Source organism: Muntiacus reevesi, chromosome 3 (assembly GCF_963930625.1).
Source record: "Muntiacus reevesi chromosome 3, mMunRee1.1, whole genome shotgun sequence".
NCBI lineage: Eukaryota > Metazoa > Chordata > Mammalia > Artiodactyla > Cervidae > Muntiacus > Muntiacus reevesi.
Window position 1 is genome coordinate 99,563,513 of NC_089251.1, and position 63,369 is coordinate 99,626,881.

A 63,369-nucleotide genomic window follows, 5' to 3' on the forward strand; every position below is an offset into this window, starting at 1 on the left:
ATCATATAACTCAAATTATACAGCGTTTTGTCTTTTCGTGACTGGCTTATTTCACTTAGCTTACTGTCCTTAAGGTTCATCTATGTTGTAGCTTGTGTCAGAATGTCCTTCCTTTTTAAAGGCTGAATGATATTCATTCCACTGTATGTATTAATGTGTAGCATATTTTGTTTATTCATTCATCCTTAAATGAACACTTGGGTTGCTTCCACATCTAGCTTCTGTGAAGAATGCTGCTATGAACATGAGTGTAGACTTATCTCCCCAAGACCCTGCTTTCAATTCTTCTGATGTATACCTAGAAGTGGAATTGCCGGGTCATGTGGTCATTTTCATTCTGTGTGAGGAATCCACTATACTGTTTTTCTTGTAAAATGGTTTGAACCACTTTACTTTCTATATTAGTTTTATAGTTTTTTGGTGGGATATTTAGGGTTTTCTACGTGTAAGATCAGACTGTCTACAAACAGAGACAATTTTACTTCCTCCTTTGCAGTTTGAATGCTTTTTGTTTCTACTTCTTGCCTAATGAACTTGCTAGAACTTCCAGTACTATGTTGAAGAGAAGCGGAGCAAGTGGGCATCTTACCGTGTTCCTGATCTTAGAGGATGCACCTTTAGGGTTTCACATTGGGTGTGATGTTCATCATGGATTTGTCATACGTGCTTTTACCATGTTGAAGTAGTTTCCCTCCATTCCTAATTTGTCAAGTGTTCTTACCGTGGAGGTTGTTGAATTTTGTCAAATGCTTTTCCTGCATCAGTTGAGATGATCATATGGTTTTCTCCCCCTTTGCTCTGTTGATGTGGCTATCCGCCAGAGTAGCAATCCTGTAACTTCTTGTCTTCAAGATCTAACATTCTCAAACTCTTTAAATTTTGCCAAACTAGTAGATCTGAGAAGGTATTTATAGGTGGGTTTTTTTTTTTTTTATTTTAAAATATTAGTCCTGGGTCAGTTTTATCCTTTGCTAATGTCTTTCCCCAGACTATGACTTGTCTTTTGACTAACAGAAGTTTGCATTTACTTATTTCTGGCTGTCCTGGGACTTCGTTGCTGCTCGTCGGCTTTCTCTGTTTGTGGCGCGTGGGGGCTCCTCTTCGGTGTGTGGTGCTTGGGCGTCACATTGCAGTGGCTTCTCTCATGGCGGAACCCAGACCCTAGGCACATGCGGTCCCGCAGTTGTGCATGGGCTCTAGAGCTCAGGTTCCATAGTTGCTCTGCGACCTGCGGACTCTTCCTGGAGGAGGGATCCAACCTGTGTCCCCTGCGTTGGCAGGTGGAGTCTCATCCACTGCACCACCCAGAAAGCCCAATTTGTTTGTTTTTAATGAAGTAGATAGACTTTCTCAGCCTTCTCCCTTATGGTTCATGTTTTCTGTGTCTCAAGAATTCATCCCTATCCCAAGATTATGGTTTTTCCTTTTTTCGTTTAGGATTTTAATCCATCTAGAAGTGACATTTATGCATGGTGAAGGTAGAGAGATGATTTCATCTTTCCATATGAACGGTCATTGTCCCAGCAACACCCAGTGTATTGTCTGGCCTTTCCCCACTGTTCTCACACCTGCTTTTAGGTGGCTGACACCTGGGACACATGCACAGGTAGTAATGCCCTGGTAGTGATGGTTGCCTCCTGGGAGGTCAGCTGGGTGGTTGAGGGAGAGATGTGAAAAGAAACTTATTTTTCCCCATTCACCCTTTTGAACCTTTTGAGTTTCATTTGAACTAATCAATAAAATAAAAATAATGGTTTGTTTAAACAACTTAAAAGGAAATACTTTTCTAACCGTGTGTGTGTTAGTTGCTCAGTTGTATCCGTCTCTTTGAGACCGACTTCTCTGTCCATAGGATTCTCCAGGCAAGAATGCTGGAGTGGGTAGCCATTCCCTTCTCCAGGGGATCTTCCTGACCCAGGGATTGAACTTGGGTCGCTTTTGTCTCCTGCATTGACAGGTGGGTTCTTTACCACTGGGGAAACCCCGGAGAAAGCTCACCATATCACACATGTCACCCTGAGTTTCTCACGGATTTCAAGTGCTACTATACTTGTGCTAATTAATACAGCCTTAGAGTAACTTGGGGCTTCCCTGGTGGTTCAGACGGTAAAGATTCTGCCTGCAATGCGGGAGACCCAGGTTCCATCCCTGGGTCAGGAAGATCCCCTTGGAGAAGGAAATGGTAACTCATTCCAGTATCGTTGCCTGGAAAATCCGATGGACAGAGGAGCCTGGCGGGCTACGGTCCATGGGGCCGCAGAGTCAAACACTGAGCGTCCTAAGTGAGTGAATGTGGAATAATCTCCCGCTTTCTCCCACTGACTGCTTTATTCCTGTGTCGACGCATCATTTCCACTGTGTTGTGGTCTCTGTGGCCACCAAGTTCTCCCTGCACTGGAAAGCAGGAGGCAGTCTGGTGACTGGCCACTAAAAACTTCACGACTCTTGGTTCAAAAGCCCACAGGCTGGGGCCAGAAGGGAAGATGTAATCTTCGCTCCTGGCTCTGGATTCTGTCTGCCAGTGCATCCACTAGGGAAAAGTAACAATTTGGGTTTGTTTTTATCCACTGTGGCCTGCTAGAAAGAGCTGATAATGTAGAGAAGAGAGCTCGGCCCTTGAACAAAGTGTAGAACCCTCAGCTTTGGGTGGGGCAGGGAGGCAGGGCAGGACCAGTGCATAAATGGGTGGAGGGCATGTAGAGCCCTAGAAAGCAGAAGTGAGACTGAAGCCAGAAGGCGCTGCTCTCCTGGTGGAACCCCGGGTCTGTGGACATCCCTTGGGCAGCTTGACTTCCCGCTTATCATCCTGACACCACAGCCCATGGAGACTCCAAAAGGTTCCGCCCCCAGTCCGTTTTCTCCCTCTCCCCCAGCGCCCTGGTCTAGGCCCGAGGCCTCCATCGCCATTGCCACGAGGCAGCCTCCGTGCGGGTCTGCAGGTGGCTTTCTCCAGCCATGCTCAGGGCACATCAAGCCTGCGCCTACAGCCTTCTGGTGCGCTGTCCTCCCCAGCGCTGCCCAGCTGCCCTGCCCACCCCACCCTCATCTCAGGGTCTCACCACCCTTCCTCTCCTCTCCTTGAGCAGAGGAAGTGTGTTCCCACATCTTGGACTGTGTGCTTCCCCACCTGATCACTTCCTCCTGGGGGACTCAGGCACCTGATCTCTCAGAGACCTTCCCTGACCAACCCACCTCCCCACTTCACTTATTTCTTCCCCCCATCATTTCTCATGGCACTTTCTTCAATTGAAAATCAGCCACTTCTTCCCTGGCCGTCCAGTTGTTAAGACTTCACCTTCCGATGCAGGGGCTGTGGGTTCCACCTCTGGTCAGAGTTAAGATCCCACATGCCAAGGGGCCAAAAAAAAAAAAAGCATGAAACAGGAGCAATATTGTAATAAATTCAATAAAGACTTTTAAAAAATGGTACTCATGAAAAAAAATCTTTCAAAAATAAAATTACTGATTTAATGAATACAATTACTATTTACAGGGCTTCCCCAGTGGCTCAGTAGTAAATACTCCACCTGCCAAAGCAGAAACTGCAGGAGATGTGGGCTCAATCCCTGGGTCAGAAAGATACCCTGGAGAAGAGAATGGCACCCTACTTCAGCCTTCTTGCTGGGATAATCTCATGGACAGAGGAGCCTGGTGGGCTACAGTCCATGGGGTCGAAAAGAGTTGTACATGACTGAAGCAACTTAGCACGCATGCATTACTAATTACTTGTCTAAAGAACATTTGCCCTCTGGGACGCCTGCCTTGTTCTCCAAGCCTGGAACACCACTGGCACGGAGAGTGTCCTCAGTAATAGCTGCTGAGTGAGCAAAGGGATCTCAGCAGGTGACATGTGAGATCCTTTGAGGAGCCAGCCTAATTCACAAAGCATCCTGGTCGTTCATGTTTCTACACACGAGAACTGGGCTTCCCCAGTGACTCAGGCTGTAAAGAATCTGCCTGCAAAGCACGAAACCTGGTTTCAATCCTTGGGCTGGGAAGATCCCCTGAAGAAGGGAATGACAACCCACTCCAGTATTCTTGCCTGGAGAATTCCATGGATGGAGGAGCCTGATAGGCTACAGTCCATGGGGTTGCAAAGAGCTGGACATGACTGAGCGATTAACGCACACACACACACACACACACACACACACACACACGCACACACACGCACACACGCGCGCGTGTGCACATACTAGTCTGCAGTTAACGCAATCAATGCTGGAGCTGCCTTAGAGCAAGTGCTTGCAGCTGCGCCCTGGGATGGAAACCTTGGGCCTCTGAGCAGGACTGGGAAGTGCCACTGTCTGAAACACCTGAAGTCTGGTTTATGAGGTGTGCTGCTCTACTTTCTAAGATCTCCCATCAGCATCCTCATTTTCTCTGTTGATGTACACTTCCTCATCCTTGGAGATCAGCCAGAATCCCATCCACAGGCTCTCATTTTGCCCTTGAAGTGACATCTGCTGCGATGCTCACAGGTGGTGAGGAACGTCCTCGTCTGTGTCTGCACCCGCCTTCCACTTCTTCTCTAGTTGGCGCATCTCGACTCCAGGAACACAGCTGTGTGGCCCACCACCTCTCCTTCCTGCACTCAAAGGCCGGCTTCTTCCCAGGGCTCTCCTGGCACCTTATGTCTCCCACAGTAATTATTTATTACCCGTGGAACAGGTCTAGGAGCTTTTCAAGGAAGGAACAATCTTAATCATCTTTCTGTTCTTAAGGCCTACAGTGTACATGTTTGATGAACAAGTAGTGAGTGAATGAGCAAATGACCAAGTGTGTGGATAAGTGAGGGAGTGAATGAATGATCTAACTTCCTGGCTGACATGGTGTCTATCTGGTGGTTCTGAGCCAGGACAAGCAGGGGAATAGATGCAGGTGGGCAGCAACTTCCTTTGTCCTTTGGGGCTGACGCTGGAGGCAGCCTACCCACATTCACCCCCACACACCTTCTTTGCTCAAGACCCAGATTTAGGTCAGGTCCCAGGTCCCTGAAATCTCCATGATACCTTCGCAGGCTTAGTGCTTTCCAGACTTTCCTGAGCCAGAAAGGGTTTGGCCTACTGGTGTTTTGCAAGATTTAAAGATTCTTTCTTAGTATTTATTCATTTGGCTGTGCTGAGTCTTAACTGCGGCACATGGGCGCTTCAGTCTTTGTTGGGGCATGCAGGACTTTTACTTGTGGCATGCAAACTCTCAGTTGCAGGCATGTGGGATCCAGTTCCCTGACTAGGAGTCAAACCTGTGCCCCTTGCCCTGAGGGCGCAGTCTTGGCCACTGGACCACCAGGGAAGTCCTTAAAGGTTCTTTTGAGAGTGGACACAACACACAGATGCACACACGCGCGCGTGCACACACACACACACACTCGGGTAGATGGAAAGCAGAATTTTTTGTTACTTACCACTCCAGATGGGAGAAGGCCTCCAGGCAGGTACAGTCTGGGGGACCCAGCACCTTGGGGTAGAAAATCAGGCAGCTGGGGCTGTGGGGAGCAGTCTGGGTGTGGCAAGCGGGCTGGGGCTAACGAGATTTCACAGGCTCCCCACGGACTGGCTAATCTGAATGACTTGGCATTATAAACCCCAGGGCCTAGGACCTCCCCTGGTTGTCCCGTACCCGCGGCACCTGGTCACAGGCCAGAGGCAGGGCAGTCTGCAGTAGAGAGCCTGACAAGGGAAGTGGCTGGAGTGTGGACCTGATCAACTGCTCAAGAAAGGGAAATGACAAGCCTCTAACCACAGCCTCAAAAGTGGGTCAAGAGAGTGTTCAAAACAAAGCTTTATTGCAACTGAGCCCTTTAATGGGAGTTACACAGTGAGTTATGCAGCCACAAAGCCCTGAGCTGCACGGACAGTGAGACGAGGATCGTTTCTCTACTTCGGTGGTGGCGGGGGTTGGGGGGGTCCAACCAACACCTTCTTCCCCGGGAATCGCCCAAAACACACAGAGAAATCAGGGTCCTGCCCCAGAGGATGCTTTAAAACAAATGACTCTGGAGATAGAATGAGGTTCTGGATAAATGCAGGTTCTTCTGGAGACACAGAGGAACAACCAACCAGAGAGGGCTGCTCGGGCAGCCGCACCTCCCCGTGGCTCTAAAGAGGCCACGCGGCTGCACGTGCGGGCCTGGTGCTCGGCCATGGGCACCCTTCACGTGGACGCTCTCGCGCTAGGGTGTCCAGGTGAGGGGAGAGGGGCAGTCAGAGAGCAGCAGCAGGCCCGACCCCGGAGCCCCAGCTCTGCCTCAAGCCCTCTCCTCTCACCATGGTCTAGAACCAGCAAAAAACGGAGAGCGGTCTCCCGACAGAGCTGTCCAAGGGCCAGCGGTCACAGCCACGCCATCCTGCTCACAGCACCGATTGTTCTCTGAGACTTAAAGGTCCCTTTGATGGTGCCCAGCACAAAGGTCCTCAGATAGATGAAAGGCAGACTCTTTGTTACTAGCAGCTCCAAACCAGAGCAGGCTGCCAGAAGGGCCACACAGGCGCTCACACCCGGGGACCAGGGGCCAGGCAACCATTGCTGCAGAGGCCACTTGTGTGTGGCAAGACGGCTAGGGTCAGCTAGGCTTCTCAGGATCCCTGTGGATGGGCTAGCTTGAGTCATTTCTCATTTCTTCTGGAGTCAAATCCTAGGCTTCCCATCACAGTCACGAGGACCCCACCCTACAGAGCACCCCACCACCACCACCACCATGGCCTCTGATGTGTGGGAACTGGGGATGTACCAGCTGTGTGCACACGAGGGTGTACACACACCTCCCGCTGACCGGCTGCGGGGTACACAGCTGGATGAGAGACGCTGGAATGTGATTTGGGTTTCCATCACTCCACAGCTGGCACAGGACGGGCCATTGTCAGTGTGTGCTGGGCTGTGCCACTGGTCACTGGGTGTCCTTAGTCCTCCATCTGGGGTGGAGGACTGGCGCCCACGAGCCCACAGCGGGACTGACTCGGGGGCGGGCTGGGCCCTCAGCCCTGCGGCTCCGCTATTTCCAGCGGCATTGCACAAAGTGGTTATGGGGAGGTTTATCCCGGCCCCTGGCCCCTGGAGTGGATGTGGTCATAGAGGTGGGGGTCTCAGGAAGGGGCCCTCAGCACGTGCTGGGAGGGCTGCTGGTGTGGGTCACGTATCGTGAGTTCAGGTCCACTTCTGGCACCTGGAGGCTGTGTCGAGTCATTCCGCCTCCCCACCACCCCAGAAGCCTCAGTCTCCTCATCTGTGAAGTAGACACACTCGTGGTTCCCCCGCACGGACTGCTTAAGGGTTAAACCAGCCTTTTCTACCTGGAGCCCATCCAGGTGTGTGCTAAGTCACTTCAGTCGTGTCCAACTCTTTTGTGACCCCATGGACTGTAGCCAGCCATGTTCTTCTGTCCATGGGATTTTCCAGATAAGAATACTGGAGTGGGTTGCCATGCTTCCTCCAGGGGATCTTCCCAGCCCAGGGACTGAACCCGTGTCTCTACATCTCCTGCATTGTTAGGAGGAGGGGCCAAGTGCAACCTAGCAGAAGTCGAGAGGCTGGGTTCTGCACTTGACTGAGGGCTTGGAGGGTGTTAGGGTGCAGATAGCAGCTGTGCGAGAGGGAGAATGTTCTAGAAAGTTCAAGAACAGAGACCAGAGTGGATGGGAGTGGGCGTGGCACTGTGAGGTCATGGGTACCAGTGCCCTCGCATGTACCTGAAGGGGAAACCGGGAAAGGGCCCCAGAGGTCAGCAGCAGGGTCATGACTTTAGTCACATCAGGGACGCGTCGGCCAGACAGACAGGGAGGCTCCTGTGGGAAGCCCCAGGCACGCATGTCCTCCAGCTTGGTGCGGTGGTGGAGACCAGTTATGAGACCCTAACTGCCGGCTCACATCTCAGGGTAAAGGGCTGAGATTTGGAAATGAGAAGGAGTTTGGGAGGGACCCGGGCCTGATCTCCAGGGGAAGGGAGCGGGGACAATCTGCTTCAAGTTCAGGCCTTGGAGCCTGCTTGAAGAATCTAACCTGTGACTCCACAGTTTGAGGGACACAGGGACTGGTCTCAGATTCTCTGAAAAGTCCAGAGAGGGAGGGACTGGCTGCTGGCCTGCTCCCCTGCTGGAGCCGAAGTGCGGGCAGTGTGGGGTGTGGGGTGTGGGGGGCGGGGATTTGGGGGATGGCGGCTAAGGGGTAAGGGGTCGGGGGTGTCAGTGAGCAAGGGCCCTGGAGCGGTCTTGCCTTGAGTGGGAAGGGGCCACACTGAGGGACTGCAAGGACTGGAGGGCAGGCTGGCTGCCCAGGGCTCCTGAGTAAGCACAGTAAGCAGCCAGGACGGACAGAAGCACAACCTTCCTCACATAGGGTCTGCAGATCCCAGATGCGCTGCAAAGCCCTTGAATCGGGGGTTGGGGGAGTGGGGAGTGGTGATGGGGAGCATGGGGAATCTCCCCAGAAATCGTGAAAACACCTGTCTGAGAAAGAGGCGGCTTCCATCTCTGCTAGTGCCAGAACACACCACAGGACCTGGTTGGTAAATCTGATAAAATCTTTCCCACGCCACGCCCTCCTTTTCCTGATTCACCTGGAAGTCTCGGGAAGCTGCGCTGGCAGGAAGCGGCGTGAGAGGAGGGACGCTGCAGGTGGCCGTGCTGGAGCTGCTGGGATGGAGGCAAGGAGGCGGTGCCAGGAGGGACCGTTCCAGTCTTTACCACCTCAGTGATCCATCCCCATTCACATCCAGGATGAGAACTAGCCCTGAAGAGTGAATTGAAGGGACAGAGGAAAATTAAAACGCAGGGACTTCCCTGCTGGTCCACTGGCTGAGGCTCTGTGCTCCCAACACAGAGGCCCTGGGTTCGACTCTGGTCAGGAAGCCAGAGCCCACGTGCTGCAACTAAGATCTGACGCAGCCAAAGAAATAAACAGGTGTTTTTTTAAACAATTAAAATGCAGCTGCTTTTCAATTGCTTTGCACAAATGCTCACGAACGTCAGTCTGTGGGCTGGGCTTGGTAGGAAATATAGAAGCTACTTTTTTTCCTTCTTCCTCACCCGGCTCTTCAAACACCATGCAGAGTCCTTGTTCTCCTGACCCTGGTTGAAATCTCAGCTTCTCTCCTCGCAGCCAAAAAAAAGATAACATGAGCAAGCCACAGTTGCTTACCTCTCACATCCTAGTAGCCACAGTAGAAAAAGCAAAATGGGACAAATAGAGTTAATTAATTTTAATAATGTATTTTATTATAATGTATAATGTATGGGCCACCTGCTGTGAAGAGCCGACTCATTGGAAAAGACCTGATGCTGGGAAAGATTGAGGGCAGGAGGAGAATGGGATGACAGAGGACTAGATGGTTGGATGGCATAACTGACTCAATGGACATGAGTTTGAGCAAATTCCAGGAGATGGTGAAGGACAAGAAAGCCTGGCATGCTGCAGTCCATGGGGTCGCAAAGAGTCGGACATAGCTCAGTGATTGAACAACAATGATAACAATGTATTTTATTCTACCCAGTATATGTAAAATATTATCATTTAAGCAGTTAATGTAAAATAGGAGATATTTTACACTTTTCCCCCATACTAAGCCTTTGAAATGCAGTGTTTCTAAGAATGTTATTTTTTTTTGATGGTTTTCTTGGCTGTACATAAGCTTTTTAGTTTAATGTAGTCCCATTTGTTTATTTTTGCTTTCATTGCCAGTGCCTTTGGAGTCCTTTCCAAAAAATTACTGCCAAGAGCAAGGTCAAGGAGCTTACTGCCTATGATTTCTGCCAGAGGTTTTATGGTTTCTGATTTTACATTCAGATCGTTCATCCATTTTGACTTAGCCTTGTGTGTGTGGTGTGAGGTAGGGATCCAGTTTGATCCTCTTGCACTTGGCTCTCCAGTTTTCCCAGCACCAGTTATTGAAGAGACTGTCCTTGGCCTGGTTTGCATTCTTGCCTCCTTTGTTATAAATTAATTGACCATAAATTTATGCATTTATTTCAGGACTTTGTTCTATTCTGCTGATCTATGTGTCTGTTGCTAAAGAAAACAGAACAAGTGAACAAACAAAACAAAAAACTCATAGCCACAGAAAACAGATTGGTGGTTATCAGACAGACAGGGCCTATGGGGTGGACGAAAGGATGAAGAGGGCCAGCTGTTTGGCGACAGATGGGAGCTAAACTTTTGTGGTGGTCGCTTTGCAGTATGCGTGAATATCGAATGGTTATGTCGTGCACCTGAAGCTAATATACTGTTCGTATCATTTTATGTCAATTAACAAAATGAAGTGCAGTATGTATTTTACAATTCCAGATTACCTCTATTCAGACTGGCCTCATTTCAAGAGCACAATAGCCTCATCTGAGTCTCAGATATCGAGGAAAGGTTTTGTTTCCAGGTAGTTAAAAAATCCGGTCCAGTCTGGAACTAAAGCTGTGATCTTTTATTCATTTTGAAAGTCCCTTCCCCACACTGGACAGATTTGGGCTTGGAAATGAGCAGGAGAAGAAGGGGCAGGAGGTGTGTGTGTCAGGGATGGGGGGAGTAGGTGGTCTTCCACTGATAGGTGGTCTTTCTGCCCCTTTGCTCCATCCCTCTCCCTCTGCCCAGGACTAGGGGCCAGGGACAATTAGAGGTCAAGGACAGAATGCTGGGCGTGTGTCTCCCTGACGCTGTACCTGCTGGAGTAACATCCTAGGCTGCCTTCTTCCATGCTGTGCTTCTATGCTGGGGAACAGTCATCTGTGGTTCCCTGATGTTTGCACTCAGCTCTGGGCTGCTGGCTGCCCTCCACTCCTGGACTCCCCTTGGGGAGGTCACCTTGCCTCTCCAGGCCTCCCGAGCCCTTCGGAGATGCCCATTCCTGTGACTGGCCCACCTGCGGGGGCAGCGCACACCCGCCACTGCTCTCCCATTGTGCTCCAGGGGCAGCGCCAGCCCTGTTCTTGCTCTGAGATGCGCCAGGGGCAAATCTGGTGCTGCTCCCTGATGCCCGCTCCCCCACCCCCAGGGGACCCAGCCAAGTTCTCTGGCGACTCCCTTGATGCCCGTTTGCTTGGTCTGCAATCACTGTCCTCCCTTACCCTCTACCTTCAAAGTGGATGACGGAGAATAATCGTGGCAGAACCTTCCTTTGCTGAAACCTACATGATTGGACTTCCCGTCTCTCTAAGGCGACGCCAAGACCCCCTTATCAGCCTGTGACATTTACAAATACAGTCAGGAAGGGTGCGCCGGCACCAAAATATTAACATTGGCAGTCCTCAGGTATAAACATTCCAAGGGAATTTTATTTTTGCCCCTTGGAATTTCTTATTATATAAATGTCTAAAATTTATTTTTTTATCATAATTTTAAAAATTATAATCATTAAATTATATAATCATAATAATTAAATTATAACTTAAATTTTTTATTATATTTTTTTGAGAAAACCAGTGACTCAGGGAGTCAAGTAAGATAAGAATATGAATATTTAAAGAAAGCATACATCAAGAGTGAAGTGCACATCAAGTGTTTGTGTTCAGGCCTATGCTCACATGTGTAAACAGGATGCTGCGTATTTGGAGAGGAAACCTTCTCTGTTCTCTTCCCTGGCTCTGTTCTGCGTCATCTCCCAGGCTCCTTGCTGGCTGCTCATGTTTCATTACTTTTTCCAGTGGCAGAATCTGGCCAAACATTGGAAGGTGGTGCCAGGAAAGAGTGGTTGTTCTCTTTCCTCTGCTTCTAGTGGTCGTGTGGCTGCTGCTGCAGCCCAGGACTCCACGGGCCTCGGGGGTCCCCCTGCAGCAGCGTCTGCAGCAATGCCTCCTGGCATGGCCACCTTCCCTCTCTGCTCCCCTGGCACTTGCCTCCTGCAATTATAGTCTCTGAGTTACCTCTCATTCCCCTTTTTTGCTCTTCAGCCCTTCAAACCATTTGTAATGTCAACTACAAATTGGCACTTGCCATCCACTTTTGCAAGGATTAAATCATGTGCTGCTGCAGTTATGATTTTCAACACCCCATGAAAGGAATTCAGGGTGGAGAGCAGAAATGAGGCACTCTGTGCTCAGGGGGAAAAACTGGCAGAACAGGTCTTCAGATAATTAGATATTTTCAGGAGCTGATTTTATGAGCCCAGTTCTTCTTCTATCTCCCCATATCTGTTGTTGTTCACTCGCTAAGTCGTGTCTGACTCTTTGTGACCCCATGAACTGCAGCATGCCAGGCTTCCCTGTCCTTCACCATCTCCCTGCCCCATATCTAGAAAATCGCTAAATCCTTCATGATGATGACTGTTTCTCCTGACTAGCAGAAGCTTCATGAGACTAGTAGAAATCTTTTGCAAAATATGTGCTTGATTGCATATACTCCCCCTTCACCAAAATCAGATATATACTGACATTTCCCCCCGGTCTCTTGGGAGCAGATTCTGAGAGCTCTCTGAGGTGCTGTCTCCCGGGCTGTAGTCCTTATTTTGCCCCAAATAAAAATTAACTTGCAGCTCTCATATTGTGATTTAAGTCGACAGAAGAACTTTCCTGAGTTAAATCCCATCTCTTTGAAACACCTAGCATGGCTTTATTTCTCCGCACTGGACTATGGCTGTTCCACAGTCAGCCGGGTGCTTTCCCATCATCAGCCCCTGTAGCTAGGTGGATGCAGCATCACGGCCCACTCTGTACCTCCTGGACGAGTTCTCCACTGCCCAGGGGGGCCAGGTGTGTGGGTGCAACATGGCACACTGGCCCGAGGCCAGCCTGGCCCTGGGCCTGCAGCGGCAAGCGAGCCCTCAGGCCAGGCCTCCTGGTCTGTGCCTAACGTCCTCCCTGGGACGCCGCCTGCACCCCCAGCGACAGGGCTCACCTCCGGAGATCTGTCCCATTGACCTGAGAAGCCTTTTGCATTTGGCCTCGGGTCACGCTGACACCCCAGCTGTGACTCCAGAAGGTCTGCACTGAAGGATACCTTTGGGACATCTAAACCTTTACCTTCTGGATAAGGAAATGAAATTGACACAGAAGTGGAGAGAAATGACCTGTCCAGGGTTACACAGGGACTTGATGGAACAGCCACTCCAGATTCCAGGCCTCCCACTTCTTGATCCAAACCACTTAAAAAAACAAAAACAAAACTCAATTTTAGATCGTTGTAGATTCCTACACAGTTTTACGAATAACACAAGAGAGACCCTGGTACCCTCTGCACAGTCCCTCAGGAATAACAGGCTGCAAAACCAACATACAGCATCACAACCAGGATGTGACATCGACACAGACCCCTGATCACATTTAGATTCCCCTACTGGTATTTACTTATTTGTATGTGTGTGTATTTAGTTCTGTGCAGTTTTACCATGTGTATGTTAGTGTCTCCACCACCACAGTCAAGATACAGAACATTTCCTCCACCACAAGTCCCTCGTGAGTCCTTTTTCTTTATAGCACAGAGAACTGTATTTAATATCTTATAATCACTGCCGATGGTGACTGCAACCAAGAAATCAGAAGACATTTGCTTCTTGGCAGGAAAAGTATAACAAACCTAGACAGTGTGTTGAAAAGCCGAGAGAGACATTACTCTGTCGACAAAGGTCCGTATAGTCAAGGCAATTGTCTTCCCAGTGGTCACGTATGGTTGTGAGAGCTGGACTGTAAAGAAGGCAGAGTGCTAAAGAACTGGTGCCTTTGAACTGTGGTGCTGAAGAAGACTCCTAAAGAGTCCCTTGGGCAGCAAGGAGATCAAACCAGTCGATCTTAAGGGAACTCAACCCTAAATACTTGTTGGAAGGACTGATGCTGAAGCTGAAACTCCAGTATTTTTTGGCATCTGATGCAAACATTAGAAAAATCCCTGATGCTGGGAAAGATTGAGGGCAGAGGAAAAGAGAGAGTCAAATGATGAGATGGCTGGATGCATTACCAATGCAATGGACATGAACTTGGGCAAACTTCAGGAGATGGTAAGGGCTGTAGTTCATGGGTTCGAGAGAGTCGGACACGACTGGGTGACTGAACAACATCAAGAACAACAAATAACCTATAAAGGGCTTCCCAGGAGGTGCTAGTGCTAAAGAATCCACCTGCCAATGCAGAAGATGCAAAAGAGATGTGGGTCCAATCCCTGGGTTGGGACAATCCCCTGGAGGAGTGCACAGCAACCCCTCCAGTATTCTCGTCTTGGAAATCCCTCGGACAGGGACCCTGTTGGACTACCATCAAAGGTATGATCATAGGGTCACAAGGAGTCAAACATGACTGAAGCAGCTGACTATGCATGCTTTAAGCTTAGTGGGAAATAATTTGAAAAGAATATATAGATAGGGGCTTCCCTGGTGGCTCAGACAGTAAAAAATCCACCTGCAGTGTAGGAGACTCAGGTTCAATTCCTGGGTCAGGAAGATACCATGGAGAAGGGAATGGATACCCACTCCAATATTCTTGCCTGGAGAGTTCCAAGGTCAGAGGAGCCTGGTGGGCTGCAGTCCACAGGGTCATGAAAGACTCAGACATGCCTTAGTGACTAAACAACAACAACAACAACAACATATACATGTGTATAAATACAAAGCCGAATCACCCTGCGGTACACCTGAAACCAACACATTTATGTCAACTATACTTTAAAAGATTTTTAAACAAAAAATATGATTCTCTAATAAATATTTCTAAGTGGATCAATAGAAACTTTGCCTTACTACCTTCTGAATTTAGCACACTCCTTTACTATGAAACGGACGGTTTACCGGACTCATGAGTCCTTTGTAACCACACTGACTACCCAACTGCCCCACCCTCTCCTCAGCCCCCAGTCCACTGATCTGTTCTTTATTTCTATAATGTTGTCAATTTAAGATTATTTTTTTATAGAATCACATGTAATATTTGGGGATTTTTTTTAAACTCAGCATAGTTCTCTGAAAATTTATCCAGGTTGTTGTGTGTATCAATTATTTCTTCTTTCTAATTACTGAGCAGTGTTCCACGGTACGGATGTACTACTGTTTGTATAACCAGTCACCCGTTGAAGGTATCTGGGTGGTTTCCAGTTTGGGGCTGGTACAAATAAAGCTGCTGTGTGCCCTCATGGGCAAAGATTTGTGTGAATGTGAGTCTTCGTTTCTCTGGCACCAGTGCACAGGCGTGTAATCACTGAATCACAAAGTGGTTGCATGCTCAGCTTCACGGAGTGCTATGTCATTTTACATATACTCCCATCAACAATGTGTAAGTGATCCAGTTTTTCTGTATCCTTGCCAGCGTTTGGTGTTAGTCGTTGTTTAAAATTTTAGCCATCTTAAAAATAAATAAATAAAATAAGATAAAATAAAATTTTAGCCATCTTGATAGGTGTACAGCTTTAATGAGCATTTTTCTACTGGTGAATGAAGAAAAACAACTTTGCATGTGTTTATTGGCCACTTGTGTATAATTCTTTTTTTCTTTCAGATCTTCTGTCCACTTTTTAATGCAATTCTGTCTTTACTATCGAGTTGTCAAAGTTCTTTATATAGTCTAGATACGAATCCCTTATGAGATATATAATTTGCAAATACCTTCTCCCATTCTGTGAGTTGTCATTTCACTCTTTCAATAGTTGTCCTCAGCAACTTCCCTGGAGGTCCAGTGGATAAGAATCTGCCTGCCAGCGCAGGGGACACAGGTTCGATACCTGGTCCGAGAAGATCCCACATGCCTGAGGACAGCTAAGCCCGTGTGCCACAGCTATAGAGCTCTTGCTCTAGAGCCCAGGTGCTGCAACTACGGAGCCCATGTCCTACAAGTACTGAGCCCATGTGCTACAAGTACTGAGCCCAGGTGCTACAGCTACTGAAGCCCTAACCCCTGGAGCCTGTGCTCGGCAACAAGAGAAGTTACTGCAATGAGAAGCCCAAGAGCTGCAACTAGAGAGTAGCCCCTGGGCAACAGCAAAGACTTAGGACAGTCAAAAATAAATAAATTAAAAAAATAGAACCCTTTGAAGCCTAAATGCGTTTAATATTTAGCAAAGCCAGTTTATTTTTTTTTGCTTGTAGCTTTGGTAACATATTTAAAATTCCATTGCCTCATTCAAGGTCATGAAAATTTACTCCTATGTTTTCTTAAAGACTTTAGCAGTTTTAGATTTTACATTTAAGTCTTTAATTCATTTTGTGCTAATTTTTGTATCTGGTGCAAAGTAGGGATTCGAGTTCATTCTTTTGCATGTAGATAAACCTCAACATTCAGAAAACTAAGATCATGGCATCTGGTCCCATCACTTCATGGCAAATAGATGGGGAAACAGTGAAAACAGTGGTTGACTTTATTTTTCTGGGCTCCAAAATCACTGCAGATGGTGACTGCAGCCATGAAATTAAAAGACGCTTATTCCTTAGGAGGAAAGTTATGACCAACCTAGACAGCATATTAAAAAGCAGAGACATTACTTTGTCAACAAAGTTCCGTCTAGTCAAGGCTATGGTTTTTCCAGTGGTCATGTATGGATGTGAGAGTTGGACTATAAAGAAAACTGAGTGCAGAAGAATTGATGCTTTTGAACTGTGGTGTTGGAGAAGACTCTTGAGAGTCCCTTGGACTGCAAAGAGATCCAACCAGTCCAACCTGAAGGAGGTCAGTCCTGGGTGTTCACTGGAAGGACTGATGCTGAAGCTGAAACTCCAATACTTTGGCCACCTGATGTAAAGAGCTGACTCATTTGAAAAGACCCTGATGCTGGGAAAGATTGAGGGCAGGAAGAGAAGAGGACGACAGAGGATGAGATGGTTGGATGGGATCACCGACTCAATGGACATGGGTTTGGGTGGACTCTGGGAGTTGGTGATGGACAGGGAGGCCTGGCGTGCTGTGATTCATGGGGTCGCAAAGAGTCGGACACGACTGAGTGACTGAACTGAACTGACTGATCCAGTTGTCAGCACTGTTTGTTGAAGACGATTCTTTCTCCATTGCATTATCTTGGCACTCGTGTCAAAAAATAATGGGCCATAAATGTAAGGGTTTAATTCTGGATTTTCCATCCTGTTATTTTGATCTGCTTGTCTAACCTTTTGCCAGTACCACATCGTACTGATTATTATACTTTGCATTTAGTTTTAAAATTGGGAAACGCATATCTTCCAGCTTTGGTTTTTCTTCTTCAAAGTTGTTTTGCTTATTCTGGGTCCTTTACATTTTTGTATGAATTCTGGGGTCAGTTTGTCAGTTTCTACAAATCCCAGTTTCTGCCACTGGGCTTTTTGGTAACGATTACACTGAGTCTGTTGGTTAATTGCAGGAATACTATATCTTAACAATACTAAGTCTTCTGATCTATAAACATGGAAGGTCTTTTTTTTTTCAGATCTCTTAAAATTTCTTTCAACGATGTTATGTAGTTTCCAGCGTGTACAAATCTTGCAATTTTTAAATTAAATTTAATGTTAAGTTTTTTTTTCCTTTTTGATACTATTTTACATGGAATTGTTTTCTTATTTTATTTTGGATTGTACATTGCTAGGGTACAGCCAGCAATCACTTTTAATGAGCTTTTGATTAGCATGTGTTTTCAATTGCAAACTTAGTTAAGGAAACATTTTCTGGCATTGAAAACTGCGTTTATAAGTTTAACAGATATGTTTTCCTTAAGTATTTCAGTGGTTTGATAACAAAGTCATTTTGAATGAATTTGGAATATGACGAAACTTACATTCTCTTAAATGTTCCAGCACTGTTTATAAACTTAGAGTTCAGCCTAAACCGCAAATTTAAAGCAACTACACACCAAAGTGTCAGTCTCCACTTGCAAAAAAAATTACTGACATGAGATTCCTTCCTGATACCCAGACCTTAATACTGAACCATTTCTGAATTCATGCCTAGGCCTTCTGACCTGAGTATCTGGGTGCCTGCTGGAAGAACAGTTCCTGCCCCAGTTACCTGCAGACCTTGGGGGCAAATGCACTCACTCAACTGAGGAATCAATTAACGGCCTAGATCAGGAGCTGATTGTAGCCAGTTCAAACAAACAAGCTTACCCCGCAAAGCATGTGCATAAATGCAAGAGCAAGTTTTTTTTGGAAAATGTATTTTGATGTTTCATACCAATTCTACACTTAATATCTCCTCCAAACTTTTAAATTTATCTTTATCATAATTGTTTATAAAGATAACGTAATGAATTTTTTCCACTAAGCCCTATATAGTTATTCAGCTTATCCCAATGTGCAAAAGGTGGTATTATTTTCTGTGTTCCATGATGTAGAAAAGATTGGAAAGTGGGACTTCCCTGGTGGTCCAGCATTTAAGACCTCGCCTTCCAATGCGGGGAATGTGGTTTTGATCTCTAGTCGGGGAGCTAAGGTCCGACATACCTCTGGGCCAAAAAACCAAAGCATAAGACAGGAACAATATTGTAACAAATTCAACAGAGACTTTACAATTGGTCCACATCAAAAAGTCTTTAAAAAAAGATTGAGAAGTAAAATGTAAGGCAGTTCTGCTGTGTGCCTGTCTGTCAACTCCATGTTACCTTGCTTCTCACCTGGCTGTCAATAAACCTTTGCTAAGGAAGGAATGACCCCTGTCTGTCATTTACACTTTCAGCCAGTCAGATCAGTCCCCAGGCGTGTCCGACTCTTTTCCACCCCTGGACTGCAGCATGCCAGGCTTCCCTGTCCATCACCAACTCCCGAAGCTTGCTCAAACTCATGTCCATCAAGTCAGTGATGCCATCCAGCCATTTTATCCTCTGTTGTCCCCTTCTCCTCCTGCTTTCACCCTCCTACTTCCACCCTCCTGCTTCCAATCTTTCCCAGCTTCAGGGTCTTCTCTAATGAGTCAGTTCTTTGCATCAGGTGGCCAAAGTATTGGAACTTCAGCATCAGCATCAGTCCTTCCAATGAACACCCAGGACTGATCTCCTTTAAGATGGACTGGTTGGATCTCCTTACAGTCCAAGGGACTCTCAAGTCTTCTCTAGCACCACAGTTCAAAAGCATCAATTGTTCAGCGCTCAGCTTTCTTTAATGTGAATTTATTTATAAGGTGGTATTTCACTTCTCGGTGTGACAGGAAAGGCAAAGGTTCTGTTTACACTGCACCAGTAAGAGATGCCTGTGAGGCTGGCTGGTTTCAATCACCCAAGTGTTTAGCTCAGACCCAGAGCTGCAGAATACTCTGAACTGATTCGCGCCAAAAACAGAAAGTGTGTCGATTTTGGACAGATGACTCCATCTGCCTTGGGACTCATGACTGCATTTCAGGCTGGAAGGGATCCAGCAGCTCTGTGTGGAAGTTCGGCACTTTACAGACAAGGTTGCCCCTCCCTTGCTTCTTTTCCCTTTCTTTCTTTTCTTTAATTGAAGTATAGTTGATTTACAATATTATATTACCTTCAGGCGTATAGCACAGTGATTCAGCATTTTATAGATTTTACTTCATTAAAAGTTATTGTAAGAAATGTATATTATATAACATAATATACACAGAAGAACTGTACAAAAAAGATCTTAATGACCTGGAAAACCATGATGGTGTGATCACTCATCTAGAGCCAGACATCCTGGAATGCGAAGTCAAGTGGGCCTTAGGAAGCATCATTACAAACAAAGTGAGTGGAGGTGATGGAATTCCAGTTGAGATATTTCAAATCCTAAAAGATGATGCTGTGAAAGTGCTGCACTCAATATGTCAGCAAATTTGGAAAACTCAGCAGTGGCCACAGGACTGGAAAAGATCACTTTTCATTCCAATCCCAAAGAAGGGCAATGCCAAAGAATGCTCAAACTACCGCGCAAGTGCATTCATCTCACATGCTTGCAAAGTAATGTGCAAAATTCTCCAAGCCAGGCTTCAACAGGACATGAACTGTGAACTTCCACAGTCGGCTCCTGGTCTTGTTTTTGCTGACTATATAGAGCTTCTCCATCTTCGACTGCAAAGAATATAATCAATCTGATTTCAGTATCGACCATCTGGTGATGTCCATGTGTAGAGTTTTCTCTTGTGTTGTTGGAAGAGGGTGTTTGCTATGACCAGTGCGTTCTCTTGGCAAAACTGTTAACCTTTGCCCTGCTTCATTTTGTACTCCAAGACCAAATTTGCCTGTTACTCCAGGTATCTCTTGACTTATTCTAGCCCCCTCTAATAAAAAGGACATCTTTTTTGGGTGTTAGTTCTAGAAGGTCTTGTAGGTTTTCATAGAACTGTTCAACTTCAGCTTCTTCGGCATTAGTGGCTGGGGCATAGACTTGGATTACTGTGCTATTGAATGGTTTGCCTTGGAAACGAACAGAGATCATTCTGTTGTTTTTGAGATTGCATCCAAGTACTGCATTTCGGACTCTTTTGTTGACTACGAGGGCTACTCCATTTCTTCTAAAGGATTTTTGACCACAGTAGTGGAAGGGGATGGCAGAGGATGAGACAGTTGGATGGCATGACTGACTCGATGGACGTGAGTTTGAGCAACATTAGGGAGTTGGTAATGGACAGGGAAGGCTGGCTTTCTGCAGTCCATGGGGTCACAAAGGGTTGGACATGACTGAGCGACTGAACTGAACTGAATCCCATACTAGTTTGTCCCTCCTCACTCCCCTCTCCCGCTGGTAACCACTAGTTTGTAATCTATTTCTGTGAGTCTGTTTCTGTTTTGCTAGATACATCCTTTTTTTTTTTTTTTCTTTTTAAAAATGTGGACCATTTTTAAAGTCTTTATTGCATGTGTTACCATATTGCTTTTGTTTTATGTTTGGGATTTTTGGCCCTGAGGCATGTGGGGATTTTAGCTCACCTGCACTTCCTGCATTGGAAAGTGAAGTCCTACCACTAGACCTCCAGGGGAGTTCCTGCGTTTGTTTTATTTTTTAGATTCTACATCAACATGTGGGGACTAAACAACGTGCTACTAAAAAACCCAGTGGGTTAATGAAGAAACCAAAGAGGAAATCAAGAAACACCCTGAAATAATTGAAAATGGACACACAACATTTAAAAAATCTAAAACCTATGGAACTCAGCAAAAGCAATTCACAGAGGGAAGTTTATAGTGATACAGGCTGAACTCAAGAAACAAGGAACATCTCAAATAGACAACATAACCTACAACACCCTGCTCTCTCTTGCCTTTCTGGAATGTATGGGAGGGCCGCTAGCGTTTCTCACACAAGCCGTCTGAGATCAGGTGGCAGGGGTGTGGACGGTGGGGGGAGTCCTGCCTCTCTCGATCTTCCCCTCAACTGTACCCCCCTGGTGGGGGGTGGCTATGCTGGTCAGACCCAGGCCTGACCCCGTGGCCCCACTGGTCATGGGCTGTGGGCTGGCTGTGTCCCCCCTCCCACTCATCCAGGAGGGAAGCAGGCAGGGCACACCTTTAAAGAGTGACAGAGCCACAGGGTGTGGCACAAACAAGGTCCAAGACGGCGGAAGACGTGACTGCAGTGAACCCTGAGCTTCAGCATGCGCTCACTGTGACACGTTACCATCTTAATCACACACCCTCAGGTGCCAACACAGTTCTGAAGCCAGCCATCAGAGGCCACAAAGTGGGCAGTGGCCCGCTGCCTGGAAATCCCCACCCCTTCCTGAAGTAGTTGGAATAACCCTCCCACTCATTAGCCTATGAAATTACCCAGCCCATAAAACTGATCACCCCACCTTCGGAGATGGCCCACACTTTGTCTGTGGACTGTGTTTCTCTATAAATAAATCCACTTCTTACCTATCACTTTGTCTCTCACTGAATTCTTTCTGCGATGAGACATCAAGAAACTGAGCTTCATTAAGTCCCGAGACCACATGTGATCTCAGTTAAAAGACAGTGGGTTCAAGTCCCAATCAGAGTCACATGGTTTTCCTACCACCCATGGGGCTCCCCAGGGGACCCTAGTGATAGAGAGCACGCCTGCCAACGCAGGAGCCATGAGAGGCGTGAGCTGGATCCCTCGGTCAGGAAGGTTCCCTGGGGGAGGGCATGGTAGCCCACTCTAACATTCTTGCCTGGAGAACCCCATGGACAGAGGAGCTGGTGGGCTGTAAAGCGTCGGACATGACTGAGTGACTTAGCACGCACGCACCCCACCCAGGAGCCCTCGGCGTCCTGAGCAAGGTCCAACCTCCATTCCAGCGAGATGGGCGACTGACTTGGCGGGGCCACTGCCCGTGTCGGGGAACAAGACCGTGTGGAGCAGGGCTGAGCCGGGGGCCGCGCTGTCCTTTTCGACGTTCTCCCAGGTTGCCCGCTGCCCCTTGCCTGGCCCACCTGGGCCCTCCCTCTCAAAGACAGGCCGCTGCAGGTGGACGGGCTTTCCCTCAACCTCTGCAGGCGTCCCCTGCAGGTTCCAGCCGGTCCCCACAGCACAGCCCTGGGTGACAGCTGTTCTTTGCTCGAGGGCCAAACAGAGGAAGAAAGGCAGTTGATGTCCACAAGTGCAAGTTCAGGCTCAGGGATCTCTCTGTGGGCAGCACCCCATGCTGAGGGTGTGTGCGCGCTCGTGTGTGTGTGTGTGTGTGTGTGTGTGGGTGTGTGTGCAGCTGTGTATTTGTGTGCAAGTTTGTGGGCTTCCCAGATGGCACAGTGGTAAAGAATCTGCCTGCCAATGTAGGAGACACAAGAGGTGTGGGGTTGATCCCTGGGTCAAGAAGGTTCCCTGCAGGAGGAAATGGCAACTCACTGCAGTATTCCTACCTGGAACATTCCATGGACAGAGGAGCCCGGCGGGCTATAGTCCATGGGGTCTCAAAGAACCAGACACAGCTGAGTGACTGAGCACGCATGCACACACATGTATACGTGCAGGTGTGTGTGTGTGTACGTGTGGGTACGTGTGAGCTATGCAGGCTGTGATTTCCAAAACTAAAGTGGACTTTTTCCTTCTTGGCACATTCTTTTAGATGAAAAAATTTTACAGAAGCATAAAAATGAAATCATATTCAGCTACAGTTCCAGTGGATCACCTCTGAAAAAAAGAACAAAATTACCTTCCATGAAATTAGTGGTCTTCTAAGAAACTCCAAGATCCCCAGCAAGCAGAGATACCAGCTAAAGACAAACTCGGCCGATGGTCAAATGGCTGGAATGGTCACAGAGCTCACTGTGGTCCAGGGCATGCTGGTCAGGGGAAGTTTCCACCCTGGTGCCCTCCTCAGAGCAAGCCCTCAGCTCCTTGCTCAGCATCTTTTCCTGGTTTCTCAGAGTCTGTGAGTTCCTCAATAGCAGAGACCATTTCTTATTCATCTCGGCATCCAGTGCCCAGACTGGATGCAGCAGGTGCCCCAAAATTGTCTAAGAGCATCCAAGACAGTGTCCTGGGTTAGTGGGAACACAGATGGCCCTGACTCAGTGCTTTGACCTTCTTGATATTCAAACTCTTCTCACTCTGCTCCTTCACATCTCCAGTGACCTCCAACCAGAGCCTGATGCAAAGAGCTGACTCATTAGAAAAGGCCCTGATGCTGGGGAAGATGGAGGGCAGGAGGAGAAGGGGATGACAGAGAATGAGATGGTTGGATGGCATCACTGACTCAATGGACATGAATTTGCACAAACTCCAGGAGATGGTGAAGGACAGGGATGCCTGGCGTGCCACGGTCCATGGGTCACAAAGAGTCAGATACTACTGTGTGACGGAACAGCACCAAGGCCTCCCAGCCTCCTTGGAGACTCGGGCTCCAAGTGGACTTGGGAGAGGGCCATATTCGGAGCAACCCCCAACCCCCTTCTGAGCTGAAGCCGCCTAGGAGCTCCAGTGTGGGGGTGCATCTGGGGGCCTTGGTGGTGTGGCCCTGGCGTAACTCTCACCCCTGCCTGGAAGCCCCGGGCAGAAGACAGGACTTCCCACCCACCTACAGTGAGGGCGGTGCTTATTACCTGTCGGGTCTCCTCACGACCCGACACCCCCATGGCCAAGGGGAAGGCATCCATGTGAGGGCTTGGGTCCACCAGCTTCTGTGAGAGTGTTGGCCATTATTCTTAATTACTGACATAAACAACCAATTTATTACCAGTATGAAGAGTGTGATCCTCCTTGTAGTTGTACCATGATGGGGAATCCAAGGTAGTAGTAGTGTTTTGCTTTTGGAAAATTCAAAGATACAGATTATTATTATTTTTTTTTGGTCACACCTTGCAGCTTGTGGGATCTTAGTTCCCTGCCCAAGACAGACCGCAGGCCCTTGGCAGTGAAGGTGTGACGTCCTAACCACTGGACTTCCAGGGAATTGCCAAGAATGTTGTTTAGTTGCTCAGTCATGCCTGACTCTGCGACCCCATGGACTGCAGCCCACCAGGCCCCTCTGTCCATGGGATTTCCCAGGCAAGAACACTGGAGTGGGTAGTCATGCCCTCCTCCAGGGGATCTTCCTGACCCAGGGATCGAACCTGAGTCCCCTGCGTTGCAGGCAGCTTCTTTACCACCAAGCCACCAGGGAAGCTCCATTCTCAAGGACATAGATTCTTAAAGAAGATTCGTCTCCAAAGATGCTCTGGTCGCCTCCCTAGAGGGTGGTCAGTGTGGGCACAGGGATCTGCACTCTGTGCTTAGCCCCCAGCTCTGCCCCCAGCTCCTCATCTCAGCAGGAGAATCAAGGTCACAGCTAACATCTGCAAGCCCGGGTGCTATCGCAGCCACCCCCGGCCCGGCTGCTGTTGGCTCCTGAACCATGGCCGCTGGTGGACTCAGAGCCCTTCCTTACACTGTTGCCTATCCCGACTGCCCTCCCCGCCCAAGGCTGCATCTCCCCTTTAGACCCGCAGCCTGTGACTCCAGGCAGGGGAAGGGCAGGTGACTGATGGTTCTGATAACTTTCTGGAGCCCCATTTCCTGGGAGGCCTTTGTAAATCCCTCCCTGCTTCTTCCAGTCTGGGTCAGTGCCCCATGGCCCTAAGACACGAGCCTCTCCCCCCAACACACCCCTCTCCCAGTCCTTGAACGCAGAGCCCTGCCCAGGCACAGAGCAGACGCTCAGCAGACACCCAGGCGACAGAACCAAACCTGTGACAGGCGCTGATGGCAAACACGGAGGCTGCCCCGCAGAAGGCAGGCGCCCTGGCCCGAGGCTCTGCCGCTTCCACCAGTGTCTGCTGCGTCTGCACCAGAGGAGCCTGGCTCGGACGGGACCCCGGGGTTTGACTTGGGCTTCGTGATCTGCCCTCCCACTGCACAAAAGTGGCCTGGGGTCTCCCTCCTCGATTTTCTCCTCTGCCTTCCCTGTCTCTCTGGGAGGAAGCAGTGACCCCAGAGGGTCTTCCAGGGCATCTTTGCCACAGAGAAGCAGGCCAAGGCCCAGGGAGCAGGCAGACACCCAGGGTTGTTGGGTGTTATGCACTCTGGGGGCCCCTCTTCAGATCCAGCTGTAGAATTTCAACAAAGGTGGGGCTACATAGCAGGTGTGTGTGTGTTAGTCACTGAGTCGTGTCCGACTCCTTTGCAACCCCATGGACTGTAGCCCACCAGGCTCCTCTGTCCATGGAATTTTCCAGGCAAGAATACTGGAGCGGGTTACTATTTCCTTCTTCAGGGGATCTTCCCGACCCAAGGATCAAACTCACTGGGGCCCAAAACCCCTACGTAAAGGTTTGGGGTGCTGGAGGGAGCTGGGGAGCTGGGTGGGCAGGGTCAGGGGTGCCCCTGAAAGCTTCTGGAAACCTGGGCATATACCTGATAGGCAGAAGCTGATGAAAAGAAAGGTTGGGTGTTAACACTGTGCCTCAGCCTGGGACCCCCCACGCTCTGCACTCCCCCCCACCCCAGGGGTCCCTGGGAGCAGCCTTGGGTCAGGTCGGCCCAGCGCGTGCCCCTCCCCAGCACAGGCGCATCACTCCAGGGCCCGGGGCTCTGCGTGTCCCGGCGAACACGGCCAGGCACAGAGGGTACAAGTGGGTAGTGATGGCTGAAAGGATATCAGACAGAAGTCCCTCCCCTCGCCCCACTCCCCTTCAGGTGGAGCAGGCCTTTCCCCCGGCTCGGGCCCAGCCATCACCCGGCCACAGCGCTGGTGGATGGACCCAGAGGTCCTCCGTGTGACACCCGCCCCTCACCTTCAGCCTCAACCCAACAGGCAAACCGTGCCAAGTCAGGGCCCCGGGCCTCTTTCTCCACGAGTGAGACAGCGGGTAAAGCTCCAAGGGCAGAGAACATCCCTTCTCCCCCTGCGGCAGGGGCAGCCTTCTCTGGCACAACCCCCAAGGACGCCATCGGGAATTTCTGGCGCCTCCGCCCTGACCACCTCGCACCACCCGAAGGCCCTCTGTTTCCCATCGGAGTGGAGCCCGCGCGCCACCACCCAGTGGAGAGCCTGGGCAACTGCACCGACCTCTCAGTTTCCCGCCTCGAGCTGGCTCCTTAATTATTTTCTCTCAAAGGGCTTCCCTGGTGGCTCAGTTGGTAAACAATCTGCCTGCAGCGCAGGAGACCCAGGTTCGATTGTGGGTCGGGAAGATCCCCTGGAAAAGGGAACGGCAGCCCACTCCAGTGCTCTTGCCTGGGTGATCCTGTGGACAGAGGAGCCTGGTGGGCTACAGTCCATGAGGCTGCAAGAGCGGGACACGACTGAGTGACTAAACCACCACCACGGCAAAAGGCGTCTTAACACTGAAAAGTGAAATAATTTCACAACCTTAATGGTGGTGGAGTCATTTCCTATGGTTGCTGAAGAAAAGGACCTTAACTCAAGGGGGCCCTGGTGTGTTCCTGCCAAGTTGGATGACACAAGTCTTTAATGATCCCGCTTACAGGGATCACAGGTTCCATCCTGCTGCTGCTACTGCGTCTACAGGCGCCCCAGAGCTGACCTACACCTTATAGTAACTTGCCATAAGCACGCCTGAACACAAGTGCATCTTGGTGTAACTCCTCTTAACTATCGGCACCGTGACATAACACCTCTTGCCGTATCTAAGCCTTGCATATGTCACCCCACTTCCGCATAGTTACACCTTAACCCACCTGTGCGTGTGTGCTCACTCGTGTCTGACTCTTTGCCACCCCATGGACTCTAGCCCGCCAGGGTCCTCTGTCCATGGGATTTCCCAGGCAAGAATACTGGAGTGGGTTGCCATGCCCTCCTCCAGGGGATCTTCCCCACCCAGGGATTGAACCTGAGTCTCCTGCATTGGCAGACGGGTTCTTTACCCCTGAGCCCCCACCAGGGAAGCCATTCTTACTGAAGTGGAAATTATGCCACAAACCCAAGCGCTGGAGCCAGATGTGGCGTCTCCGGGCAGCTGCCCGTGAAGCAAGGCTGGGTGGGCTGGGCCTGGGACCCCTCCACGGGTTGGGGTTGTGGGGTCTTGGTATAACAGCTGTTGGGACTTGGCCATGGTGGCCAGCCCCAGTGGTGAGGCCACAAAAGAGATGAGCTCCAGGTGTTTCACTGTAGAAACCACTTTTATTTGGATGTGACTGCTCAGGAAATACTGAATATCCCAGACAGATGGCAAGCTGGAAAGTCACAGATGAACAGTGGCTTTTCAAGCTACGGGGTGATTAGAAGGTGAGCTGTCAAGGCATGAAGCCAATTTTCTCTCTGGTGATCTCCTCGCCTTCCTGACCCTCTCTCCCCCAGAAGCAGAAAAAAGTCAATCCCAAACTGTAAGCCCTCGAACTGGCTCAGACAAATCACTCCCACATAATAACTTATTGCATTTCAGACTGGCAGCAGGTCCATGCAGTTGGGGAGCTGAGCCCTGGCTCTCCTCAGAGTCTGAGCCAGACAAACGCCTGGACCCCAGCACTGGGCCGGAAACACCAGACGGCACAGCCTGCCTTTGAAAACGATTTAGTTGGGTATCCAGCACTGTGATTTTACATTTCTCTGTGCCTTTTCTCGGAGAATGCCCGTGCCCCAGGCCCCTGAAAGCCCTTAACTGCAGAAAGCTGGCTGGACGGTCCAGGCCCCACCCAGCTGGACCACTGTGGGGAGGAGGCTCGCGAAAGAGCAGGGACCCTGGGATGGGGTCCTTTCCAGCCTCCTTGATATCCTCCGTATGACCGGAGCCCAGAGGAGAATCCTGGCACATAATGCCCTTCTTGCTTCCTTGATGGTCTTTTCTGAGGGACAGGGAGGGGAGTCTAGAGGCCTGACCCAGGCGTCCTGCAGCCCTGAAGTTCTCTGAGCAGCCTGACTTACGGAGAATCAGAAAAATGGGTTACAGCCTTCCGTATCCGACCCCTCCTCCCCTCCCAGGTCTTGGTATATAACAATTTTGTAGTCAGGCCCTTATTTTCCCCACAAATCTACCCTCAGATTTCCCTTGGCTCCTAAAACTGTAGAGGAAAGAGGAAGTGGACATGAATTGGAGTCAGGCAGTGTGGGAGGGGGTAGCTGGTTTGTACCACCGCGGCAACAAAGAGGCAGGATCCCGGGGCAGGAGCAAGGTCTGTGGTTCTTCAGAACTGAAGGCTTTGACAGCACCATTTTGATTTTAAGAAAATAATGAAGGTTCTCATCAGTTAGCTGTGGGGAAGCTCATTGCCGAGGCAGATCCCCAAACAGGCACAATGATGGTAGACCTGGAATTTTCCGCATAAGATGTTAGTTTTCTAGAAGAGCGAGGGTCACTGTCAGAAAATCCCAAGAGACAATTACTTTCCTTGGGCGGAACAAAACAAAATGAAACAACAACAAAGTCCTCCCCCCCACCAGCCTTTTCATATTCATCACCATGAATTAAAATGTCCAAACAGATCTGCCAGCATGTGATTTCATCGCTCAGTTTGAAAAGATGGTCTGTGGATCCCATGATGTCATCGTTGGTGAGCTGTTTATCATCCAGATGGCAAAGGTTGAAAACCACTTTTGGAAGCTGACACTCCTGGTTTTGAAAAAGCATCTTCCACGTCCCCTGGTCCCTGCTTCTTCAGTGGTAATAGATGCTGAAGGCATGCAGGATGTAGAGCAGGGTGGTGACGAAGGCAAAGAACTGGAAAGAGCCAGGGAGTTACTGCCTTAGAGATGCTGGCAATCACTACCCCCTCCCAGCCCCACAGAGGCCCACGGCAGCCTGGATGGCCCTTGTTTTGACCCTGCTTCATCCGCTGCCTGCCTAAGCCCCATCTGGCCTGAGAGCAGCAACCACGGGGCAGCCCCTCCAGCCTCTGTGAAGCACTCCACCCCCTTGTCCCACCGTGTCACCTGCAGACCTGGGCTCCTCTACCTGCCATAAAGTGGGTCCGTCCCCATGCCTGCCCTGGGTGCCCTCGCCTCGTTCTGGGCACTCTCCCCCTCCTCCACCTTCAGCCACAGTCTGTTCAAATGACAGTTTCGCTCACAGGTCCAGAACTCGACTCTACGCACCCACCTCTTAGGTCTCCAGAAGCTCAGAGGCCCCGCAAGCTCCCTGTGGACAAACTGAACTCCTGAGATGCCCTCGCAAGCCCAGCTGATCCCAGGATCCTCATCTCGTCCAGCTACCCAAGCCCAAAGCCTGTGCTTCCCCCGACCCCTCCCTCCCCCGCGGCCACGTCCATTCCCGAAGATACCCGGCTGCCCTGTCTGATGATCTCTCGGTCCAGCGGAGGACTCCATCCCCCCTTTGCCCTACCCTGTCCAGTCACACTCTGTTTCATTCATTCGTCCAACACATGGGTTGTAAGCTCCTGCTATGGGCTTCCTCGGTGGCTTAGTGGTAGAGAATCTGCCTGCAATGCGGGAGACGCAAGAGAATCAGAAGACGCAAGTTTAGTTCTGGGTTGGGAAGATCCCCTGGAGGAGGGCATAGGAGCCCACTCCAGTATTCTCGCCAGGAGAATCCCATGGACAGAGGAGCCTGGCAGGGTAGGGTCCATGGGGTCGCAAAGAGTCGAACAGGCCTGAAGCGACTTAGCATGAGCATGCATGCTTCAAGCACAACCATGGATCTAATGGTGAACAAAAATTTAAAAATTCCTGTCCTTATGGAACTTGCATTTTAGTGGCACATGCAGAAAGGACCCAAGATGAACCAGGAGAGAAGTAGGAGTGGGGCTGAGTGGCAGCCTCACCAGGAGGTGACATGAGAAAAGAACAGAAGGAGGTGAGGGAGCTGGGAGCCGAGGCCGAAGTGAGGGGATCCAGGGACAGCAAGGAGGCCGGTGTGACAGGGGCCCCTGAGCAGGACGAGCAGCGCTCCGAGTGGTGGGAGGCAGAGTGGTGCTGGGCTGGGGGGCAAGGAGGCAGACAGGCAGGAAAGGCATCCTGCAAGCTCACCGCGTTGGCCTGGTGTCTTTCTGACAAGGGGGCCAGCACCCCGTATCACACCCCCTCCTACTGCTGCCCGATCCCTGGGGAGCCCGACTGACACAGGACTTTTCTGGCCACAGAGACTGGAGCTGATGGGCTGGGACCCAGCCTGGGCGTTAGATCTTCCTGAGAAGGAATAAGGAGGGTTAGGAGCACTTGCGTGCACACACACACTGGAGGAACCCACCACCTGCCATGTGGTCGCCTGCCACCTGAGGGCGCCATCCCTCCAAGAGAGGGACGCGGCCACACTCAGGGCCTGGAAAGACTGCCTGGCGGCAGGCAGAGAGCTCGACCCACGACTCTCTCTGGACCACCTTGCCTTGGATGTCCGTCACTGAAATAGAAGGACGGCAGAACTTGAGCCGTGATGAGGAGCTGAGCTCCAGCCCAGCAGCGAAGGGGGCCACTGAAGGATTTTCTTTCTTCATTTTTTTAATTAATTTTTTATGTGGACCATTTTGAAAAATCTTTAGTTAATTTGTTACAATATTGCTTCTATTGTTTATGTTCTGGTTTTTGGGCCATGAGGCATGGTCTTAGCTCCCCGACCAGGGACTGAACCCACAGCCCCTGCCTTGGAAGGTGAAGTCTTCACTGGATTGCCAGGGAAGTCCTAAGGATTTTCAGTAAGAGATGTGCATTTTGGAAAATTTATGTTTTGGAAAAACATATTCTGAGGGCAGTGTAGTAGGTGTGAGTGAAGCGTTAGTCACTCGGTCATGTCCAACTCTTTGCAATCCCATGGACTGCCAGGCTCCTCTGTCCTAGAATTCTCCAGGGTAGAATACTGGAGTGGGTAGACATGCCCTTCTCCAGGGGATCTTCCCGACCCAGGGATTGAACCCCGGTCTCCCTGCATTGAAGGCAGATTCTTTACCGTCAGAGCTACGAGGAGGACAGGCGACTCTTAACATGGGCTTGGCACCCTGTGAGCTTGGGCATACCTGACTGCCAGACCATCTGCATGCGGGCACGCTCTCACACACGCACACGCACACCCCTCCCATCCCGCAAGGCTGCTTCGATCTGAGGACGCAGGGCCGTCTGTTCCGCAGGGACGGAGCTGAGCCCCTGGCTTTCCCTCCGGGTGGTGCCTGCCGCGCTCTCGTCCAGCACTCACTGAGGCCGCGGTGTTTATATAGTAGTTTTTCAGGTCCTGGGTCTCTGACATGATGGTGGCGTGCACTTGTAACACGGCGGCACTCATGTACAGGATGCCCGTGGTCCCGTGATATAGGCTGTCCTGGAAAGATGGAGCAGAGGCCATGCCACCGTCACACGGGCACGCAAGCGGGTACCACCTACCCCTCTGACTCAGCCTCTGGGCAGAGGGGGCGGAAGAGACAAGCCTGCTCCCGAAACTCCTGCTTTTTTCTTTCTCAGTGTTTCTAGGGAAATTTCTGTGTTGTGAGCAATGGTGGACTAATAAATAGCAATACCAGTATGAACCAAGATTTATTGAGTGCTTCTTCCTGGTCAAACTATAGGCTAAATCTTTTCCTCGTGTATCTCATTTAACCTTGTGAACTATGAGGTCAGTTCTATTTATTGTTACTGCCATTTTGAGGAAATAGAAGTCCAAGGTTAAAGTCAGTGACCACAGGCTGAGCCAGGATTTGAAACCAAGCCACATTAACACCAAGCTTTTGCTCCCAGCTGTTAGCGCTACAAAGGCTGCTGTTCGCTAGGTGCTTTCCTGACTATATACACTTGGGTCGTTTCATTTTCACAGCCAGTTTCATAAGGCAGCTACTATTAACATGCCCACTTTACAGATGAGAAAACTGAGGCTAGGCTGACACATGGCAGAGTCGGGCTAATCTGGTGTTCTTTAACATCGTAAGAATACCAAAGCATTCTGGAAGGAATGTCATAATAGGCAAATTGGCATTTTGTAACCCCTAAAGAATATTCATCAGAAGATGAAAGAGGACATTAGAGAAAAGAGGGATGGGGGTAAGCTTGTCACGGTGAAAGGAGGACTACCAGTCACCATGTGTGATGTGACTTGAAGACTTTTATGAAGCATCCTTGCCAGAAAGGTTTAACCCATTTCAGTTTAGCCTTTAGGTGCTAATTTCTGGCCTATAGAAAATTCAGGGGTTAGAGGAGCAAGTCAAGTCACACCAGGAAGACGCAAACAAACCAAAATGCGGGACCTTCTACAGCAGTGGGCCCCAGCCTTTTCGGCACCAGGGACCGGTTTTGTGGAAGACAATTTCTATTCATGGACCGTGGGTGGGAGGTTGGTTTCAGGATAATTCAAGTGCATTACACTTACTGTTCACTTTAATTCTATTATTATTATATCAGCTCCACCTCAGATCGTCAGACATTAGATCCTGGAGGTGGGGGAACCCCTGGTCTGTGGGACAGCTGACCACCCAGTTTTTTCAGCAAGTCACCGGCAAGGAAAACCATGATAGTGAGAAGGTAGGAAGGAAGGAAGGAAGGCCAGGGGTCTCCAAACAGAGAAAATAGGCTGCAAGTGTCAGACAGTTTTTATCTCTCTCTTAAGCGGCAGGAGGAAACAAACAAGTGTTAGATTTTTCCCCCCTTCTCTATACAAATTTAAAAAGAGGTTTCTCCTAAAATTCTCTGCTACCATGAAGACACCTGGCTCCACCTGAACTTAACTTTTCTCAAACCTTGAGCTAACCAATGCGTTTTTCTCATGGAAATATTTGTCTTAAGCTGTGTTAATGAACTATGTATTTACCCTAGACTCTGTCTTCAAGCTGGTTCCGCCTAAGATTCATAACCTACATGACAAACCAGTATGTTTTACTCATGCAAATGTTCTCTTAAGCTATGGTAATGAGACTGTTTTTGCTTGGAAACCTGCCTTTCTTCAAGATTCATGTCAGTCATTTTATGGCCTGTGCCAATGTTATCTCAAAATGCATGTTGTGGGTGAGGGGCCTGGCGCCAGTCTCTGAGTTTTGAGACCTTTCCTTTCTCTAATTAACAGCTTGCTGATAGATATGTAACACACCACTTAAAGGCTGGCAGAGGGCAGTCTTTCTGCCCCCTTCTGATGTCTATGTCAGAAGCTTGCTCTATCTCTTTTATACTTTAGTAAAGCTTTATTACACTAAAGTTCTGAGCGATCAGCCTCGTCACTGGCCTCGGGTTGAATTCTTCTCCTCTGGAGGCCAAGAATCCCGGTGTCCTATTGCAAAGTAGATTAAAGGTACTCAAGAAGCATCACTACCAAGTGCAAGTGGGCCTGGTGAGGACCCCGATTCAAACAGGTCGGCTGCAAAAACATATTTCAGCTATAATGGGAAAGAAAGTGAAGTCGCTCAGTCGTATCTGACTCTTTGCAACCCCATGGACTATAGCCTACCGGGCTCCTCCATCCATGGGATTTTCCCCAGGCAAGAGTACTGGAGTGGGTTGCCATTTCCTTCTCCAGGGAACCTTCCCGACCCAGGGATCAACCCGAGGTCTCCAGCATTGTAGGCAGATGTTTTTATCGTTTGAGCCACCGGGGAAGTGACTGTGTTATAATGGGGGACAGTTATAATTTTCCAGGACTGTGACCTGTGTCTTTGATGATAACAAGGAATTATCGTTAACTTTATGTAAGTTTGATAATGTAGGAAAGCTTGTGTATTTTTTGGAGGCATTCTGAAGCAAAGTGTGTAGAATGGAATGACGTGGTGTTTGGGATTTACTTTAAGATTCTTTAGGATAAAAAAAAGCTAGGTGAAGCAAATGTGAAAAAGTCTTGAAAATGCTGGAATCTGGGTTATGGTTACATGAGGATCCATAATATCAATACAATCCTCCCTACTTCTGTTTTGAATTGTTCAATAGAGAAATATTTCCAATGGTTATCAGGATGGTGTGATGACATGAAAAATATTTAATGGATGCATAATAATAAATGAAAGACTCTACATCTAAAATGATTGGTTCAGTGAGATTTATACATTTTGCATAAAATTTGCCAGGAATAGGGAAGAATGAATTGTGATAGGTGATTGTGGTAAGACTTTGAGATCGGGGTTATTCTTTTCCTACTATATTTCTTTCAATACTGCTCAAATGATTTTACCATAAATTAAAATTAGAGGGAAGATAAGTCAGGATGTGCTTGCTATGGGAGGAGCTGGGCTGTGCGTATATCCCTATAAAGGGAGGCAGTGGAGGGGAGTGCAAAGCAGGATGGATTCCGGCAGAGGAAAGTTTTTATTCCCATCTAATAGTTGTTGTTGTTTAGTAGATAAGTCGTGTCAACTCTGTGATCCCATGGACTGTACTCCACCAGGCTCCTCTGTCCATGGGATTTCCCAGCCAGGCATCCTGGAGTGGGTTGCCATTTCTTCCTCCAGGGGATCTTCTCAACCCAGGGATCAAACCCATGTTTCCTGCATGTCCTGCATTGGCAGATGGATTTTTTACTACTGTGCCGCCTAGGAAGCCCTATCTAATAGTTGTTGTTCAGCTGCTAAGTCATGTCTGACTCCTTGGACTGCAGCATGCCAGGCTCCTCTGTACCTCACTATCACTTGGAGTTTGCTCAAACTCATGTCCATTTGAAGGAGGAAACAGACATAACAGGCTTCATCTTGAAAGCAGGACTCCATCTTGGGCCGGACTGTGGACTTTGAGCTCTATGCCCAGTGTCTATGGAAATGACATACCAATGGAAAACCAGGCCCCCGGATGAAGGAGCCTCAGGACTTGTACCTAGACTCTCTGTTACTTAAAAGAGTGTGCTAATTATCTCTGTAACAGAACAAGGGCATAAATCCCATTATGCTTATGGGGTGTCACCACAGGCCTATTGATAAATGTCCACTGTTTAACTATCTAGGCTTATGACACGTGAATCATGGGTCAACTTTGATAGTACCTCTCTTTTACCTTGTCCAGACTAGTTTCAGGAAATTTGGTGAGGTGGGTTTGACCATGTACACTTAGGGTGTATAAGGTATTCACAAAAATTGGTCAGGGTCCTTGGCTAAGAGGAGACTCCGCCTCGGGCCCGCTGGTGTAATAAACTGCCCTCCACTATCTGCATCGTCCTTCTGAATGAGTTTGTTTCCCGGAACGCGTGGCTACGACTCATTGAGTCGATGATGCCATCCTGCTGTCTCATCCTCTGTTGCCCCCTCTCCTCCTGACCCCAGTCTTTCCCAGCATCATGATCTGAGAGTAGACACATTCGGATAAAATGTTGAGATTCCCCAGGGGCCCAGCCCAGGAAGCATCTCTGGTTCCTCCTCCCACCCAGGAGGCTTCCTCTTCCCGCCCGTGTTTGTCCTCACCGCGCCCAGGACAATGGTCTGGGAGGAGCCTCAGGCCTTGGGTCTCTCTCCCTGATTCTTACCAGAATTTTCCAGGACTCATATCTTTTGTAAAATCCAAACACGTAAGACAACAGGAGCATCAGGGAGATGAGGAAAGAGGTGAGCGAGACGTACATCACCCATCCTTGTAGCAGTGGGCTTGCTACCTGTGTGGCTGCCACCAGGATCCAGACCCAGACCCCAAAGATCTGTAAGAGAAAACACAGAAGGGGCTTCACTGGCTGGTGTTGAGTGTGATGTGTTGTGCACATTTCCCATCTCTGTCCTCCTCTGGCTTTGGTTAAGCACTCTTCAGGGGCTCCCCTGGTGGCTTAGATGGTAAAGAATCTGCCTGCAGTTTGGGAGGCCGGGGATGGACCCCTGGATCAGGATGATCCCTTGGAGAGTGGAATGGCTACCACTCCAGTACTCTTGACTGGGAAATGTCATGGACAGAGGAGCCTGGCATGCTACAGTCCATGGGTTGCAAAAGAATGGGACTCAACTGAGCGACTAACATTTTCACTTTAAGACTTAAATAAGTCACCCCATCCCTTATGGGGCTCCCACTGCTATTGTCCTGGAGGTAAAAGCACTTTTGAATTTATGGAGAGTTCTCAGGCTCTTCTGAAGAGAAAGGAAATAGGAGGAGAAGCCAGAAGAGACCAGCAAGTGTACCACGAGACAGAGCTTCTTAACCTCTTGCAGGTTGGGAACATCCCCGGAAGCCTGGCTGCCTCTGACAGCACATTGCCCCAGGCCTCAACAAACAATCTCCAGGTGAACTGTGGAAGTCCCAGGCTGGACGCGGGACTGCCCATGAGTGAGGCAGGGCCGCCGCGTTCCAAGTAGGAAGAGTAGAGGAGCAAGAGCTGCTGTCCTCCTGAGCCGGGCTCTTGTGTGTTGATTACAGTGACCAGTGGCTGACGCTGAGGGAGGTGCCAGGCATGGCTTGGGGGCACCTGCCCCACCAAGGCATGAGAAACGCCTGAAGATGCTGGCCCACTGCCAGTACCCAAACAGTGCTGGTTGTTAGCGGCAATGGCATTCAGGACTTAGTGACTGTGCAACCTATAAAATTTTACACTCACATGAGACCTCTGAGGGCAGAGAATGGTCTGCGCCATTCTCTGGTGCCCAGCCCAGCGCCTGGAGAAAAGCAGGTAGGGAGGGTGTCAAAGAGCATTCTTTGGAATGACTCAATGATAAACTCATGGGCTTCCCTGTTGGTAAAGAGTCCACTTGACCCAGGAGACCCAGGTTCAATCCATGGGTGGGAAGACCCCCCTGGAGAAGGAAATGGAAACCCACTCCAGTATTCTTGCTTGGAGAATTCCATGGACACAAAAGCCTAGTGGACTATAGTCCATGGGGTTGCAAAGAGTCAGACACAACTTGGCAACTAAACCACCATGATGACAAACCCGCTACCACTACCTCTCGTTCACTAGGGGCTTTAAGGTTATAAAGTGCATTCACAGAGGTGCATTCGCCACTGGTGGTCCAGTGGATATTTAGGGGACATGGGTTCCACCCTGGTCCCCGAAGGTCCCACCCACATGTGTGTGTGCACGACTACTCAGCCCCATCTTTACAGCCCGCACTCCACAAGTGTAGCCCCCACTTGTTGAAACTAGAAGAAGCCCGCACACAGCAGTGAAGACCCAGCACAAAAAAAATATATAAATAAAATGCATCAGTTCAGATGGCCTCATTTCGTTGGTACAGGAATTCAAACTCCCGTGGGCTCTCTATAGAGAGCTGCCACTTGATACCTGCCGCCTCTTGCTGCCAGCTTCCCTGCCTCAGTCCCACCAGGCCCCTCAGCGCTGGCAGAGCTTCTCCCACCCCAGCTCCTGCCATCAGAGGCCACCCTGGGCACACACTTCCACACGTGCATCTTCCGTGTGTCCGCACTTCACTCTCACAGTGTGTGAGACGCCGCCCTCGTAGGGAGCATCTGGAGAAGGAAATGGAAGGAGGGACTGAGGCCCGAGGCCACGTGGGTCACAGAGCAGGGCCCCGGTGGGTCTCTCCTCCTCACTATCATGCCCCAAGTGCAGGGCCCCTGAGCATTTGGGAGAATCTACTCAAATCGCCCCGCTTCTTCTTGGCGTAAAGCTTGCACAATCAGCTTTACGCAAAGGAATGTTATTTACTTTTTATTTCCACACCCTCTATCTTCTGAACATTAGAAGGGAACCAAGGCCACGGCCAAACTCCAGGTGAATTTAAAACCAGTGGAGTTTGCTATCCTGTTTCTGTCTCAAGCAGCCTCGGTTGGATTCAATACAGGGAAAATAATTTTGAATATTTGTCTTGACTTTTTTTTCTAACCTTATATTTAGTTTTCCAAATTTGCTTGGCAACCTAAATCATTCTCTCCTTTTAACCCTCATTTTTGGAAATCTCAAGAGCTGGAGATATTTTTAGATGTTGGGGGCTGGCCTTCAACTTGGAAGAAGATTGTATTAAAGGCAGATAATTCAAGCAAGTGTATTTCAAGTACGATTTTGGCAGTCTGTTTCTTAAGAACAAACACAGATTACTCACCTGTGCATTTTCTAAAGGTTGACCTGAAACTGGAAGGGATCACTTAAGGTACGGTAGAGCTTAACAGTTAAGTTTATTTATTACTCATTTCCTTCTCTGAAACATGAAGAATAGGCCCCTCACATTTAGAGAGCTGGTTAAAGAGCTAGAGGATGAGAACTGGGATAACAGCACCCAGATGCAGTCAGGAGCAATGGCCAATTCCAGGTTGGGGCTGGGGAAGTTGACATATCATCAGAGCAGACAGCAAAATGTTTTCAAAGGCTCTTGGGGTTAGGTCAGAAGGATTCAGAAGGTTGCTGCTGAATAAAGATGGGGCAATTTGATCTTCAGATAAATATAATAACTACTATAGACTGCGCCTAGTCACTCAGCCTTGTCAGACTCTTTGCGACCTCATGGACTATAGTGCACCAGGCTCCTCTGTCCATGGGATTCCCCAGGCAAGAATATTCGAGTGGGTTGCCATTTCCTTCTCCAGGGGATTTTCCTAAACCAGGAATTGGACCCAGGTCTCTTGCATTGGCAGGCGGGTTCTTTACCACTGCACCACCAGTGGGTTGGACTGTATCAACCAAGCTGAAATCCATGAGTTGAAAATGATGCTTTTAAAAGTCCTACTATGGTCATTTTTGGAGGATGCTTATTATTTTGGAAGGCAGCCATGTTCACCACTACACCGCCAATAATTATTATTTTGAAAAATGCTTAATAAAGGAAAAGAATTATGCCAAAAGCATGGCATAAGGGTGAGGAGCTTCTAAAATACATAAATTCCTGAGCCTTAACCCTCAGAGCCACACCCTAAGTCCTGCTACTCCTGGGACCATCCGGGGACTTTGAGGGAGCCCCAAGGTCTGGGTGTTGCCCCAGAGATTTCGATGGAGTTGGTGAGAGAGGCTGCATTGTTAAAAATTTCCCAGACGAAGCAGTGAAGACTGAGAAGCCCCAGGGCCCATCCTGTGGCTCCCAGGCTTTTCCACTCCAGTTCTTGCACAAGCAGTGCTGACGCTTCCGGGTTCAGACCCTTGCTCTGCTAAAGGGGCAGGCTGTCTAACTCATCTCTGCACCCATGTCCTGGCTCACCGATCAGAGGAGGTGGGGAGGACTCCTCGCTTCTGGTTCCTGTGAGCATTAGACGAGTCTCTCATGCACAGGGTGAGTGTTGAGCAACCATTGCTGGCCGTGTTATTAGCTATAAGGTCATGGGAGGGACTCTTCCCCGAGAAAGACCCAGCAGAGGGAAAGTCCAAGGCCAGTGTTCCTGAGGGATAGCAGGTTCACTTCTGGAAGAGCTGGGACACCAATCGGTGAGGAGATGAGATAGCATTGAGGGGGCACAGATCCTTCTAAGGAGGTGATGAAAGCTTTGGTCACCTACAAAAATGTGCCTGCATACATGCGTGACTTCATCTACAAATGTGGGGACTCACAGTCCCTCCAAGGCCACCTGCAGCCCCCAGGTCGAAATCCGTTACCATTTCCAGGATAGATAACAGTGCCATCAGCCAGTCTACTATTTTGATGATGTTGATCAAGATATTAAATGCATATACTCTTTGACCCAGTAATTTCACTTTGGGAATTTGTCCTATAGACAACGCACATGCACAAAATGGTGAATGTACAAGGTTGTTTACTGAAGCTTGCTGGTTACAGATAGATAAAGAAGCATCCCAAATGTTTCATCCAGTGTTGGGGGGTGAGTTGTGAAAGCAATTATGTCATACAGCGGAAAACTCAGCAGCCTTCAAAGAGAATGAAAAACTCTGTATATCAGAATAGAACAAACCCTAGAATTGTACAAGGCAGAGAGCAGCGTGCCCAGAGTGCTGTGATTTACATAGAAGAAGAAGAGAATGTATAAGCGTATGTATGTGTATATGTGCATTGGTTTGAATATTTCTGGAATGAGACCCAGTGAACCAGTCATGCCCTGGCCTCCTGGGAGGAGAATTTCTTGGCTCAGAGACAAGATCTTTTAAATGAATCCAAATCACCAATATACACATTGAAAAAGAAAGAAGGACCCTGGACTGGATGATGAGGGCTCGTTTCAAAAGTCAAAAGATTTAGCAGCAAAATGAATGGACCTAGCAACTGGCATACTGAATGAGGTAAGTCAGAAAGAGAAACATGAACATCATATGATACCATTTATATGTGGTCTCTTAAAAAATGGTACAAACAAATTTATTTACAAAATAGAACAGCATCTCAGATGTAGAAAAGAAACTTATGGTTACCAAGGGAGAAGGGGGAGAGGGAGAAATAAATTGGTAGATTGGGGTTGACATATGCGTCCATATATGTCCACATATGGACAGCTAGCCTGGCGGGCTACAGCCCACAGGGTCGCGAAGAGTCGGACACGGCTGAGTGGCCGGGCACATGTAGCACAGGGAGCTCTACTCAGCGCTCTGGAGGGACCGATGTGGGAAACAGCCTGAACAGAGTGGGTACCTGCATGTGTATAACCCGGACACTCCGCTGCGCGCCCGAAACCAGGGCAGCGCTGGAAAGCAACTACACTCCAACAAGGACTCCTGAAAAGATTTTGAACGGGAGTGACAAGAAGAGAACTGCCGTTCCTTTGGGGAGAGTGGATCTGTCTTAACAGGACAAAGCAGGAGAGCCAGGGGGCCTCCGAGGGGCTAGGTGCAGGGGCTGGGCGCACTGCCCCAGGGCAGTGAGCTTCACTCGGATTGCCTGTGAAGACAGAGCTGCCCTAGCAATGACCCTGTGTGAGGGGGAGGAGGAGCTGAAGGACACCAGGTTCAGGGCTGCACCTGGGCTCCGGGCCACAGCTGGGAGGCGTGGTCCCGGTGGGGCCGGCATGGGGTTGAGAACAGGAGGAGATGCTGGCCATACGATACTCTGGGTGATACCAGTGGCAGGTTTTTCTGCATAGCTGGGGGTTATTTCAGCCTGGCTGGTCCACTCACCACTGACACTGCATTCCTTTCCTTACCACTGGGCTTAATCTTCACAATGCGTTGGTGGCCCCTCCTCCCCTTCACTGGTACTCAGGTGAACTCAAGCTGCAGGAAAAAGGCGAGACTCGTGGGACTTCCCTGGCGGTCCAGTTGTTAGGAATCCACCCTGCAATGCAGGGGACGAGGGTTCAATCCCTGACCAGGGAACTAAGATCCCACACGCCGCAGAGCAACGAAGCCCACACACTGCAAATACTGAACCCGCGCCCTCTGGAGAACTGCAGCTGCTGAACCTGTGTGCTGCCACATAAGACCCAACGAGGGCAAATAGAAAAATAAACACCCAAAAAGCAAAAAAGAAAAGGCCAGACTCGAGGCAGGGAGGCCCAGGAGGTGAGTGGGCCAAGTGAACTGGGGGCTCCTGCTCCCTCTGATGGCCCGGAAACAATGAGCTGAATGAAGGACAAGGCCTGGCTTGTCCACAATTGGAACCAGGACCATTTCGGGGCCCCCTCCAATGCTGAGATGTTTCAAGATGAAGAAAACTATTGTCCCTCACATTCAAGTAGCCACAGCCCACATTATATGAGTCCAAGTCCCTTAACTGTTGTTTACCTTCCCAAAATTGTGATAAAATACACTGAACAAAGTGTGCCTTTTTAATTGCTTTTAAATGTACAGTTCAGAGGCTTCCTGGGGGTTCAACCCCCAGGGCTCACACTGTAAAGTATCTGCCTACAATGTGGGAGAGCTGGGTTCATTCCATGGGTCGGGAAGATCCCCTGCAGAAGGGACTGGCAACCCACTCCAGTATTTTTGCCTGGAAAACTCCATGGACAGAAGAGTCTGGCGTGCTACAGTCCACAGCGTAGCAACAAGCCAAACACAACCCAGTGCCTGAGCACAGCAGTGTTCTGTCATATGAATACACCACGTATCTATTTTATTTGCAAAGTATTTATTTATTTACTCATTTTTGTCTGTGCCAGGTCTTAGCTTCGGCATTCAGGCTCTGGAGTGCAGGCTTCGGTATGTGGGGTCTTAGTTCCCCGATTGTGGATGGAGCCTGCGTCCCCTGTTTTGGACCACCAGGGAAGTCCCCTCATGTGTATTTTATTTATTCGTCCTCTGATGGACACACGGGCTGCTTCCACCTTTCAGCTACTGGGGGTAGGGCTGCCGTGAACATGAATGTACCACTGTATGTTTGATGCACATCCTTTAAAGGGAGGAGTAAGATGAGCCCCATGTGGAAGCTGTTGTTAGGAGCCGGTCTGGCAATTCTGTTGCAAAATGTCCAGAGAGTCACAGCCCCTTCAAACAGAGCGCCCCCTGTTGGTGTCACCGAGGCCAGCAAAGGCATCCCTTGGGACTTTGGTACCGCGCACTCAGAATGCCTCAACCCCAGGGTGATTTAATGGTTTAAATGGTACAACAGGAATCAGATCTGTGTTTTATTTTCCGACCGTGCGGCATGTGAAGTCTTAATTCCTAGACCAGGGATCAAACTCATGTCTGTTTTAATGGAAGCGTGAGCCTTAACCACTGGACCACCAGGGAAGTTCCTAGATCTGTTAATCATTTTTTCAGTCCTAAGATTTTAAATCTTTGTAAAAATAAGATTAATGTTATCAGCAGAGGAAGTCTTTATTATGTTATGTTCCTTTCGGGGCCTAATGCTGGTTGCAAATTGTGGGGAACATACATTTTGTATTCATTTTTTTGGGTATTTTTCTATTTTGCTACATGGCTTAATAATATAGTCAGTTCTTGTTGGTCTAGATAGTTCTGTCAAGTTGCCCTGAACACTGGCCTGTTTCGGTGTGAATCGCGAATCATTGCTCCTTGGGAAATACAGACTATGTTCCTATAAGCTTGTGGTCAAAATATCGTCATCAGCTGATCAACATATAGCTTTGTTTTATGTCTCTTTCTGTTTAAAGAGACATTATTCAAAATAGTTAATATGTAATGTTAATCCATTAATATCGAGCTGTCACCAACAGCTCTGTAACTATATGCTTACCTAACACTTACTTTCTATGTAAGGCAAGTCACTGCCTTGCCAAACTTAGGAACAGTAGACCTAACTTCAGCAGTGTACTTGGGCTATTTTGAAAACTAAAATCACCAACAAAAAGCCAAGCACAAAAATTACCAAGATGGGGCACTAAACAGACTTGGGAAAGGACCCTGTTAATAGTAAGAGCAAGGGCTCATAGTTAATACTTAGTTAATACTAAGGCAAGGGCTTCCCCACTGGTTCAGTGGGTAAAGAATCCACCTGTGATGCAGGAGACATAGGAGCTAGGGATTCAATCCCTGGGCTTGGAAGATCTGCTGGAGGAGGAAATGACAACCCACTCCAGTATTCTTGCCTGCAAAATCCCATGGACAGAGGAGCCTGGCAAGCTATAATCCAAGAGGTCAAAAAGAGTTGGACATGACAGAACAACTAAGCATGAATTTAGGAAGGCAGGCACTGACCTCAGGTTGAAATGTGCGTGTCTCAGATTTGTGACTCGAATTTTTTTCTGCTCTGCCTCGAGTGACACATGTCTTCGAATCTGTGTGACAACACCTCAAGTATGGATGGTGGGGTTACAAACAAAGTTTGGTGCGCAAGGGAGCTTGGAAACGCAGAATCTGTGAGTAATGAGGCCCGCCTGTACGTTCAATGCCGCCATTACTATCCATCACGTTGATAAAACTTCATTTACTCGATGAGGCCCCAGGGCAAAGAGGGTGGATGTTTCTAGCTTTTCCCTGTTATAGACGATGCCACAGTAGGTAACACTGCAAAGAGAGCTGTCTTTTTAAAATTATTTCCATGGGGCATCCCTGGTGGCTCAGTAGTAAAGAAGCCGCGTGCCAATGCAAAAGACACGGGTATGATCCCTGATCCGGGAAGATCCCACACGCTGTGGAGCGATTAAGCCTGTGCACCACTGCTGGGCCTGTGCTCCAGAGCCCGGGGGCCGCAACTGCTGAGCTCACGTGCTGCAACCACCGCAGCCCACCCGCCCTGGAGCCCGCGAGCCTCAGCAAAAGAAGCCCCTGCAAAGAGAAGCCTGAGCACTGTAACTAGAGGGTGGCCCTGCTTGCCACAACTAGAGAAAACCCCGAGGAGTGACAAGATAAATAAATAAATTCTTCCTGTGGAATAAATTGCCCAACTGGGTGTACTGGTGGGCAGTGGGGTGGGGGTGGGGGGGCAGGAGATGTAGCAGGTGACTTTCCAGCATCCATCAGGCTCAACATAGCTCTTGGCTGTGACCACCCTGGACAACGAGATGCAAGGCTACTGGGTCCTGGGAAGGGTTTCATCCTGCCTCAGGGATGAGAGAGCTCTGCCCTTGCTCTGGCCATGGCTTGTCTGGGTTTAGGCCTGGAGCTATAATGAGGAAGAGGAGAGAGACGGGAAGAGGCTGGGTTGGATGACACAACGGTGCTGCCAAAGAACCAGCCTAGGCAGAGCCCGCCAGCTCCTCCGGGCTTCCGGGAATGTGAGGTCTTCCACTTCCCTTCTGTTCCAGCCGTCCTAAGCCAGTGGCAGCCCTCGTCACAGCACTGCTAAGGACCTGGGAGGAGAGTCTGCTCTCATGAACTATGCCCTTCCCCACCTCTTAGAACACCCCCACTTGGCTTCCCGGAATCCCCAGGCCAAACTCAGCCAACACCCAGCAGTCTCCTGAGCCTGTGCAGCGCCCGCAGCACCCAGCCTTCCAAACGGCGGCTGAGATCTGTTAGTGGGTGATGAAATCCACCTGCTCACTACCGGCATTAAAAGGTTAAGTAGGGACTTCCCTGGTGGCTCAGTGGCAGGGGGCACGGGGTTCGACTCCTGGTCAGGGAGGTAAAGATGCTGCATGTCACAATGAAGACAGAAGACCCCACATGCCACAACCAAGCCCTGGAGCAGCCAAATAAACAAATAAACATTAAAAAAAAGTTAAATAGACTAGCAGCAACATGAATGGACCTAGAGATGGTCATACTAAGTGAAGAAAGTCAGACAAAGACAAATGTCTTATAATATCACTTACACGTAGAATCTTACAAAGATGCAAAGGAGTTTATTACAAAACAGAAACAGGCTCACAGACATAGAAAGCAACCTCACGGTCGCCAAAGGAGAAAAGGGAGGGAGGGATGCACCTGGGGTTTGGAATTAACAGACACATAGCGCTATGTGTGAAACAGGTAAATAGCAAGGACCTACTGTATAGCACAGGGAAAACTATGTGCAGCATCTTGTGAAAACTTGTGATGGAGGGGTCTTCCCTGGTGGTCCAGTGGCTACAAGTTCACCATGCAATACAGAGGACATGGATTCAACCCCTTGTCCAGGAAGATCCTGCAGGCCTTTAGCAGCCAAGCCCGTGCTCACAGCTGCTGAGGCCCCCTCGCTAAGAGCCTGCGCCTTGCAACAAGAGCGGCCGCCACTCGCTGCGGCCAGAGAAAGCCCACCAGAACACCGAGGGCCCGGCTCAGCCACAAGTAAACGAATAAATCTATCTAAAAAAATAATGGAAAAGAATCTGGAAGGATATATATGAATCACTTTGCTCTGCATCTGACACTAACGCAACATAGTAAATCAACTTTACTTCAATAAAAAGTAGCTTGTTTTGAAAAAAACAGGTAAGTAGACTAGTGAAGAAAATACTGTGGATTGTTCATAGGAAGGGGAAATACTGTTTCCTGAATCTTTTGTTTTAATTAGTCACACACAGACACACACACACACACACACACAAAGTTGCCACGGAAACACATTTTTTTTCCGTGCATCACAGCCAGGAGTGGACCCCTAGCTCCAGTCTGCCACTTTCTGCCGAGAGCCTCAGTCCAGGCTGGTGTGGGCCCCCTGCCCCCCAGAGCCCCCCCGTACCCTCCCTGGCGTCAGCTCGCAGCTCTGGGGGCCTGGTCCAGGGGGACCACGCTGAGGTCTGTGTGGGAAGTGTGAGCCTCTGAGAGGAAGTGAGAAGGGACACTCGGAGGAGCTCCTGGAACGTCCTCCGTCTGCGGTGATGGAACTTGGCATAACGGCACCAGGGCCTCCACAGCTGGCGGATAGGGGCCCAGCCTCTTTCAGGCCCTCCCGGGGCGGGGGGGGAGGGCAGTCACCCCTGAAGTCCCCATCTGGCTGCAGCCCTCCCTGTGGGCGGCGGAGGAAGCCCAGCGCCCATGTGGGTTCTGATTGCCACCATCTCTGCAGCCTGTGAAGCTCTTTGGGCTGGCATGTCACCTCCTTTGATGGAGGAGGTAGCCGGTTCTGAGAGATCAAGCGACCTCCCACAAGTACCCATGAGCAGGGGGCATGTGGCCGGCCTGGGCTGCAGTGTCGGACTCCCAAACCACCGGCTTTATGTGGAAGCTCTAGGCGCCATAATTCAACCCAGGGCCCTTCCAAAGACCAGTCACTACCAGTCACAGTCAATGAGAACTTTCTCTCTGTGGCTTTAAGGGTAACAGGAAATTGCCTGCCCGGGCCCCTTGAACTCCCACGAGGCCCCCTGTCTTATCCGGTCCACTCCAGAAACAATGGTGCAGGCCACAGCTCCGTCCACCCGCCCCCTGCAGAACAAGCCATATTAGGAGCTCCTGGTACCCTCAAGGGCTCTCAGGCCTGGGCTGGCCCCACGCCAGGGAAATCAGTGCCTGCCCTGGGGTGTGAGCCCAGGAGGGGCAGGATGCCGTAGGGAGGGGCTGGTGAGTCAGAGGCCAGGTCCTCTGCTTTCCTCCCCTCCCTCCATCGCTTCCTCCCCTAGGACCGCACCCACCATTCAGACCCCCCCCTCCCACTGGCCCAACCTCTCATTGACTCAACAGTACAGATTTACAATGTAATATAAACTAGGATAATAAAAACATTCTTATTCCTCAAAAAAAAAAAAAAAAAACTAAGCTTTTAGGGGAACACATCCCCCCCTCTTTTTAGAAAAAGCTTGTGTACCTTAGAACAGTTAGAAAATACAGGAAAGATGTAAAGAAGCAGTATAAATGCATATTGCTCCCCACAGTGGCCTCGTAGACAGACTTCCCCATTCCCCAGCCCCACCACCTCCCTTCTTGGCTCCACTGTGCTTATTAACCTTGTGACCCTTCCCGTTGTCCCCAGGAAGCCCTCCGATGAGCCCCTGGGCTCAGGGGAGGTCCCACCTCCTCCTTCCCCCAGGAACCGCTGACATCTTGTGACCAGTGGCCGTGTTCCTGCCCTTAGGCTCCGAGGACCCAAGGATGTCACCATTCACTCTAGTCCCTGGGGACTCCTGCCCAGCTTGCTCCTTCCCTGCTAGTCTAAGACCAGATCCTCGCAAACAGGTACTGGACCAATGTCACCTCCTCCAGGCAGCTGCTCTTGCTTACTCCTCCCTAGCTCCTGGATGGAGGACTCTGCCCTGTGGTCTTGAGTCCTTGGTGTGGGGCAGGGAGCTTGGCACGATGCACAGGTGCCCAGCGTGTGCTGTTGACGACTTGGGCAGGAGGCAGGAGGTAGCCTCCTGGACTCTCCACTCACTGGCAGCTCAGGCTCGCCTTTGTGGGCCTGCTGCCCACCCAGGTGGCCAGCCCTGACGCCTTCTGGGCCCCCCACTGGCCCAGACATGGACGGGCATTTCTGCCAGGTTGTTGTTTAGTCCCTAAGTCGTGTCTGACTCTTGGGACCCCATGGACTGTTGCCCGCCAGGCTCCTCTGTCAATGGGCTTTCCCAGGCAAGAATACTGGAGTGGGTTGACATTTCCTTCTCCAAGGGATCTTCCTGACCCAAGGGTGGAACCTGAGTCTCCTACTTGTCAGGCAGATTCTTTACCACTGATCCACCTGGGAAGCCCATTTCTGCCAGGAGCTGGGACAAAATGGGAACAAACACCCATTTGTTTTATCCTCACCCATACCCTCACACATAGGAAGGGCTAACCAAGAACGTCCTGTCAAAGAGGACAGTGTTCAGGGTGGTCCACTGGCTGAGACTCTGAGCTTCCAATGCAGGGCACCTGGGTTTGCTCCCTGGTCAGGGAACTAGATCCAACATGCTGCAACTTAGAACCTGCAGCCAGGAGAATGAAGACTCTATGTGCCACTAAGACCCAGAGCAGCCAAATAAATTAAAAAAAGAGAGAGAGAGAGAGGAGGATGTTCAAACAAACACACCACTCCTCCCACCCAGCATCATGTGGGCAGAGAGAGAGAGTCAGATGGGCAAGTAGGGGCAGAGAATCCCTCCAAGGGAAGGGGCTGGCAGAGCGGGTGTGTGTGATGCCTTTGAAATAGATCAGAGGACTCTGGAGCCCCACACCTGTGTTATCTGGCCCCCTGGTGGGAGTCCATGGAGACCCCACCCTGGGCTGCCTGCGGCAGGAGTGACGGAGCTTTGCCCCCGAGGACCTGTCGCCTGCTGCAGCAGAGCTGGCCGAGACAGAGGACATCTGTCTAGGTAGCGGCAGCTGAGGGGCAGGCTGGCTGCAAGGCGGGGGAGGAAGCAGGGAAGGGGTGGCGAGAGCATCAAGGCCGGGAACCCACGTGGGGCTCCTCCATCCCACCCCACTCTGGCCTACTTCCTGCCGCTGCCAGCCTGGACAACACTCTAGAAACCTCTCCTCGCCCCGGGGAAAGTCCTCCAGGCAGAGCACCCCCGGTAGGGCGCTGGCTGCAGGTGGGGCCTGCTTATCGGTGAGCCTTCCTATCTGGGGCGCCTCGGTCCAGGCGACAGTGTACCAGGGCACCCGGCTGTTTCCTTTGGGGCACCTGCTGTGAGAGGAGTTCTCCTGGGGCCTGGCCTTCCAGCAGCAGGCTTGGCGGCCCGTCTTGTCTGAACTGAGAGAGGCCACCAGCTCAGGGAATGTTGCATGTGGTTCAGCCGAATTCTTGGAGGAAGAACAGGGCCTGAAGGCGGGGAGTGTGCAGAACTGATGATGTGGGCTGTTAGTTCTGAGGGTCCCTCAGTTCAAACCTGTCTTGCTGTGGTCTGCTCTGCCACTGGTCTTTTTCAGTTTTTGGGTTTTTTTTTAATATTTATTTATTTATTTGCCTGCACCAGGTCATAGTTAGGGGCTTCCCAGGTGGCACAGTGGTAAAGAATCTGCCAGCCAATGCAGGAGATGAAAGAGAGGCTGGTTCAATCCCTGGGTCAGGAAGATCCCCTGGAGTAGGAAATGGCAACCTGCACCAGTACTGCTCCCTGGGAAATCCCACGGACAGAGGAGCCTGGCAACTTACAGTCCACGGGGCCATGAAGAGTCGGTCATGACTGAGCATGCACGCACACAATTTGACTAGGTCCTTAGCTGCAGCATTTGGGATCTAACTCCCTGCCCAGGGATTGAACCTGGGCCCCCTGCGCTGGGAACACGGAGCGAGCCGCTGACCATTAGGCAAGTCTGGAACCTGGATTCTTTCGAGGTTCTGGCTCTGGGAGGACTTGAAGGGGTTGACTAGAAAAGGAGGCTTTTCTAGGTCCTGTCACCATCACTCTTCGGGGTTTTCCCCAACCTTAGGGTCCCTGTGCCTCTGCTCTGGGGAGACCACTGGCCTCAGCACTATCCCTCCCCACGAGGCCCACAGTCCGCTGGGTGGGGCCCCCTCTCACGTGACTGCTGGGTGCATGGCAGTCGCTTCGTGTACTCATCAGCGTCTGGGGCTTCAGCTTCTCTCTGCCCTTTCAGCCTTGCAGCAATGGTGCGCACAATCCCCTAGGCTGTATCCTATCTGCGGGCAGAAATTCCTGGGCATTCCATTCTCTCCCAGACATGACGGGCACCACTTACTGTCCTTCCTATCTAGTCCCCATCTGCCCCCATCAGGCATCAGACTCCCCAAGGCGGGGGCCACGTCTGTCTTCTGCCTCTTTACACTCCTGTGGTTGCCTTGGGATAGGGGCTCAATAAATATTTGTTGAGTGAATACATGGGATTTAAGTGGGATTGTCTTCCTCTTTCCTTGCAGTCTGAGTGCACATGTTTGTATACATTTCCTTACAGTCTGAGTGTATACACTCCTCTGAGTCCTGGGAAGTCCTGGTAAGAACAAGCGAATATCTAATCCCTTAATCCAAACCCTGGAAAGAATACCAAATTCTCACCCCGAGCAAGCTTGTCCTGACAGCGTCCCTAAACTCCAGGAGCCTTTAGCAAGTGAGGCTGTGCACCCTTACTTTTTCCCTGTCTCAGGGTGCTCTTTAAAGTTCATGCATCGCCCCTTTAAGACAGGATCCATGACTTACCATATCCCCTTTATTGTTTATTATTGTCTTTTTATTCTTGTAACCCCCTGAGAGCAAAGCATGAATCTAGAACAATAGTAACACCTCAGTAAATATTTCTTGGTTTGCAACTGAAATTTGTTCAAGAGAGACTCACACTTTCTAAAAAATTGTATTTGTTTACTTAACGGTGCCAGGTCTTTAGTTGTGGCATACAAACTCTTAGCTCTGGTGTGTGGGATCTAGTTCCCCGACTGGAGATTGAACCTGGGCCCCCTACACTGGGAGTGAGGAGTCTTGGCCACTGGACCACCAGGGAAGCCCAAAGACCCGCGGTTTTTAGTAAGAGGTTCGGATGACCACCAACAAGAACGCGGTGTGGGCTCACATTTCTTGTGCGGATGCTTCCAGGAAAGTCCTTACTGCAAACCCAGAGTTGTCTTAGCAGATCTTTGCTGATGCTGCCCCGTCGTTGAGGCTCAGAGTGGTTAAGTCGCCTGCCCAGGGTCTCACAGCCACTAAGCAACAGAGCCAGGCTTATCCCTCTCAACTGACTCTGTGTGGCTGAACCTGGACACATCAGGGGCCTCTGAGGGGAAGGGCTGGGCCTGGGGCCAGGAAGCCAAAGTGGGTCCGGGCCACTGGGGAGTTGGAATCTGGGTCCTTCTTACGTGGCCCCTCTCTGCTCCTGCTCCTCTCCTCCACCGTCCTTCTCAGCAGCCTTGCTCTCCCCCAGCCTCACACTTTTCCTTCCCGGTTCCCTCTTCCTATTGCAGCTTCCCAGCACCTCCATGGGCATCATTTCGTTGGGTCTCAGTGGTACCCTGGCCATGGAGGCCTTTGATCCCCCGGTCCTGCAGGGGCCGGGCGAGGTCTGAGGGGCGAGGCCGGGGACCAGGTATGGAATGAAGGGAAGGACAGATGCCCCAAAAGATGAAGAAAAGCTGGAGCAAACTGAGTTTACTTTTGCTGCTTCCCAGAAGTATAGAGAATTGAAAGCGGAGCAGAAGGAAACAGGAGAAAGGATTTTTCCTTTTGGAAAACTCAGCTTCTAAAGAAGTGTTATAACAAAGAGGAAGGAACCTGCTTGCCCTAAGCCAGGCCCGAGATGAGCCCTACTTCCCTCTCTCAGCCCCACGCAGTTGGCAGATGGCTCCAGGGTTCAGTAAGTTCTCAGACAGGCTTTTACATCCAGCCTTGCCTTATGTGTGTGCTCTGTCGTGTCCAGCTCTTTGTGACCGCACGAACGGTAGCCTCCAGCTTCTCTGCCCTTGGGATTCTCCAGGCAAGAACACTGGAGTGGGTTGCCATTTCCTCCTCCAGGGGCTCTTCCCAACCCAGGGATCCAACCGCATCTCCTGCATCGCAGGTGGATTCTCAGCCACTCACTGAGCCATCAGGGAAGCCCATTTACGTATAGACAGAGTAGAAAAAGAAATCGGCTGAACTGCATGTGAAACTGGGGATGTGGATAAGACATCAAGGTGAACTTCCCAGCTGCAAGGTTCTGGAATGAGCTTCTGGGGGAGCGGGTGGGGGAGTGTGGGTTGGGAGAGGGGGTGGGGGGGTGTCAGAATATTTCCTTCTGACCATTGTGCAGGCAAATTAAAAAGCTGAAAACATTGAACACCGAACAGGGTGTTCAAATCATCTTTCCTTTTAATCAGCTGACTCTCTAGAAACCTTCTCAGCTGTTTCTTTATAATGAGTCAAGTATCTAATTAATAAGTGAACTAGTGAAAAGGTTGGACTCCTTGTACTCTTATTTATAAAACTCTCCCTAGTTGTAGGCGTTGGGGTTAGTCCTATGTTCACCCTTTCATCTTGTTAAAAAAAAGCTGAAGAGCCAGCTTAGAGCAGGCAGGGACTCAGGGGGTCACGTGCTCCCTGCCCCAGGCCCGACGCCAGCAGTGTTTGCTCTTAAGAGCCAGGCAGTGAGGCTGTGAGTCACCTGGTCCCCTGCCCACCCAGCGCTGGCACCAGCAGACTCCCACACTCACAGAGAGATGGAGAGAGGAAATAAACAACGTCTGCTCTCACCTTAAAATGCACGGATTCAAAGCCTCCTCAAGCTTGGAACTTAGGTTTTGAAATTAATACTGTTTTCAGATGAGAAATCTGAATTCAACCATAAACCAAGCAAAATGCAAACTTAAACATTAAACTCTCTAAAGGATCATCCATTGCCCATGGAAATGTAAAATGGTCCAGCCACTTTGGAAAACAGATTGTCCATTTCTTAATAAAAATGAAGCAGACACTTACAGAAATCATACTCACTCTGGCATTTACCCAGAAAAGTGAAACTTACATCCACCCAAAAGCCTATATGTGAATGCTCATAGCAGCTTTATCAGAATAGCTAAAAATTGCAAAAGACCAAAATGCTTCTCACTACGTTAGTAGTTAAACAAACTGTGGTAAATCCACATTGTGGAATATTACACAGCAATGAAAAGGGACACACGACTGAAATGCACATGATTTGGATGGACCTCAAAGGCATTATGGGGCTTCCTAGGTGGCATGGTGGTAAAGAATCCACCTACTGATGCAGGAGATGCAGGGGACTTGGATCTGATCCCTGGGTCAGGAAAATACCCTGGAGGAGGAAATGGCAGCCTTCTCCAGTATTCTTGCCTGGAAAAGCCCATGGACAGAGGAGCCTGGTGGGCTACAGTCCATGGGGTCACAGAGAGTCGGACACAGCTGGGCGACTGAAGCGTTCATGCAGACATCATGGTGAGTGGAAGAAGCTAGTCGTTAAAGACCGTGTACTGTATGATTCTATTGATTTCTGTGACTTTCTTCAAATAAGAAAATTACAAAGATGGAATTAGTGGTTTCCAAGAGTGAGGAAGGGTGGTGAGAGAGAATAAGGTAGGGGAACCATCATATGGAAACAAGGGTTTCCCTGCTGGTCCAGCGATAAAGGCGCCACGCTTCCACTTCAGGGGGCGTGGGTTTAATCCCTGGGCAGGGAACTAAGATCCTGCATGCCACCCAGCGTGGCCAACAAAATTTAAAACAGAAGCAGGAGCGAGGTCTTCATGGTGATGGAATGGTTCTGTGTCTTGATGGTAGTGGTTACATGAATCTACCATGTGAGAAATTGGCATGGAATATAGACATAGCCCATGAACATCAGTTACCTGGTTGATATTGTACTAAATAGTAGAGAGTTATTATGAAAGCTGTGACTACTGTGTGGGAGACCTCTCTGAAATGTCTTTGCATCTGCCTGTTAATATATAATCATGACGGAAGTTTTAAAATGTGCATTTTAGTGTGAAAGACTCTAAAATAAAGTTATTTAGGCAAAGCTCTGCAAGAGCAGTCTTTGGGGAGCAGAGCTAGCCGGGAACATGCAGACCCCCAGCGTCCACGCTGTCCTAGTCTGTCATCATCATTGATACAAAACAGCCAGAGATTCTTGGCAACAGAGGTGGTGCGAGGACTCAAGGGAGCCCTTGTTGAATTCTGCACGCCTAGAGTTTTCGGTCCCTCGCTCCATGGGAAGACCCTCGCTGTCTTGGGGCACAGTGGCTGGATGGAAGTACGCCTGCAGTCACCACAAGTGTACACCCTGGCCACCCCCTTATGGACCACCTGTGAATCCAGGTTACGGATTTTGCCTTCTCTGCCCCTTTTTGCTGTCCTGAGCTCCCAGTTTTAGAATCCACCCCCTGGAAAAATCTGCTCTCTGCCTTAGAAAAACACATGGCTGTCTGTGATACCTTAGGTACACAGACTGAGAATTTGGGACCCCAAGGTCTGGGGCTCTGTGGTCAGCTCTGTGTGTGGAAGCAGTCAGCATACTCAGGAGGCCCAGGACAAGGGGACTTCTGCTAGGCTGGCCCTGCTCTCTCCTCTCTAGCCCAGCACATCTGCTCATGGTGATCAGAATCAACCACCAGGGATTTCCCTGACCATCCAGTGGGTAAGATTCCAAGCTTCCACTACAGGGGGGCTCAGGTTCAATCCCTGGTCGGGGAACTAAGATCCTGTGAGCTGCTTGGCATGACCAAAACAAAACAAAACAGAATCAATCACCTCCTGGAATTCTCCCCTCCTCTCCTGTTTACCTCTCCATCCACACCCCAGATATGATGCATGCTTGGTCTTATATTCCATGCTGCTGCTAAGTTGCTTCAGTCATGTCTGACTCTGTGCAACCCCATAGACGGCAGCCCACCAGGCTCCTCTGTCCTCGGGACTCTTCAGTCAAGAACACTGGAGTGGGTTGCCATTTCCTTCTCCAGTGCATGAAAGTGAAAAGTGAAAGTGAAGTCGCTCAGTCGTGTCTGACTTAGTGACCCCGTGGACTGTAACCTACCAAGCTCCTCCGTCCATGGGATTTCCCAGGCAAGAGTACTGAAGTGGGCTGCCATTGCCTTCTCCATCTTCCAGGCTAGGAACACTCATTTAAGGAACAAGCATATGCAAAAGAGCATGTACAGAATAAATTCATTAAATATACACATATGTGTATAAATGGGCTTCCCTGGTAGCTCAGCTGGTAAAGAATCTGCCTGCAATGCAGGAGACACTTGTTCGGGAAGATTCCCTGCAGAAGGGTACCCACTCCAGTATTCTTGGATTTCCCTGGTAGCTCAGATGGTAAAGTATCCACTGGCAATGTGGGAAACATGGGTTCAATCCCTGGGTCAGGAAGATCCCCTGGAGGAGGGCATAGCAGCCCACTCTAGTATTCTTGCCTGGAGAATTCCATGGACAGAGGAGTCTGGTGGGCTACAGTCCATGTCAGACAGACATGACTGAGCACGCATGCATGCATGCATATATATGGATTATATTTCTTTCCGTAATCTTCTAAGTGTTCAATAATGAATAAGGATTCTTTGAGAATTAAAACTAAATTTGTGATAAGGAAATATCAGACAAGGCTGAATGGAGCGACATGTTACACAACAATTGATCAATATTCTTCAAAAGACTCAAGACAAAGATGGTGGGAATTGGCCCAGATTAAAGTAGATGAGGGACTTCCCTGGTGGTCCAGTGGTTAAGACTTCACCTTCCAATGCAGGGGATGCAGGTTCAATCCCAGGGAGCTGAGATTGATTCCACATGACTGGTGGCCAAAAAACCAAAACATAAAACAGAAGCAATATTGTAACAAATTCAATAAAGAGTTTAAAAATGGTCCACATCAAAACAAACAAACCTTTAAAAAAAAAGTATTGAAATGGTCATGTACACATGGCTATATTTAAAAAGGATAACCACAGGGACCTATCGTATAGCACATGCAACTCTGCTCAAGGTTATATGGCAGCCTGGATGGGAAGGGGTCTTGGGGGAGAATGGATACATGTGTATGTGTGGCTGAGTCCCTTATAGCTTGTATATGGTTATACCCCAATTCAAAACACAAAGTTTTTTTAAAAGAAATAAAATGTAACCAGAAAATCAAGTTAAAATTAAATATACTTAATAAAAAAAAAAAGGAGGAATTATGGCCACCAAATGCCACTCAGAATTCTGAGCTGGATCCTGGATGAGGAAGAAGACATTTGTGGGGACTGTCAGGACAATCTGAACAGTTGATAGTCTAATACTGATGCTAATTCCCTGATTTTGACAGTTGAACTATGTAAGATGTGGCCCTGAAGGGAAGCTAAGTAGAGGGTACATGGGAGCACTCTTACTATTATTGCCAGCATTGCTATAAATGTAAAATTATTTCAAAAGAAAACTAAATGAATGAGATGCAGTCAGTGACAATACCCCACCCCCTAAGATACCTAAAGCCCTAGAGCCCACCACAATCATGCACTTTTCTCTCCCCAGAAATTCCTTCTGCAGGAGCCCAGTATCCTGGGGGTGACTGACCAGATGGCCCTGCAGTCCTTACTCTGGAAATCCCATGCCTCCAGCCTTCTGCCAGCTGGCCTCTCCTGGAGTCCAGGCCTTTCCCCCTCCCGCCCCGCAACCTGGAGATTCAGCCTGTCCTTTGAGGTCTAACTGCAAAGTTGCCTCCGAGGTGGTGGGCTGGGACTCCTCTCTGACTTGACAAGGTTGGACGGCCTCTTCTTGCTTGTACCCAGCCCAGGACAGTGGCCACCCGCCAAGCATCGGCTGACTGTATCGTGGAAGCGCTCATGGGCCTTCCTCCAGCAGATGGGGAACCTGGCAGGGTAGTGGTCCTATCACCAGTGGCTGCTGTGACTGACACGGAGCACGTGCTCCAAACACGTGGGGGAGTTCACCCCCACCCCGGCCATTCTTGTGGTTGTTCCAAGGCGAGGGGCACGGCCGGTCCAGAGAACTCTCGGGCGCACAAAGATGCCTTAGTCTGGTAGGACGCCCTCCCTTGTACACCCAGGCCTGGCAGAAGCCTATTCTTGGCTGGGGTTTCAGCTGGAGCCACCCGAACGCCGGGCCCACCCCGCCTGGCTTCCCTTTCTTGTTGCCCCCAAGGGCATCCTTTAGCCAGTTTATGCCAAAAGGTGCTCAACCGGGCTGGCCTTCCGGGCAGACGACAGGCCGAGAGGACCTTCCCGCCCAGCTGGGCGCTGGAACCACTCTGCCTAAGGCCAGTGCTGCCAGTTCAGAGCAGCACCACAGAGGAATGGAGAGAGCGACATGGAAACGTACATCACCACATGTACACTAGACAGCCAGTGGGAACTCAAACCAGTAACGACCAACGGGGTGGGATGCGGAGGCAGGTGGGAAGGGTGTGCAGATGAGAGGGGACACGGGTAAGCCTTTGACTGACTCATGCTGCTGTTTGGAAGAAACCAACACAATACTGTGAAGCAATTGTCCTTCAATTAAAAATAAATGAACTTAAAGAAAGAAAGAAAATACCTCCCACAAGCTAGATATTTCAGAAGGTATTCAAAGACTGAAATAAGCTCCTCTGCCCTAAATCGTTCACCAGGCTTGTGTCCCCATCAGTGAAAAGGACATGGTGACAACCGGCTCAGAGTGGACTCAGGTTCTGATGAACATTCTGAACTCAGCAGAGGTTGGGGCCAATTTGGCCATAGAGACCCGGAAAGCAAGGCAGTGAGAGGTCGTTGAGAGCACCCAGGGTGTCTCACTGTTTTATGGCCCATGTTGTCTTAAGCAACCTCCCCTGGGGAGTCCACACAAGTCAAAGTTCAGTGTCAATTAGGAAAATACAGGAAGGGTTACTCTCAGAAGGAAAGACAGAGTGCCCCTGTTTCTAACTTTAAAAAAGTACAGAAGGCAAGCAGTTGGAGGAAAGAAACCACAAAATAGAAGTCCATTCCTAACATCTTCTTGAGGATCCAGGACACGTTAGCGATTCCTCCCGGCCTCTGATCACCAGGTGGCCTGCCCAGTACCCGAGTTGGTTTCGTTTTGGGAGGAGGAGACCCACTCACTCTGCAGAAGCCCAGAGGCGCTCTGGGAGGGATTAGGGGACCCCGGACCCTGAGCTCCACGGGAGACGAGAGGCCACAGCAGCTCTGGACCCGGTGCTCCTTCCCCAGGGGCCTGCTTCCAGCTCCAGGCCAGCCCCTCCTTGCTCCCTCCCACCCCTCGCCCGGCCACACTTCCTGCAGGTGGCCCCCATGGCCGCACTCACCAGCTCAGGCAAGAAGAAGGCGTAGGGGATGGTGAGAAACAGCGAGACCCCGGAGGGCACGTCGGGGGGGGCATGGCTAGTGGCGGGCGGGTCCCGGGAGGCCATGCTCTCACCCTCTGCCTGGCGCCCTGGCTTGGCAGCCCGTGCCCACAGCCCTTCAAATATCACCTCCTGCCTGACACACCCATCAGACGTCGCCTGGAAGGGAAAAAAAAAAGTTCCAGCCAAGCAGGTCCTTCCACTGGCTGCGGCCAAGAGAATCCTCAGTGAAATGCGGTTTGTGCATCAGACGGGCCTTCCACCAGCTGCGGCAGAGCGGCTCAGGAAGGCGAGCAGGAGCCTCTTCCTAGACTTTTTCCTCCAAGGAAGTTCTGAATCCCAGGCACGCTATTCCAGGGGAGGCCAGCTGCAGCAGCCTTTTCCACCTGGTGCCCAGAACAGGCCGAGCTGCCCGCTGTGACAAGGCCCGTCACTGAGGGCCTGCTGTGCTGTGTTCAGCCGCTCAGTCGTGTCTGACTCTTTGCAATCTCACGGACTGTAGCCCACCAGGCTGCCCAGTCCATGGAATTCCCCAGGCAAGTATACTGGAGTGGGTTGCCATGCCCTTCTCCAGGGGATCTTCCCAAGCCAGGGATCGAACCAGGTCTCCCACAAATCAGGCAGATTCCTTACTGTCTAAGCCACCGGGGAAGTCCTGAGGACCTCCTAGGAACCACAGAGACTTCAGACCCCTCTGGGGTTCCCTACAGCCCGACTCGTGGCTGCTCTGCTTCTTTTCCGAGCAAGGAGACCCAGACTCTGCCCGGTCAAGTCAAGGTCACAGCTTGCCCCGCTTGCCCCTGCCCCATCCTTGAGGACCCCACGCCAGTCCGACTCCTGCCCGGCCCCGGTAATGTGGCCCTTCCTTCTCTGTCTGCGCTCTTGTCACTGTCCTTCTCTCCTAGTTTTCTCACCCAGCAGATGGAGGCCTCCGACTCAGATGAATCTACCCCAGTGAGCACCAGAGCCCTCCTCCGCTCCCTGCCTGGCCCCCCCCACTGAGCCGGTGCCCGGGAGCCGGGTTTGCAGCCAGGCCAGTTCCTTCCTGTCTCCTGCCTGCCTGCCTGCCTCCAGGGCTGTGACCCAGCGGCCAAGAGGCTCCTTTCCAGCTAAAGACAGGGCCTGGAGATGTGGGCCCTTCGCCTGTCTGCCTTCCACTCGGCCACCCTGCAGAATGGCCTAGCGCCCCAGAGTCCAATGGGGACTCTCAGGGTTGGGGTGGGGGGGTTCCTTCTCACTGGAGTGGATGGGATGTGAGAGGACCACCCTGTGAGCTGAGGTCAGGAGACGTCCGCCTCGGAAGGCCAGTTCCTGAGCAGGGACAGTGCCTTCCAGGGTCTGCCCTCCCCCACCTCCCCTGGTTGGGGGAGAGCTGGGAAAGAGCCAGGGAACAGGGGAGATGGGACGAATGAGCCTACAGCAAAGGCACTGCAAAGAGAGGCAAAGTGTTTGTGAGCAAACGTCCAACCAGTCTGGTTGTGCCCTCCTCCCGGCCTGCGGGGATCTGGCGAGGGAGTGAGGCCCTGATCCCACCTGCCTTCCAGCCCCCGCTCGTCTGCAGGATGGATGTAGCACGCAGGTGCTGCCTAGGACTCCCACCTCTTGCCGCCTCTCCTGACTGCTGTAACTCACCCATGGCCACTGTCTTGGACTGTAGGATACCTTGTACTTGGCCACCGACAACGCAGCATTCATGGGAACAGCTCAGGGAAGGCAAGAAGGATAAAAATCTTTCTCCGGCTCATTTCTCATCTGCAAAGTGAAGCTAATACCTGAGGACAGAGTTCCTGAGAGGTGGACAGAGCCTGAGCCACTTCTACCTTCTGAGACAATTCGTATGTTAAGAAGTGAAGATGTGACAATGCAAAGTTGTAAAAAAAAAATTGGCATATTTAAAAATATTCTATAGGGCTTTCCTGGTGACTCAGTGGTAAAGAATCTGCCTGCCAATGCGGGAGACGCAGGTTAGATCCTGGGGTCGGGAAGATTCCCTGGAGAAGGAAATGGTAGCCCACTCCAGTGTTCTTGCCTGGAGAATCCCATGGACAGAGGAACCTGGCAGGCTACAGTCCATGTGGTTGCAAAGAGTCGGTCACGATTTAGCAACTAAACCACTACCCACAAACATTTTATATTTAGCCAAGTCATGTTTTATTATATGCAACAAAGTATGGCATACTTACTGGGATTATATATATTATAGCTGCATATGCACATCAGATAATGTTATGATTTTTGCTTTCAGCCATCATATATATTTTAAGAGAAAAAAATTAATGCGTTTATCTAGATATTTACAATTTCTGCTGCTGTTCCTTCATTCCAGATGTCCCACGTTTTCCTCTGGTGTCTTTCCCCTTCTGCCCAAAGAATTTTATTTATTAATAGCATTTCTTTCAGAGCAAGTCTGTTAACAATAAATTCCCTTAGTTTTCCTTCATCTGAAAATGCCTTTATTCCATCTTTACTCCTAAACAGTATTATTGTAGAATATAGAATTCTGGGGTGTCAGTTTTATGTTTCCTTTCAGCACTTAAAAAATGTTCTACTACCTTCTGACTTCTGGTTTCTGATGCAAAATTCTCAGTAATTCAAATTGTTTTCTTTGGTTGCTTTCAAGACTGTTTTTCCTTTGTCTTTCATTTTATGCTTTGATTCTGTCATGGCTGGGCATGGCTTTCTCTGAGTTAATCTTGTTTTGCTGTTCACTAACCTTCTTTAGTCCATAATTCTAAGTCTTTTACCAAATTTAAAAAGTTTTCAGCTATTATTTCTTCAAGACTTTTTTCTGCGCCACACTCTTTCTGTCCTTCTACCGAGACTCTGGTGATGAGAATGCTAGACCATTTAGAATTGTCCCACAAATACTTAAAGATCTGTTTATTTTTTCCATCTATTTCCTTTCTTTTGTTCAATTGGACAATTTGTATTGGTCTATCTATACTGATTTATATTGATCTATTGAACTGTAAGTTTACTGAATTTTTTTTTTATATCATCTCCATTCTGTTGTTGAGCCCATCCAAATTAATTTTTTCATTTTGGTTTTATTTTTTATTTCTAAAACTTCAGTTTGGTTCTTTTCATATCAAATGTTTCTCCAATGAGACCGTCTATCCATCTGTTCATTTTGAGGGGCATTGCTCTGACCTCTTGGAGCACGGTTGTAAGAAGCTACTTCAGTGTCTCAATTCGACTGTGTCATCTCAGCGTTGTCATCTCTTGCTTCTTGTTTCTTCCCTTTGAAAGATACTGAGATTTTCCTAGGTCTTCAAATATCAAGTCACTGTGGATCATATCCTGGGAAATTTGAATTTTATGTTATGGGATTATGGGCCTTCTTTAAATCCTGTAGGAAATGTTGGGACTTCCCTGTGGTCCAGTGCTTAAGAATCCACCTGCCCATGCAGGGGACATGGGTTTGATCCCTGGAATGGGAAGATCCTACATGCCACAGGGTGGCTAAGTTCATGTGCCACAACTTCTGAGCCTGCGCTCCACAACGAGAAAAGACTCGGCAGTGAGAAGCTCTCTCACGCAACTAGAGAGCAGCCCCTACCCTCCTCAACTAGAAAAAGCCCGTGTGCATCGATGAAGATCCAGTGCAGCCAAAAATTAATTAATTTTAAATAAATTGTTTTGTTTGTTTTAGCAGCCAACGGGCCTGATCAGATGCAGGCTGCAAGTTCCTGCCTACTTTCTCTGGCATGAAATCTCCCGAAGAGCATCGGCTCATCTTTTCAAGTGGTGCAGCGCTTTTCAGACCTGTTTGGTGTGTGTGCAGCCTTGGACCTGGGATCAGTCTGGGACCGTGCTGCTCAGCTATAAAGTCCTCTGGTGTGTTGTTTAGGGGCAGCTATGCTTCCCTGGTTGCTCAGCTGGTAAAGAATGTGCCTGCAATGCAGGCCAAAGAGCAACAAGATATATTTATACAAAGAGAAATCGAGAGTGAGAGAAGGAGGGATTTGCCACCATGCTGTTAGGATCACAGTCCCTTTGTTCAGGGAGAAGGGCTCTCCTCAAAGTTTAGGCATCTGTCTGGCTGCCACTGCTCAACAGTCACTAGACTGCCTAGGGTCGAGGGCAGGAGAGAATGGGAAAAAAATACAAACAGAGGATTTCTCTACTTTGACCAGTGCTGGTGGTGGTGGTGGTTCAGTGGCTGAGTCACGTCTGACTCTTTGTGACCCCAGGGTCCTCCCTCCATGGGATTCTCCAGGCAAGAATACTGGATTGGGTTGCCTTTTCCTTCTCTAGGGGATCTTCCTGACTCAGGGATCAAACCTGGGTCTTTTGCATCACAAGCAGATTCTTCACCGATGAGCCGCCAGGGAAGCCCCCGTCTGACCAGTACAGGCTCTCTTTCCCAGTCCTAAGCCCAGAAATGGAGCACTTTTTTGGAGATGTGTTTCGTCTGTATCCCATGCACATTCTGGACTTCATGTTACTCTGAGTCCAGGCCTGGAGATACTGGAGGGGGGAAAAAATGGGAAACCCACCACTAGTTTGGTAGTATTTGGAGTTCTGCTTTCCTTCCCAAATCTTCCCACTTCTACTTATTTTTCAGAGTCCTCAGAAAGCTGTTCCATGCATTGTGTCTAGCACTTCTGTCACATTCAGTGGGAAGAAAATGCTTAAATACCCATCTCTATTTGACCAGAGTCCAAACTCCACCAACCTGTTTTGATTTTCTGCATAGCACTTACTCAAAAATGTTTAAAAATTTACATCTTTATTTATTTGGCTGCATCGTTGCAGCATGGAGAATCTAGTTCCCTGATCAGGGATAGAACCCAAGCCGCCTGCATTGGGAGCTCGGCGCCTTAGCCCCTGGACAACCAGGGAAGCCCCACTCCCTCATATTTTTGTTTATTGATTCATTTGCCTGTTGCTTATCTCCCACCCCTGCCCTTTCCTACGATGTTAGCTTCAGAGAAGCCATGATGTTATTCATATTGAGTTTTTCTGGGCACAAACTAAGCACTCAACAAAGGCTTTCAAATGACTGACTCTGCCCTCTTGGTCAGAAAGACTTTGAAGACAACTGTTTCTCTCTCTCTTTTTTTTGTCTCTTCTTCCTTAAACCGTCTCCTCTTGAGTAAGTTACCTTATACATTTTCTGTAAAAGATTTATTGGTTGCCCAACAGATAAGGGGCAGGTCAGGAGACAGCCAGAGATGCTTGGGGAAAGAACAGACATTGTACCCATTCATCCTACTGCAAATGTTAGAATAACCCATCCCAATTGTTTTTAACAACCAAGGAGACTTCTTGCCTTGGGTAGGTGAGAAGTTGAGGAAATGTTGGCTTCAGGGAAGGCTTGATGCAGCGGCTTAACAATGCTACAAAGGACCTAGAGCGTCTCTGTTTGCCAACTCTGTCTGTTGCTGTCTGCTGGCTTTTTGTCAACCTCACTTGGCATACATCACATGCACACAGCTCTAGGCTCTGGATTTCTGGAAGTGAAATTGCTGCAGGGATACTCATGTCCCACAGGCTCTGGCCTGTTCACTCAGACACAGTTGCATTGCAATTACTCTCTCAACCAATCAAGGTCACTTCAACCTTCATATGAGGGAGTTTGGACACTCATGCCCAAAGGACCAGGCT

General features: G+C 49.5%; 1 protein-coding gene across 2 annotated transcripts; it reads right to left on the reverse strand.

The window, feature by feature from the left end:
* Positions 1 to 27,303: 27,303 nt before the first annotated feature.
* Positions 27,304 to 57,998, reverse strand: MALL (mal, T cell differentiation protein like). Of its 2 annotated transcripts, XM_065927465.1 has the most exons (4): positions 57,721 to 57,993; positions 35,488 to 35,655; positions 31,267 to 31,389; positions 27,304 to 28,845 (listed from the first exon to the last, which is right to left on the reverse strand). In XM_065927465.1, the coding sequence occupies exons 1-4, from the start codon at positions 57,823 to 57,825 to the stop codon at positions 28,783 to 28,785; spliced, it is 459 nt and encodes a 152-aa protein (XP_065783537.1). In that variant the 5' UTR covers positions 57,826 to 57,993; the 3' UTR covers positions 27,304 to 28,782. The 2 variants fall into 2 exon arrangements, with proteins under 2 accessions (XP_065783537.1, XP_065783538.1); XM_065927466.1 differs by lacking the exon at positions 31,267 to 31,389 and having other exon boundaries at positions 57,721 to 57,998.
* Between the last annotated feature and the right edge of the window lie 5,371 nt (positions 57,999 to 63,369).

Excerpts from the sequence above, each read along its gene's own strand:
- MALL (XM_065927465.1), bottom strand. The coding sequence starts at position 57,825 with ATGGCCTCCCGGGACCCGCCCGCCACTAGCCATGCCCCCCCCGACGTG. Across the intron at positions 35,656-57,720 it reads CCTTCTTCTTGCCTGAGCTG|ATCTTTGGGGTCTGGGTCTG; the intron begins GTGAGTGCGGCC and ends TTTCTCTTACAG. Across the intron at positions 28,846-31,266 it reads ATATAAACACCGCGGCCTCA|TTCTTTGCCTTCGTCACCAC; the intron begins GTGAGTGCTGGA and ends GGCTCTTTCCAG.